The 68,411-nt window shown below is 33.7% G+C and overlaps 6 protein-coding genes and 5 pseudogenes across 7 annotated transcripts; 4 read left to right on the top strand and 7 right to left on the bottom strand.

Annotated features, from left to right (window-relative positions):
- Positions 1–11,039: 11,039 nt before the first annotated feature.
- On the bottom strand, positions 11,040–15,653 carry LOC120201725 (serine/threonine-protein phosphatase PP2A-2 catalytic subunit). Of its 2 annotated transcripts, none has more exons than XM_039202280.1 (7): positions 15,173–15,653; positions 13,978–14,092; positions 12,285–12,393; positions 12,124–12,201; positions 11,608–11,799; positions 11,299–11,489; positions 11,040–11,254 (listed from the first exon to the last, which is right to left on the bottom strand). In XM_039202280.1, exons 1-7 carry the CDS (start codon positions 15,423–15,425, stop codon positions 11,194–11,196), a joined length of 999 nt encoding a protein of 332 aa, XP_039058211.1. In that variant the 5' UTR covers positions 15,426–15,653; the 3' UTR covers positions 11,040–11,193. The 2 variants fall into 2 exon arrangements, with proteins under 2 accessions (XP_039058211.1, XP_039058212.1); XM_039202281.1 differs by having other exon boundaries at positions 11,040–11,264; positions 11,309–11,489.
- Positions 15,654–23,864: 8,211 nt separating this feature from the next.
- On the bottom strand, positions 23,865–26,520 carry LOC120201724 (annotated as a pseudogene).
- A 2,572-nt stretch (positions 26,521–29,092) lies between these two features.
- On the top strand, positions 29,093–29,723 carry LOC120201636. Its single transcript, XM_039202208.1, has one exon. It carries the CDS (start codon positions 29,093–29,095, stop codon positions 29,684–29,686), a length of 594 nt encoding a protein of 197 aa, XP_039058139.1. The 3' UTR covers positions 29,687–29,723.
- A 148-nt stretch (positions 29,724–29,871) lies between these two features.
- LOC120201622 lies at positions 29,872–30,790 on the top strand. The gene is made up of 2 exons (XM_039202199.1): positions 29,872–30,447; positions 30,518–30,790. The coding sequence occupies exons 1-2, from the start codon at positions 29,872–29,874 to the stop codon at positions 30,788–30,790; spliced, it is 849 nt and encodes a 282-aa protein (XP_039058130.1).
- A 119-nt stretch (positions 30,791–30,909) lies between these two features.
- On the bottom strand, positions 30,910–31,636 carry LOC120201637 (probable H/ACA ribonucleoprotein complex subunit 1-like protein). The gene is made up of 2 exons (XM_039202209.1): positions 31,480–31,636; positions 30,910–31,440 (listed from the first exon to the last, which is right to left on the bottom strand). Exon 2 carries the CDS (start codon positions 31,402–31,404, stop codon positions 31,039–31,041), a length of 366 nt encoding a protein of 121 aa, XP_039058140.1. The 5' UTR covers positions 31,405–31,440; positions 31,480–31,636; the 3' UTR covers positions 30,910–31,038.
- Positions 31,637–32,653: 1,017 nt separating this feature from the next.
- LOC120201723 lies at positions 32,654–35,505 on the bottom strand (annotated as a pseudogene).
- Positions 35,506–38,420: 2,915 nt separating this feature from the next.
- On the bottom strand, positions 38,421–39,376 carry LOC120201621 (homeobox-leucine zipper protein ATHB-40-like). The gene is made up of 4 exons (XM_039202197.1): positions 39,220–39,376; positions 38,910–39,008; positions 38,719–38,861; positions 38,421–38,447 (listed from the first exon to the last, which is right to left on the bottom strand). Exons 1-4 carry the CDS (start codon positions 39,374–39,376, stop codon positions 38,421–38,423), a joined length of 426 nt encoding a protein of 141 aa, XP_039058128.1.
- A 5,937-nt stretch (positions 39,377–45,313) lies between these two features.
- On the top strand, positions 45,314–46,832 carry LOC120201722 (3-ketoacyl-CoA synthase 6-like). Its single transcript, XM_039202279.1, has one exon. The coding sequence runs from the start codon at positions 45,341–45,343 to the stop codon at positions 46,829–46,831; it is 1,491 nt and encodes a 496-aa protein (XP_039058210.1). The 5' UTR covers positions 45,314–45,340; the 3' UTR covers position 46,832.
- Positions 46,833–53,099: 6,267 nt separating this feature from the next.
- On the bottom strand, positions 53,100–53,909 carry LOC120201635 (annotated as a pseudogene).
- A 3,008-nt stretch (positions 53,910–56,917) lies between these two features.
- On the top strand, positions 56,918–58,566 carry LOC120201634 (annotated as a pseudogene).
- A 3,418-nt stretch (positions 58,567–61,984) lies between these two features.
- LOC120201633 lies at positions 61,985–62,868 on the bottom strand (annotated as a pseudogene).
- Between the last annotated feature and the right edge of the window lie 5,543 nt (positions 62,869–68,411).

Raw genomic sequence — 68,411 nt, 5'->3', positions numbered from 1 at the left:
ACGATCGTAAAATTATTTAACGAAAAATGACGAGTTTGGAACATATAAATAATCAGGTGATCCTTTTGTAATTTTTAATAATCGTAAAATTTAACAAAATAATACATTATAGTCGGAAGATTATTTATATACTTTACCCCGAAAAGAATGATGGATCCCATTCAAATAAATTAACACAAGGACACAGGATTTTCTAAAGCAACATGTCAATAGCAGCCTAGAAAGATAATAAAAACATTAGAAAACGAAATATAAAAGAATTATCGATAAAAAAAATGTAAGAATCTTTCACGTATGAGATTGAGGACCGGAGGCATGTAGTCGTTTTGTAGGAACAAAAAAATCTCTCATGAGTCACGAATTAATATACATTGGTGGATCGGGAAATCGTGTCATCAAAGGCCCATCAGCTACTGTTATCATCGCTTGTCGAAAATTAAAAGAGGAAAAGAAAAACGAAAATGGTGACGATAACGAAATAGACCCTTCTCTGAAGCATTATTTTTGCCTTTGTTAGTAGGAAGAAGACAATCCCACCACTCAAAAAGATCGTTGAGAGAAAATCTAGACGAACGAATTTAAAGTCCTCTTTAAATTAGATAAATAAAATCAACAGGAAGAGAAGGATGAGAGAGGACGAATCGTGTACGATGAGATCATGATAGTCGAAAAAAACTTTTAAAGATTAAAATAAAAGAGAAGAAATAAAATAATTCTCAAGCTTCAAAATATACGTTCGAGTTTCTTGCAATTATTAAACCTCAAAAGATGTTTTAAAAAAAAAGGAGAGAGTGTTTTAAAAAATAATAATTAAGGAAGGGTCCAATTTTAGGATAAGTATTTAAACTTGGGAGTTGAGAAAAGAATGGCATTAGTGGGCATATCTGCCGTGCAACCATTGGGCAAAGCTGATACTCGAAAGATCTTTGGACCCTACGTTTTACACATGACTTCGATTCTTCATACAACCACTTTGCTTTAGCGTTACAATGGTCAATGGTAAATGAACCATAAAAGGAAAAGACTAAACTAAGCTATAATATAAACTAAAAAACTATAATTATAATTATAAACTAAACTATAATATAATATTTTTATAATCATTAATATAAGAAAGTAACCACTTAAATCTCACAAGGAAAAGACTAAAAAACTTAATCAAATAAACTCGAACAGATCGCATTGGTAAATGAACCATAAAAGGAGATCAAACTATTAAAAGATCATTGACAACCCGTTAATCAGAGTCGAGCGAATGAGAAAACTATCTACGAAAACAATACAAATTTAATCCGATGGTCCAAAACAGGGAAGATCATAATAATAACAAATAAGTGTCATTTCGATCAATCGTGACAATATCAAATCTAACTATGATAAAAAAAAAGAACATTCAAACGGTCGAAAACGAGTTAAAAGAGAAAAAAAAAGTGTCATAAATACAAAGTTATCATAATTTAGAAGAAAACAAAAGAAAAACCAAAGATGTGATATAAGAAAATAAAGAGAAAATAAGAAATATAAATGACGATAATTAATATCAAGGTTGGTATCTTATTTTGAAAAATAAGAAATTAATTTTATTTTTTATTCATGAAAATAATTAAAATCAATTATGTAACATACTAATTGTCGTAACCGGTTTCGTCCGAGCACGAAATTTTTGCTTCGGTGGGAAAAATAATGTGGATAAAAAATGATTTTAATTTAAAAAATGTTTTGGGAGTCGTCATCGGCCTTTTGGATCAGGTAGGTCGAATATCTAAAAATTATCTTTTAAAAGAGTTTTTAGGAAGAAAAAAACATCAGTTAAAAGATAAGCTGGTCAGCGTTTATAATCAAAAATTCATTCTTTTTATTAATAAAAAGGGATTCGTGGTCGATTACGTTTGGGGAATGATTAGCACCCCCACAACGCCCAAAATTGGTACTTATTAATTATAAGTTGTCTCTATTATTAGAAATTTAAAAATTCAAAGATATATTTAATTTATAATTATGTTATTTTCAAATTTATAATTTTACAAAAAATATATTAATATATAAATATAAGAGATATTTACTCATTTAGAAATATCAGAAAAGGGCTTCTAGGTGCTTTAAGACAGCTCTTTTCTTCGATATTAAAAAATAAATAAATACTAATAAAACATTTTTCTAAAAATAATTAAAATAAATTAATATATAATTTATAAAAATAGGATATTTATTTATTTAGGAATATCAGAAAAGCTCATCTAGGTGCTTTAAGACATCTCTTTTCTTCGATATTAAAAAATAAATAAATATCAAAATATGATTATTTTTCTTAAAATTAATTTATAAAATTAAATTTATAAATAGGATTTTTATTTTAAAAACAAATAAAAATAAACAAATATTATTTATTATATATATTTATATGACTAAATAATAATACTAATAAATATATTTAAAAATAAACATATAAAATTAAAATAAGTAATGACTGAAATAAATAAAATTAAAACTAGGGTATTAAAATATAAAAAACAATAAACTAAAATTAGGTATTAAATTATAACTTGTTAAAATTAAATGGTCTAATTCAAAATGTCATAAATCTAAGTGCTAAAAGTGCAATTTGTCCTTAATTAGTTATTCAGGACTAAAATATAATTAATTAAAATGATAAGGGACTAAATCAGTTATTTACCTTAATATATATAAACTCTGATAATGACTAAATTATAAATTAAACAAAATTCGAAGACTAAATTAAACTAATCAAAAATTGCTTTCAGTGACTAAAATGCAAAGTTACATACTTGGAGTGATTGCGGGTATAGTTTACCCACACAGGAAATTACACAAATACCCTCCCCTAAAGCGGCATCGTTTGGGAGAGGGTTTTTAAACCCCTAAATGGCTGACCCTTCGAGTCAGCCTCTCATTTTCTCCCTTTCTCTTTACTCTCTAAAAACGAGAGAATAAATTCTCTCGCCTCTCTCTTGCTTCCCTCACCAAAGGGAACTCCGACAGCTGCCGACCACCATACCCTGGCGTTAGTCGCTTCCGCCGGCCACCGCTCACGGTGGCCGGAACTATACAATCTTATACCAAAAGGGAGTGCTAAACACCCCCCAATATCGAATCCAACCTTATTTTTCCCTAAAAAGCTTCTAATCGGAGCAGATCTACAAGAATACCTTCGTGTTTTGGTGGTTTCAGGCGACGTTTGCTCTCCTCCATGGTAAGTTTCTTTTACCCTTTTCTTCTTCCCTCGATTTGTTGTTAACTGAGATCGTTGGTAGTTTGCTGTTGTTGTTGGTGTTGTTGTGTTCTGCTCTATGTTTTTCTTCGTAGCTGTCTGTTTTTCTCCGTTGTTGTTCGTATCTCTCTCCGTCCTCGTTGGTTGCTTCCTCTCTTTCTGTCTCTCTTTTTTTTTCTTTGCAGGGGATGGTGGCTTTTATAGCCACCACTGGTGATGGCTTCAGACTGGTCCCAAATGGCGACCATAGGTGAGTTACCATAGCTATGGTGGTGACTCACCATAGAGCCCGTTGTGTGGAGGGGAAGCTGGCCTTCTGAAAAGCAGCGAGGCTTGAGGCATGGAACAGCAGCGTCGGCAAAGGCGACTGGAAGCATCTGGAGGCGGCAGCTGGGGTCTTCTGGAAGCAGCGGCGGCTGGGACGTGGCCCTAGGGTTATGATACCCTAGGGTTTCCTTGTTGGGACCATCTGGGCCGTTGGATCAAAACTAGATCCAACGGTAGTAAGTTGAGGTGACTGGATGATGATATATAAACCCTAACTGAATCTAGGGTTACACATTTGGGCTTTGTTGGGCTAGTTCAAGTTGGGTCACTGTTGGGCCATCTGAATTGGGTTTGTCCTGATCGGGCCTCCATGTTTGGGCTCTGAGATTTGTAAAACGGGCCTCAGGTTTGGGTCTGAAATGTAAATAAAATTATGTATTATTTAATAATAATAATATAACATAATAATAATAAATAATATAAGCAAATAAGAAAAAAACTAGTGTCTTCACTAATAATACAATATAACATATCAAATGCAAAAGGTACATGCCACCAAACAAAATTACAATGATATAGCAAAGACTTCAAGGAAAGAAATCTTATTTTGAAATTTTAGATTTTGAATTTCTTTCAATTACATTTGAATACATTCTCATTTTGCTTTTAATTTACGATTAATTAGTTATCTTTTTAATTTTATAACAAACCTTTTTGGAAATTTGTAAACAAAATAAAAATCAAGACACGATTAACATGAAATACATCACATACAATGGACATAATTTAATATAATTTGATCATTCTATAATATAAACTAAATTACATAAAAGATCAAATTTAACGTGATTCGACTACCTCTAATGATGAGAAAAAATCATTATAAATATAGATATTACAAAAAGTTCGAATACATATTTTTTTGTCCCAAAAGTTTGGCATATTTCACAAACTTGAAGTATTAACAATATTATTTTAACATCTTTACAAAACCAACTTTTCATTAAAAATATCAAAAGAATTATATATTTCATCTAATTTTAAAGTTTCAGTTACATTCTATATATTTATATCCATAAAATCAAATAATTGATCATAAAAAATCTTAATCTACACAAAATTTTATTAAATTATCGACCACTAAAATTATACGGACATATGAACAAACATGTTTCTCAGCTAACATTGTGGAAATAAAATACAACTGAAAACGTTCATCGTGCATTTGGATAGCCCTACAATATATTATTCTTCTACATCTCCTGCACCATTCTCAAATACATATAGGTGTCAGCGATAAGCCGATGATATTTCCCACTGGTCTTCTAAAAAAAAGAAAATTTAGATATTTTATTATATAACTTCTTAATTTCGTATCATCAGACATAATTTCTGCTTTTGTCACTTACATAAGTGGAAGACCTTGGTTCTCTCCCCTTTGCAGGCAGCTAAACAAATACGTCAAGTAGATCTTCAGGATTGAAGATGACAACTTAGTAGCTGGTTTGTCGTTGGCGATTGTTCCTGACCAGAAGGCTTCAACTGGTTGCAATTATTCTGGAATGTCTTAAACGCTGGTTTGACAATGTCCCATTTTCTCTGTAATTAAAGATTTTCTGGTTGCTGCAAGGGAGGCCCGGCTAGAAGCAGGGGACATGTGCCAAGTGTTTCCTCTTCCAAAGGGCAGCAGTTTCTTCCTCTTTGCTCAACTCCGTATCACAAAACCAAAATCTCCTTTGTAATTTGGGCCTTAATCCCAACTCCAACCCATCAAATTCTACCAATCCAAGTGCACGCACATAAACATAGTTTCCAGACCCCCGCTGACGTACTTATGACAAAAGCATCGTCATTGTAGGCAATAAAATAATGTCACTATTATTAGGTTTAATTTACAAATCAGTACTTCAATTTCTTCTTTAATTTGGTACCATAATTTATTCTCGTCTTTCAACACGGTGTAAGCAAAACTGCTGGTTAAAGTGTTGGACTTTCCTGAAATTTTACAAACTCGTAAATTCTGATAATATTTGGATTCCAATAAATATGAACAAACTCGAATATCTAATATTCAAGATTTGAATTATACTATATCAACTCATTTTACTTTTGTAGATAATGAATTTGGATATTTAAATCCAAATCTATTATTCAAATTGTACAGTGAAATCCGGATTTTCGTCTCCCACATGTAATATATATTTCATTGAATTTTACAGCCCAAGAGTACATGTGCATGGAGACGTGCTTATATACAGTTTTAACAAAAAAGACAAGTCACTGTATTGAATCAAAGAATGGAATCTTCACGTAGGTATTAATGTTACTCTTGATGATTACATGTTATATATATATATATATATATATATATATATATATGAGAAAATAACCTCAGTGACCAAAAATGCCTTATAATATACGATTTTAACCAACTTTTTTTTGGATTTGCCAAAATGACCAACTAAATCGCAATGCGATCGATAATTCGCAACGCGATCTCCGGTATCGCAAATCAGTTTCCAGATTTGCAACGCGAACTTCGACTATCGCATTGCGAACTTGGACTATCGCAATGCGAACTTGGACTATCGCAATGCGAATATGTAAATCGCGTTGCGATAGTCGAAGTTCGCGTTGCGATTTTCTAAATTCGTTGCGATAGTCCAAAATCGCAACGACTGGTGGTATTGCATTTGTTTCTTAAGAATTTTTTCTAAAAAGATAGTATTCGCGCGGACGTGTCGAAGACACGTATTACTACGACCACAACCACGACCACGACCACGACCACGAGACGAACGACGGCGGTGGCGCGCGAGAGTCCCCCTTGTTCTCTATCACTCAACAAGGAAGTGGGAAAGCCAAACCTTAAATACCATTCCCAATAGTGTTTCCAATACTATGTGGGATTGAGCATTACCAACACTTGTTTCCAATACAATGTGATTATTCAGGAAACAATTAACAATCATGCACCTTAAAACAACTGAATCAACAACCAATTGCATTAGTATTATACGATTAAATATGTCATAATTAAAAGTCAATCTACAATCAATCGCGATTATTGCAATTTTAAGCAAAACATTCAAAAATAATATCATTATTTAAGGCTCAATCCCACATAGTGTTGGGAACAAGTGTTGGTAATGCTCAATCCCACATAGTATTGGAAACACTATTGGGAATGATATTTAAGGCTTGGCTTTCCCACTTCCTTATTGAGTGATAGAGAACAAAGGGGACTCTCGCGCGCCGTCGCCGCCGCCGTCCGTGTCGGGTCGGGTCGTGGTCGTGGTCGTGGTCGTGATAATATGTGTCTTCGACACGTCCGCGCGAATATTATCTTTTTAGAAAAAATTTGGAATAAATTTTTATGTTTGGTTGGTTTAGCAGGGAATAAGATTACTGGGAATGTTGTATTTTATGTTTGGTTGGTTTAGCAGGAATGTAAGATTACCGTGTTTGGTTAAAGGAATAAAAGATTATTGAAATGTATATTTTACCAAATTGTCCTTATTATATATTTGTATAATATTACAAATTGTAAAATATTTATATATTTTCTTTAAAAAAATTAAATTCATAATATTTATATAATTTTTTTACAAAATTAAAAATATAAAAAAGGTTTAATGAAAGGGTAAAATTTTTTTAACCCGGAATTTCATATAAAATTTTAATTATAGACTTGTTTTTGTAAATCTAAAATAATTTAAGGATAAATTTGTAATTTAACATTCGTAGAATTTTTATTATTCAATGACAGAAGAATGATATTTTTGAAAAAAATTAAAAATTTAAGGGCAGTTTATTCCAAAACGCCGGTAATGTTACAATACCTAAGGGAATGGAGGTAATGACATTCCCGGTAATATACCCCAAAAAATCTACTATTGGTAATAAAACATTACCGGGAATGAGATTCCCAGCCAACCAAACATGAGAATGTGGGAATCCCACAATCATTGAACCAAACACCCCCTTATAGTTATAACATAAAATAAAAAAATGAATTCCAACAAGATTAAACGTACACTAGTCCAGAAGAGAGTTTCGTAGGGATGAATTTAAGGGGAGCGGATGAGGGCAGTCATCACCCTAAAAAAATTTAAAATCATCATATATTTTGAATTATTTTATGTATTTTCTAATAAAATTTTGTTTTCGTCCCTTTTAAAATTTTATAAGTTCAAGTTTACCTTATGTAATTTTATAAATTTAAGTTCACTACTAGTTTAAAATCATCAGTATGTCCTTGGTTCCTAATCCCATCAGCATTTAGCTTGTACCAACCCTGCGCTGGTGGTGACCACATGATCAAACACCGATTGTTGACTGCTCGACAAAGATTAAAATCCGCCCGCTCTTTCATAGTATGTAGCGCCTCTTGATGGAGACGCAAACTTTGTTGAACGACACTATCAATGATGTGAAGGAAGGAAGGAAGAAGAATCAATGATGTGAAGCGTGTGTAGATCCATCTGGTATCAGAAAACAACTCTGAAGAAATTTCAAAATAAAATCACATGCAAATAACTTTATTCAAATCATTTAAAATGAGAGCAGCAAAAAAAAAAAAAAAAACCTTAGCTTGAGTGATTGCATCATCCACCTATTTTCTCACTTCCTTCTCGATGTCCTGAAAATTTTTTCCCAATATTTTGATGATGGCGTTACCACAAACAACCCCCTAACAACATTTCAATTCGGAAGTTTCATAAATGAAACTTAAGTAAAGTACCTTCAACTCTTTCTCAGTAGCTAGGTCATGGGATAATATCAGCTTCCTAATTCTTTCCATTGGATCACGCTCCCAGAAATATAACATCTAGAGTGTCAGTTTTATAGTAACTTGATAAAAATACAGCATGAAATATCCAACATTTAATGAATGAGTCCTTGCAAAAGTGATGTGAATTATCAACCTGTCTAACACCACTAATCTCATCACGTGCTCTATAGGTGCTTCCAGGATCAGACATGGAGTGACCATGATACCTATAGGTGTCCATTTCAAGAATCTGCATAGAATCAAAATCTATAATGCAATAACATATAAAAATAGTAGGAGATTTCAAAAGAGAAGTAGCAGCAAATAAAAAGGACTTCTCAGATAATCAGATAAAATGCAACATCATAATCTAAAAGGCCACAACATGCAGAATCATACATCTTTAGGCAACAAATAGAATACAGTTTTTACACCTTTAAACTGATGTGAGTTACAGGATTATAGACAATTCTTTACTGCAGCTTATAGCATCTTCTAGCTTCGAAATTACAATATACTCATTTATTTAGTTAATATTAAAAAGTTACAGGGGCAAAGCATCTGAAACAAAAAATCTAGTACCAACATGAAACAAGCTATTGTTACCACACAATTAAGCATTAGAGAGCTTTAGAATACTTTCCCATGGCAAGCATCCTGGGAGTTGCATGCAGGGATCATCCTATAAGTCCCAACTTATTTTACAACATTATGCTAGTTTTGCGTCATTAACAGAAATGGAAACTCAAAAAGAATGCTTAATTAGAGAAGTTGAAGGATCGAATATCAGCTGAAGGATAGGTTATCCACACAAAAAAAAGGAATTATTTGACAGTGCCATACAACACATCCTCGGAGCCTAATTAGAGAAGAGGTTGATCACAAGTATCTCACATTGAAGATTTGTGAATCACATAAAACACCAGTAAAATAGTAAAAATGCTCAACTTTTCTGTAATGTTTGGAAGTTATGTTTACCCTTGACCATAACAAATTTACACCTAGCTTTTCATGCCATGAAGATTTTTCAAGCATTTTTTCCAATGTTTGTTCAGGATACGCTCTACTATGTTTCAGCTTGTCTATGGTGCTATTCATTTTGAACCAGATATGATAACTCGCAGTTATGAAGCAGATTACTTGGAATTTGAGGGCCAAAACCAGGATCCACAAGTTAAAGGCAATTCAGAATTTTTCTGTAAGCCTATAAATGGGGGGTGATTTATACAAACTGGATAAACAGAAAGCATACTTTGTTGCAAGGATAAATGATTCAATTTATGTAGATAAGGTTAAGCTTCCAAGGTTGTATCTCAGGTAGCACGTACTGCTACAAAGTTTTAATAGCTACAAAACACACATTATTCCAGCTTCCTAATACTACTTATTTGCTTCACACATAGACCTTAGACCAAAAATATCAGTACTAAGACCATTGAGAGAAGTAGAAAGAAGAAAATGAAATAGAGAAGACGATAAATTTCTCCTGCTTGGATAATCCAAAGAAGATAAGAGATTAGTGCCAACTTATCATCCATTCACTTTTTAAATTCCTATAAGCATGCCCCAGTCATATTTCTTCAATTTTGATTTCATCTTGATCTTTCCCGTAACACTTCACTCACTATCTAAATAACTAAAGGCAAATAGAAAGATATATTTTTGCTTTCTGTTTCTCTTATACTCTACAAATAAATAGAAAAATATAATTTTGCCTCATTTCCCTTTTATACTCTTGCTTTATCCAAACATGCTATTGTCAAAATGGGACAGTACCAGGCTACCAGCGATCGTTGAAACTCTCAACACCCGCCTCCTCCGATGAGCAGCCGACTACGGCGGCACACCTGTTTAGTTGCCAGGCCGTGTCAAGTGGGGATAACAATAGCATCATCAGCGTTGCTTGAAAGTTAACATGAAGAATATATGGGATATAGTAGCAAGTTGTTACCTGGAGCTGTATTATGACAAGATTGAAAAAGAGATGAGATTATTAAGTAATTACCTTGTTCTATACAGATTTATTATTACTTAATTAGAGTAGTCGAAAGAAAGTGGAGTGTCTTTGTCTTTGACGTTTGTAGATGATCGGCTGCTATTCTTCTCTACTCGTCTGTCTTGGATTTTGTTTCTCTCGAATTTTCTTTTAAATAATTTGAAATAATTATAAAGTAATATTTATTTAAAAAAATTATTTGGGAAGTTAATTCACAATCCCCAAAATGATGGAACAACGAACATATTAGTTAAAAAATTTCTTAAAAGTTGTATAATGTCTTTGAACTTTATCGAAAACTTTGTTCAGTCAATTAAACTCTTTATTATATTATGACTGAATATAAAATATAAACTATCACATTAATATAATGAATCATCATATCAACAATAACAATATTTATTAATTAAAAAATTAAATTACTTTTTCTTTAATTAAAAAATCACACTAAATGCAAAATAAACTCAAAAGACATACTTTTTCTCTTCAAAAATTAAACTGTACTTAGCCTCCGATGCCACCCAACGCGTTCATGCAAATCAAGAACTTACCAATGGATGGATATATTTTCCTTTTTCTTCTGGATACATGCACATAAATTTTATATATTTTCCATTAACTTGAAAGACTTCCGATAAAGATAACAACAAATATGATTTTTTAATCAAAACAAATAACTAATTAATTTAACATAACAAACACAATTAACTTTGTGGGCTACATACGAAATAAGTAAAAATCCATTACCTATCCTGGAAAGTGCAAAATTACAGTAACACGGAGATATAAAATGTTATTGCTGCTTCCCTCACTTCTTGTAAGAAATATACAAAGACAAGAGGCTTCATCAGTACTGGCTATGGGATTCTTAAGCAAATTAACAAACTCCGATTTAAAGAATGAATCATGTCGTCGATGAACCTCAACTTACTTAAACCCACAAAAGCTTCTCGCTTCGAAACAGGGGCTAGAAACAGCTACAGCAGAAATATATATATATATATATATATATATATATATATATATATATATATATATATATTAGGAAAATCACAAAAATAATCCGGAGTCTTACGTGTGTTGTCCGGCTCAACTTGCCGGGGTGCCGGATCGAACTGAAGGAAATTTTGTTCCATATTCTCCCCGATCTCTAGAATTGCAGCCATGTTCCCGCATCGATAACAGTAGTTTGGGGCACTGAAGACAGTTACCACGTTCTTCTCCTGGAGGATATCAAATGATATGTTAATGTTATAATACTAATTACGATGTTAAAAATATATATAAAAGCAAACATTGTTGCAAAACCAGGCTAAACTGTTTCCATTTTGGGTTTCACACCTGACACCAATTGTATCCTTCCATCACGAGCTGATGGGCTCTTGAAATCAGACTTAGACCATTGGTATGGTTGAACTGGGCTGCAATATCTTGTCCGAATGTGTAACCAGCACCTCGCGGAGATATGCCCCATCCACAGCGGTCATCGGGATCGGACCACAAGAGATCACACATTGGTCCTTCGTGAGGAACCTAACCATGGATAAAATAAATCCCACACAAATGAACCAATCAAACAATCATAGCGATCGTAAAATTTCAAATAATGCATCATCTGAGGCAACTTGATTACAATTTCAGTTCCATCCTCGACACCAATGGAATTGATAACAATTGCAATACTAAGATCCCAATTCTTGGCCATTTTATCAACTATCCTCACATTCATAATTTAACAAGTCTTCACTTGTGTAACAGTTTGTTTAAGTTTCAAAGTACAGGCAAATTAGCAGTACGACCTGTTGGACATGGACCAAAGTGATTAAGAAAAGTTGAGAGGGTCACTTATATGCATACCTCTTGTATACGATCCAATGCTCGAACATTGTCTAGTGTGTCCAGAGATGGTGAAAGTCCTCCATGCAAACAAAAGATCTGTGAAGTCAAATTCTATGGCTGTCATAAACTGTAAAGATGTTAATCAACTTAAAACACTCTAATAAAACTTGAAGTCGAACCTGACTCTCAATAAGAGCTGTGAGGGGTAAATAATCAAACAGGTCTGTAAAATGCTTCCATACATTGGCATTTCCATATTTTCTCAAGCATTCATCATAAAAACCATATCTGAAAAGGATGGAAAATTAGCCCTTAAGTGGTGAAACCACAAATATAGCCACCCAATATACAACCTCATACACTATGAGCAAGTTTCAAACATAAATAAATGAACTCCAATGTTTTTTTCTCAAGCATTCAGAGAAGTCACTATGATGTTTTAACTACTGGTTTATGTCAATTTTGACATCCTTATTTCTATTATCTAATGTGACCACAATGTTTGTAACTATTGGTTCATGTCAATTTTGGCATCCTTATTTCTATTATGTATAAAATGCTTCACCAATCACCCCATGGAATGTCAGCCTCAGGCTATTTCATGACTTCATTATGATTTTAACATTGAGAAGGTTGAATAATCACAATTCAAATCTGTTTCATGTCTCCTTGAACACATGTATATTATATTGTAGCACTACACAGCCAGCAGGAACATAGAGCATGGCACTTACCATTCTTGTTTTTTACAGATGTCTGGGTACTCAATTAGAGTATAAATGTGGTGAGCAAAAACATAGAGGGCTAAATAAACATTTCGCAGCATCTAAATAGTCATACCGTATGTTTTCTTTCATTGGAAATAGAGAAAATAAGAAGTTAAAAGCATAGGAAGAAATGCAAACAGGGACAAAAAGGCGTGTTTTTTTATGTGGGGGGGGGTAGCTAAGTAACAACACTTAAAGTTTTCTTCCATTGGAAATAAACTTAAGAATTGAAAAACTATGTAACTGAGGTTCTGGTGTAAGTGTTGGACATGGGTATGTGTCCAACGTGAGTGTGTAAAATTTTTCATGTATTTGGGGGGTCCTTAGAAGACCAGATCCCCATACCCACGTCCAAATATATGTTAAAAATGGGCATTAGACATGGGTGCATCAGAAAAAATGGAGCCAAAGTAACACAGGTGAAAAGCCTATGCTAAAATGGGGGTGGGGGGTTTGAAATCACAAGTGCAAAGTGGTTGGCTCCACACAGACAGTTAAGAAACACATATCATCAAAACATTGTGTATGGTCATTGGCCAATAATAAAATGCTAACAAGTAATCATGTTGATTTGTTGCAAGACAGATTTTACTAATCAAAACAAGAACCCCATCTCTATCATGCATGTTCTGTGAACATGTACGTTAAATCCTCCAACAGAAATAAGAAAATAGCAATAGCATCTCAGTCAAATATAAGAAATCCAAGATGATTAATCAATTGAACTTGCTCATGAGCAATATATTCAAGTAAGTTAAGCAACCTCCAATTTAAATGAATTCTTTCACAAATCACGAAGACCTTTTAAGTCACCCAGCTTAACAAAGGCCAAACATGCAAAAAGATATCAGCTGACATTCAAAAGTAAGAACTAGGTTTTCCTTAGCATGAACGGTGGGAAGGGTAAGGACTGAAGAATTGTTAATTTGACAATTAAATTTCATATGTACTTATTGTAACTTAACCATTGGATTAACAGTTTTCTTTTATCCTAGACCCTTTCATCCTTCGTCCCGAGCAACACTTGAAAGTTATTTTCTTAGTTTATAAATTATAATACAATATCACTAAAGGAAAGGAGGAAAGGTAGGTAATAAGATCTTACACTTGTGTTATCTGCCGGCTTTCGTGATTTCCTCTAAGAATTGTGATTCTGTCTCTATAACGGACTTTCAGTGCAACCAAAAGTGTGACAGTCTCCACTGAGTAGTATCCACGATCTGCACATGCACAGCTAAGGTTAAGAGAAAATCCCATCCCATTCCATTCATAAATATACATTTGCAAACAGCAGCGACTATTTGATTAATAGGCAATATAAAATGAACTGATTGCTACCCACGTCCCATTCCCTTTACCATCTAAAAGTCTTATAGACTAGGTAGCTACAACTATACGTATATAATAATTGACACACATAATGGCTACTATTTCTAATACATAGGAAATGTTCCCTGATAAACTACACACGCCCAAACTTGAAGAGGAATTTGGTCTAAGAGTACAAATCCTACCTCAGAGGTAAGAAACTAATTGAGCAGAGTCCCCAACAGTTTATACCTAGTTGGTCAAGCTCAAATAGCATACCTACCCCATATTCTTAGCAGTTATAAGTTACAACATCGAAGGAGAAATACTAAAATTCCCCCCTCCTCCCCCTCAAAATATGACAGAAGCTATCACTATTATGCTTTTATATAATTTTAGTCTTGTTTATTAAGTATTAGACATGTGGATGGGTGGTTAGGATGATAAGTTATCTAGAGTATTGATTTAGGAATTAGGATTAGGATTATAGTTTTATTTGCAACCCTAGTATAAAGGTGTAAAATAGATTTACAGCAACCTTAATTTATTTTTTCTAATTAATAGATTTCAAATACAATACGTTTATCTAACCTTATGTTTTCAAAAGTTACAACTTCTATTACTCATTTCAGCCCTAGTTCTATGGATTTCCTGCTGTTTTCTTCCTAAGCCACCCAATAACCGATCATAAAACCAATTGATTTGATACAACGTAAATATAATCCACCATTTTATCAACATAAGAATATAACCGATAACCTAAATAGTGCCTCTTAGTTTTATAGGCAATCAAGTTAAGTTCATACCTTGAGCCGATCATATACAATTCCATCAATTAACCCACGCAATAAATTTAACATAGAAATTAATATATAAAAATTAAAAAGAAAGAGCTACAGGAACAAAAAAAACTCACCAAATATTCTTCAGAAAATTAAAAGAAAAGATGGAAGGATAAGGAAAAGAATCATATAAAGAAGTGACAAGCTTACCTACATAATCTCCCATGAAGAGATAATTCGTATCAGGCGCATTCCCTCCTATCCGAAACAGCTCTATTAGATCGTAAAACTGTCCGTGAATATCTCCACATACCGTCACCGGACACTTCACCGGCTGCACGTTCCATTCCTCCACTAGTATCGCCCGTGCCTGCTCGCATAACGCCTTCACCTCCGCCTCAGACAGCGGTTTACACTCCATCAGGTGCTCGATCTGATGATCCAGGTCTCCCTGTGACGGCATCCTCTCTCCCCCACCGTACGATCACCTGATTCCCTCCTTCCCCCTTCACTAATGACCGTACAATCGTGGAAATAGAAGCCGGTCGGATCCGTTGATTTGATCCGTGAAGCGTCACGGGTTACCGATTTGGATCGTAGCGCTGTTTAGCGATGAAAATGATAAAAGATATGAATAAGAGAGAGAGAGAGAGCTGAAATGAAATTCAAATGCAAACAGCAAATGAAAGGGTAAAACTTGGCCCTTTTCTAATGTATTTTTTCGGTTTGTTGAAATTTGAAAAGGATAAATTAAGTTTTAGTTCCTAAACTTGATAAATTTTATCAAATTTGTCCCTGAAATTATTTGGTCCAACATTATCTTTGATTTTTTGAGTATTTTGATGTTGTGTCACTCTCAAATTATACCATACAAATTAATCTCATAGTTTTACATCATCAAAATGACTAAAAATAGAAAAAAAGAAGTTGAATTCAAGACTAATGTGGAAAATTAGGGACCAAATTAAGAAAGTTACTAAAGTTGGAACTAAAAGTTACTTTACCCCAATTTGAAATCTTTCAATTTTGCAATAATTGAAATCAATAATTCCAAAGTATTTGTTGTGGTGAGTGATCTTCAGACATTCCCGGGTGGCTCTGCCGAGTCAAAATCCATAGTAAACAACACGTGTCCCTTGCAGCCTCATTCTTTGAACTCATTCAGTTTACTTATTGGGCCTTCTAGGTTGGCAATTTTTGCAATTGGGACCCCCATTTTAATTTTCTTTATTGTTATCTTTTTTAGAATATTCTTTGGTCAAAGAATGCATATCCAAAAAAGTAAAAAAAATAGTGGAAAAGATAATATTAGGTCAAGTAATTTTTTAATCTTACATTTAGAATTATTATTTCAAGAAAGATATTTAATTATTTCATATTTCTAAAATTTGAATAATTAAAATAAAAAATATTAAATCATTTTAATCATTAAATTTTACCTTTAAATTTTTATTTTAGAACAGATAAAGATTGACCGAAACCTATCTTAATATTTAATGTTCATCAAGATTAAAATATTGTTAAAATTAATGGCTAATTATTTTTTTATTTTTAAATATGATTTTAAATAAATACTCGTCCAGCTCAGTCGGTATAGCACAAGGCTCTTAACCTTGTGGTCGTGGGATCGAGTCTCACGGAGGGCATTTCATAATTCGGAGGTCTCTCACGGAAACTGCTCTCAACCTGACGTTGGAGGCAACCTACTATCATATCTCCCTCTTATCCCATTACATATGGGAAAAAGAGTATGCTATTTATTTCTTTTAAATATGATTTCAAATCAATAAAACTTTCAAAAAGTTAAATACTTTGTTGATAATTAATATTTTAGATTCAGACAATGGGGGATTTTCATAACATATATGATAATGAAGGATTTCATACAATTATAATTATAAATAAATAAATAACAAGCTTTGGAGAATTTTTCAAGAAGAATGCACAAAGTCTAAGAGCAACTCCAGCGCTGCGCTAGAGTCGAGTTAAATCTCCAATATGAGACTCCAGTCATGTGCTAATTTCATCTATACTTTAAAGATCGCTACAGTATCACGTTATATCTAACGTGTTACTGTAGCAATGCTACAAAAAATTATGATTAAAATATATAATTAAACATAATATTTTTTGTATTATTATAATATATTATATTAAACTAGATTAATTATGACATAATATATAATTAAATATATTATAATTAAACATAATATTTTTCGCTTTATTATAATATAATTAAATATATAAATAAAAATTAAACATAATATAATATATTAAAGTAGATTAAAATATATAATTATGTAACTTATGTTTTTCGCATTATTATTATTAATTGTAATTTTCTTATTATTTATATTTTCGTAATGTTATTTATGAATGTTTTATTTATGTTTTTTATCTTGAAATTTGTTAGAAATGTATATGTTTTATTTTATATTTGTAAAATCAATATTATAATAATTAAATATTGTGAATAAAATAGAGTTAGTAGTAATGTAGAGATAGTGCTGAGATGAATTATTGTTTTATTTCTAGAGTAAAGATAGATATGCTGTAGAGTAGAGATGAGGGGAGATAAAGTTTATCTAAAATTGGCCTCCTTGAGTGACTTCAAAACTTCTTTGGAAGCCAGTTTCTTTGCCATCTTCTTATCCGAAGCTGTTGATGTGTGCTTGAACACCCTGCCATTCGCTTCGACCTCGACCGTAATAGAAGAAATGCCGTTGTCGCTTGAAATGACGGCGTTTCTCAGTTCATATTGTTCCTTTTGACATAGTTCATGCAACTCTTTCACAGGGTGAACCGTCATTGTTTCTGGAGTAATCATGGGCTCCAACGGCGGCCTTATACTCCGGAATACGGCTTCCTTGTTGTATCCTGAATCGACAAATATGGCCCGGCAAGCGACTCCATCACATCCCCCAGTACCTGCCAAAGATTAAGAATAACATTTTAGATCAAATACAGAAACATTCAAAAGAGTTTACAACGATGATTTGTGTTAACTGTAAATGTAATCTAATACAACACACCTTGGGGAAAGATTTTAAAATTCAAAACTGTACATGGATTAACGATAAAAACAAACTATTGTAACTCAACTTTTTCCGATGCTAATCCAACAAGGACCAATAGTATTTTTGTAGGTCGAGTAACAGTAATTTTTCAACCCGAAGTTTTACATCATATAGAAGCATGTTCCTCCTTTTGCCTAATTGAATTTACCCTACTTTTTGCTTTGCTTCTCAAACACAAAATAAGTCTGTGAAATCAAAAGGTTGAATTTACGTGGAGAGAGAAGCCTCTGTTCAACTGTTTTGCTTTGATGGGCACGAATCTCATGCTCATGCAAGTTTGAATAGACCCAAACAGTCCTCAAATGCATAAAGAGAAAGAGACTAACACTCAAGTTGCATGCAAAACAACTTTTCCTTTTTGGAGATTCAACACCTCTAATTGGTGGGTTCATTTTAATTTTGTAACACCCTAAACCCTTTCTAGAATTTAACTCGTATATATTCGAGAAAATTAATCTGTTAGTGGCATAAATGAGTAGTGATTCAGACTCTTTATTGACATCTTAAAGATCAAAGTTCGAACTCTGGAACCATTGCTTGCACAAACCGGTCCCGTATAGATTTTGGGTACATGTCCCCTCATGCATGCATATTTGCTATGAACATATTTTCCCACCTCCAAATCCCATCAACTGTTCCTCGATACTAGTCTCCCTCTCCCTCTCCCTCGTATAAATGCATAGAGGATCCATTTAAATCTAGTATATTTTTAGGATCGTTGGATTAGTTTAAATAAACAATTGAAATTATTTCTTTATCTTTTTAAATATATTCTTATTTCAACGGTTTAATTTCACCCATCCAATAATCATGTTTCCTCTCTCTATATACGAAAGATGTAAGACACTTAAAAAGTTGATACAAAGGCTCTCCGAGATGCTTTTGATGAGAATATAATTTGATAATATGAAACAAACTTCCATTTGTTAACTCAGCGAAGAACTACACAAGCATGCATTGCAAGCTTAAATATTGGATATTTGATTTTTCCCAATCACATACTTTGATACCAAGGCTAGGCTTGTCTCGGCGGTCGTCCCGAGTTGCCGGCTCGCCTGTTGAAAATCGTAAAAAAGGATAAAGAAGAAAGAAAGAAGGGCACCATGAAATAATTAATTACAGGCTTTGTAAATGCTTAGATTCTAATGGTAATTAGCATTGGATAAACAAGATTAAGTGATGGAATAAAGTGAATGTCGGAGATTAAAACATTCAGGACAACATGTACATCAAGCTCAATGTCACAGTCGAGTATATTGTTTTTTCCACGAAAATCATGCTTGTTATTCAAATAAATTGTCAAAAATATTTAAGAAATCTATTTTACAATTCATATTCGAGGTGATGACTATCTGTTTTAATAATATTGTCTTTGAAATTTGAACTTAAGATCTTCATCCGTATACATATAATTTAGTAGAAATAATAGTTAAATATGATTAGAATATTTAACCTGTTATGAATAGGTTCGGGTCCATTAGGAACTCTTCTTTTGCCCATGTAGTTAAGATCCTGCTCGGGATGCACCACACTCGACTTTCCTTTGCGTAATACCTTCACTTGCTGCTGCTCTTCCTGACGCAGTTTTGCCGTCGATGTCGACGTCCAAGGCCGATGATCACCACCTGTTATTATATTTGTCTAGTGTCCTTCCTTTTGTAGGACCCCAAATGATATAACTAAGACAAACCCCAAAACTACAAGTGTCAGCTCCGCCCATTAGTGGATGCTTTATAAGAGAAGGAGGGCAGTTTTTTACTTTGAAGGAGGGGGGGGGGATTCTTTATAGAGTGGGAAATTGAGTTGATTCCATGTTTACTTTCTCCAAGATTTCCAACGTTAGCTTTGCTTTGAGTTTTGGTATTTTCATGCACTACATCATTCATAAAATGACCAAACACTTCCATGCCTTGCGTCCATATATACACATAATACGGGTCTCTATGGTTTGGTATGTTCGGTTTTGGTTAGATTTTTACACAATATTAATGTATTTTATGATTTTTTTTAAATATAAATCGACGCTGTTCGTTTCATTAAAAAAAAGAAAAATATCCAACATTATAATGAATGAATTAAACATATAACCAAGACATTTTCTGTAACTATGGGCACAAAAAAATATTAGTCACTTGAGATCATATAAGGAAAATGTTAAAAATAAATTTAAAAAACTCAAAAAAAAATAGAGATACGAATAAATCTTACTGTATCGGCTAACGATCCACAACGGGATCAAACTGCTGAAAGACCACCGATAATCGTAAATCAGAGTCGAGCATCATGAGAAAACTATCCATGAATGCAAATCGTATATCAAAATCCAATCCGATGGTCCAAAGCATAGAAGATCAACATGATATCAAATAAATCTCATTTTGACCAATTGAGACGATGTCAAATTCAACCCTAAAAAAAATTAAACAAAGAGAACAACCAAAAGATTGATAAAAAAGATTGAAAACATACCATAAAACTAGTTTTTTTAAAATATTTTGAGGTGATTACAAAATAATATTTATTCATAATATTTTTTAACCATATGACAACACACATCTAACAAATGCAACTACTTAAACCTAAGACCTTAAAGGAGAACAAAATTTCTTTTAAAACATTTACGTCCCTCAATGAATTTAGTACATATTAATTTTTAAGTTACACAAATATATAGTATATTATATTACAAAACATAGAAAATGGATAAGATCGGATTTAGACTTATATCTAAAAATAAAAAAAAATAGTCTATACTTAATCCAATTCATTCATAGTTAAATCGAATTAAATAACTTACATGTAAACCTACGAACTTGGGTTGAGCTACCCGTCAACTCAATAAATTCAACTTAAATAAAGTAAAAGTTTTACAAATTTCAATCACTATTGAACCCATAAATACTATATATTTATAGTCAATGTCCAAACAAGAGGAGCAAGGCTACCCTTAAATAATATAGGTATAAAATGTAAGAAATTACAGTACCGTACATATCACTGGAAAACACTAGTGAATATTCTTCCTTTGATTTGGCTTTCATCGGTGTTCTTGCACTAACTTATAATTCCTCAAGATTTCAAAGGACTTAAAGCCAATTGTTCCATTTTTTCCTGCTTCTTTGTGCACCACCTGTTACTGCCTATATCTTGTGTTGGCAGTACCCCATGGGTCCACAAAGCAAAGCTTATGCTCTCTCACTATTTGAACCATTCTTAGTTGAAGTTTCTAATTTAATGCTATGGTTTCAATAAATATATTTAGCTTAGAATAAATGTATAATTATTGATGAATAGCAGAAGAAGCTTTAAGCATGCAGCTAAGTAGAGTGGAATACAGCTAAAGGCTTTAGCATATGCTACATTTTGTCTTATCCATTCCATTTTTTTATCATAGAGTGTTGTGTTGGGAGAATCCAATGCTTCCCACTGTTAATGCCTTGTGCTTCAAGGTAACACTAACCACCCCATCTTTCATCAAATTAAACTATTTCATCCTATTCCACCAAATAACGCAGAACTTATACTACATATAGAGGATGAATATGAATTGGTTTAATTAGTTGAACAAAATTTCATTAACAATATTTAAATATTAAATTTCATTTGGTGAATGATCAGTAAATATTACTTTTAATTTTTGTGAGATTAATAATATATCTTAATCTTAAACTCGAGTAATATGTTCTAATTCGAACTTTATCTAATCAAATATATATGGATGTTATACCGAATTTTTTCACGTCTGAAAAGGACTATACAATTTTACAAGCATGGTGTGATGAAATATCTGATTGATAGATGAATTGTGATAAAGATCATTCTGTTGAGCCGTTAATTTTAAACGCTGAGATAATGGTAACTGATAAATCATTGATCTGAAGCTTTAATGAACAGTATTATTTTATATGGGAATCAATTCAAATCCATTAGAAAATGGCTTCTCTATTTGTAGAACACAATGCAGTGTTATCCGACCGATCTTGTCCATGTAACTAGATTTTTCGTATCTTCCGAGATTTGTTTTTGACAAGCTTACAACTGTAGTAATTCATGATAATTTCAATTCAGTAATTCATTGATACTATATGAATGATACAATAAGATCGCACGTAACTTCAATGCACATGTCAAACGAAACCCTGGTCAGGGTTATTATTAGAACCATAAGTTGCACAACCCTAAAAGGTGTTCATGATAAATTCCCATCATGGAACCCTACCCATTTCACTGCTAGAGAACTCCAATAAACTTACCTGTTCATAAAGACCCTTTGGTAGAAAGGTAAAAAAGTTGTACTTGGTAGTTGATATGGAATTCCCCTAAAACAACAGATACCACGTTAATGAGAACCACATCCAACTTATCAGAATCAGTTGCAAGCAATAATGAATGAATACAAACACAACTTCATGAATGATGCAAATTCAATCAACAATCCCATTTATACAAAACATAATGTGTACATACAAGAATATGAAATAAGCATCAAGCACTTCTGTTTAAGTGCATTTATCAATGATAAATAAGGTTTTATATGCTACTCATGCATATCGTTAATTGAACTTTCCATATATATATAACTCGACAGACTGATCCATACAGGCATAGAACATTAACACCGCTTGAAACTTGTAAGTGGAGAAATTGCAAAAGGATCAGTGATCAGTCTACGGACATATCAATATCTAGAATCTCATCAAATAGCTATGCAAAACTAATTTTTCAAAACGTCCAATACAATGAATCTCCAACAAGAAAACTCCTATTTCTGGGTAGTTCCCTAAATGGAAAGGCAAATATCTTTGGATAATGAATGAATAAAAATGATGAACCAGAAGAACAAGAAAAATAATGAATGAAAAATATGATGCTATCTAGTTGACCCCGGCGTTACAACTTATATTACCTCACATTAGTTTGACCTATTCCACACTTGTTTATGGCATGTCACACTGAGAAAAGGAGCTCAATTAAGATTGGTATAACTGTAAGTATTTCTCACAACAATAAGAAACTTAAGCTACAATAGATGATGGTCCTGGAATAGGATTAGATGAAGGTCAGAAGAAATTGCTAAAATAATCTGCAGAAGCATAATAAATGATGCAAAATCCACTTACTGGATGTGCACTCTCCCATAGAATACTGGCATAAGCTCAAATTTGTATAGATAAGACATGAACAGGAAAAGAAATGACATCCACAAGGTTAAGGACATAGGGTGTGAGAATTCAATCAATTCAGTCAGTGATCATATAATTTCAAAACTTGATTAACCCGAATTAAATTATAAACAAGACAAAACCAATGGAATTAACTTGTTTAACTGAAAAAACTGAAACAGACTTAAGTCAGTTAGTTCGGCTGGTTTAATTGAATATTATTATATTTAAATTATTGTATATTATGTAATTATATATATAAATAAATGATATCATATATTATGAAAAATTATTATATAAATTAGTTTATTTATATTATATAATTACAATTACAAGGGCGAGATAGTTCAATCTATTTGGTTAATAGATTCAAAAACCAATAACCGACTGAACTATATATATATATTTTTTGATAAAGAAGCGAGACTCGTTAAAAACCCCTTCATAACCAACCATACATTCCAATTACTTCTCTACAAACGAGACTTGAAACAGACAATCATTTATCATTCAGAATGAAACTTGAGCTCTTTGCTTAGAATCGTGTTGCATCTTTCATTTTGAAACAGCTAAGCATCATTATGGAATGTTCTTTGAGCATGCGAAAGACACAAACCAGTCAAACAGAATTTAAGTTCCAGTTTTTAGCAAACACAATGTTCGAACAAAATTCGACTCGACTCACATTTAAGCTTCAGTAAACCAGAAGAAGTAAACTTTCTTGCACAATAACAATAATCAATCCCATGAGATTCTGTTTTGTTCAGGTATTAGTACAGAGAAGGCGGTGTAAAACAACAGATTGTCCAAAACACAGGTGTGATGTTTTCAGGCAATAACTATTAGCATTCTTTTCGACGGCAATTGCGTCTCCATGCCCCGTATCGAGCGGAGTAAGGAAATTATCGAGTTTCTTTGGCTAAACACATGCGGTATACATCTGCAGCTAAGACTGAAGGAGGAAGCATTGCAAATTAATGCTCTTATTATGTTTGACAAGGGGTTTATCTGTATTATGTTGTTCTCTCGAAAGCACCACCGATATGCAACCACTCTGGTGATGTGTCAAGATTGTATTCCCTTGTCGATTGTGAACCAAATGCCATACCAGAGGTATCGAAAAGTTGATGGCCATACTGAAACACCAAAAATATAACGTTACAACAGATAACAAGTCGGGAAATTTCTTCGATGAATTTGGAGATTGCCTAAAATTACTTCATTGAAGAAAGATTATTGAGGAGGTAGATTCATAGTAAGGGAGTAAATCAACAACACAGTGTTTAATGACAAGTTATTTACAAACAAACACGAAACAAAAGATTGTTCATGCGAGCTCAGTTCGTTGACAGCTCTAGGATCAATCCTTAAGAACGAAATCATGTAATCTGTTAAGAATTTCAGGAAAGACGTGTTCTTCCATTCTTTTTTGGGCTACCGACTACAAATAGAAGGTTATCCCTCGTCTATACAAGAATCTAAGACAAACATAGTACAAGTATAATACAACCATGAGCATCTAAGATTAGATGAATGAAAACACAACCAAGAAAACATGTGTGCCTATGCTAGGATAGTGATAAATTTTTTGCCTCGAATTAATTAAATAAAATGGTTCAACGACAGAATAAATACTTACATCTTTAGGAGGAAATACATCAATGGCATGGTCCATTCTCGAATTGACTGCTTCAAGCTTCATTGACAGGAACTGCAACACCAGAAAATTTCCAGAAATGCAAATTTGAGATAAGTGGCGGATGAAAATTGCAAAATAAATAGTGTTACATGAGCAGAAGGATCCACACCTCGACCTGGTGCTGTAGTGATTGAATGTAATTAATTATCTCATCAAGGACAAGCGCTTTGCCAATAACCTGAGTCCAAAAAAATAACTCAGCAAGCAGCTTAAAAATATGCCGGTTTCCAGGAAAGCTAAAAATAAATCACAACATGGTTTTGGTATCACAAGCAACAGAAAGTCACCGTAAATGGCATGGGATGAGTAATCAATTACTGATAAGCAGAGACAAGTCATAGAACACCAAGACTAGATTTTCTTATACATAAATATCGAACAAAATACCATATAATTTGCAGACAAGGAACCGTTTACAAATTCCATGGTATATGGTATACCTTGTTGCAACCAGGGACCAAATCCTGAAGAATTTTCATTCGTTCGCTGATCTTTTCTCTCCTTGCCTGCCCCAAAAAGAGATTCATATCAAAGACACATACTCGGATTCTACGAATTTCAACCGAATGACAAAGCTAAACAACGACTGTAAACGTTGTTTAGGCATAAGCAAATTACCCTTTCTGCTAGACTGTGACTATCGGTGGCTTGACCCCTTCTCGCTCGAACATGAATGTAATCTTGTTTAGGCGGCTCCGGTGGCGATTGTGCTTTTTGTTCCACAGGCTTGCCTGAACTGGGTTCTGCCTCGGCTTTAGAATCCTGATTCTCATCTATACCTACTGATGTTTTAAGTCTCTTCCCATCACCATCGTTCTGCCCAAATTATTAACAAAATTTGTCAAATTAAATCCATAAACTTTCCCTAAGCAAGAGCAAATCACAAAATGCCAACTACAGAAACAAGCTAAATGTCAGTCAAAATAAGTACGATTCGGATCACGAAAACCCAATTGATTTCAAAGAGAAAACAAGCGAAAAATGAAAAAAGAATACCACGCCATTGCCAACTACGAGTGGAAACAACAAACCTTAGCTGCCTCGTCTTCCCCATCACGCCTTCTCCTCACACTACCGCCCAAACTAACTGGCTCATTACCCGAAACCTCCCGATTCGGATCCACAATCTGAGCTGAACCGGATCCAAACTGACCCTTCCTTATCCCAGATTCACCAACTGGATACTGCCAGATCTCCGTCAGATTGTACCTCCCATCTCTCATCATAGCAGGTGGATCCATCGCCATAAAAGAAAAAGAAAAAACCCAAGCTCAAACTTCACATAAAAAAAACCCAGTAAAAGGAAAATATATATAAATATTGTTGATTGTTAAGAAGGCCAGTATGGGGGTATTCTGGGTTCACTTTTCTTATAATGAAGGGAAACAGACAGCGAAAAAGGATGGATTTTTATTGTTTGTTTTTTGTGAGTGAGAGTGTTGCTCCCCTTAGACAGTGGAAATTGTTTGTTGGTTCAGAATTTTGTGTTCAGCTCTCCTTCGACCGAATCCCCTCACTTTCTAGTTTCTTCCCTCATTTTATTAGAGGGGGAGACCTCGGGAATTGCGAACTATCAATTCCAGTGAGGTTTTGTCTCCATTTCTTTTTCTTCTTGCTTCATAAACCCCTCCTCTTTCTCACGTGCAACTCGACCTCAGTTGCTTACTGTCGATCAACGGCTTTGATTTATATCAACGGTTCAAAAGAGTCCTACAAATAAAGCGGTGGGAATTGGATTGATAGGAGTGTAAAAGGAATAAAGGAAGGTTCTCACAGATAAAACATATAAAGAGCGGAAGTTATTGTAAATTTTTTGAAGTCTTATAATTCGAGCACTATGAAGAAATGTATAAATATTTAATGGGACAGTTTTTAAATAAATATTATATTGTATTAATTTAAATAAATTTTGGTAAAAAATTTAAAAAAAAATTTTTTTTAGATAAAATTGATTAAAATATCATCTTAATTACTATTTATATAGTATGTGAGTCTAGTGTTAATTTAATATTTTAATATAATAAACATTATTTATATATGAAAATTTAAAAGGATAGACTATATAAGTAAATATAAGTTTATGTTTTAACATTTGAAATTTTAAAAGTAAATAAATTAGCTGACCCTTATTCTCATATGTAATGGGAGTAAGGGGGAGGTGGGATAGTAGGAAGCCCCCAACACCAGATTGAGAGCAGCTTCCGTAGGAGACCTCCGAATTATGAAATGACCTCTGTGAGACTCGACCCCACAACTCCAAAATAACCTAATGATTATTAATATTATTATTTTATAATAAATCATTCAGTTAATCGTTAACGGTTGTTATTGTAATAAAATATAATGTGATATGTTAGAACGATTGAGTTGACACCGTTGGACCATATTAGCATCCTTTGATTAGTTGTTTAACTCTCATTTAAGAAAAATATAAATTTAAACCCATCAGTGACATAAATGATTAAAGAAAATATTATTCTCTATAATAGCACATATTTAAATAGTTGTGTTTGCAAGTATATATTTTTATCATTGATTAAAAAAATTATAAATAAACATTATATTGTAATTCGCCTTAAACTATTTAAAAGAAAAAATATATAAATCTCAATTGTAATTTTTCTCTACTCTTCATCAAAATATTTCTTCTATGGGTAATTTTTTTATCCTTGGATGGTCCTAGGTTAATGAACCCGGAATTAGTAATTACACGTTTCCCATAAGGATAAGGTGCGTGTAAGAGGATATACTATGGATCCAAGGGGGGGAAAAAGCAAAGTGCGACTGTCGCTTGTACCCAACTTATTGTCATTTTGATGTTTAATTTAGTTAGGCCGACTACAAAAGTAACTTGGTTCCGGTGCTTAAATTAGCAAGTGTTTGATTCCATCACGTTTGGGGGGATACATATAGGGATGGAGCTCCCCGTCAAATTTATATATTTGATATAATTTTAGTTTAATAATATTTTAGTTCATATAAATATTTAAATTTAAAAAATGATAAATAATGTAAGATAATATTTGTACAATTTTTAGTGTTCTCAAATTTTTAGTCTAATTAATATAAGTCATTGTAAGTTTAAATATTAGACAAATTAGAAGTTATCTTTTGAGTTTTGAGTGAATATAAGATAATATTTGTACAATTTTTAGTCTAATTATAATATAAGTCATTGTAAGTTTAAATATTAGACAAATTAGAAGTTATCTTTTGAGTTTTGAGTGAATATAAAATAATATTTGTACAAAAAACTTTCAACTATTTGACAATGAACGCTCGTACCCCTACATACGTGCTTGAACTCGGGACCTCAAGGATAACAACAATCCCTTAATCACTAAGGTCGGTTGGTTCATGTTGAATTTCGAGTTTAAATACCTAATAAGTCTTTATATTTTTCTTAAATAATCTAATATTTTGATCATACCAATATTTAATTATGACTCTGTCTCTAATCGTTGCCCTCCTTATTGGATCTCCTTTTGTGGAAATCTTCAGGTGCAAATTACATAACTTATGCCTATTGTCACTTCATTAGGTAGATAATAATACAAAAGTTACACCAAAGTTTAAATTCGAAATTGTTGAGGAAACAAACAGTGTTATGACGATTTTTATGATTTATTCTTTTTTTTTGTTTGAGTGATCAGTTGTAATTGATGATTAAACGAATTAAAAAAAATGATAAATATATATTTTAAAGAGAAAGAAATAGTAAGATAGTTTTAGAGAGAGAATCTCTTTCTTTAATCTTATATGATGATTTACATACAGTGGCATTGATGTTAGATCTAGAATGATGATAACTATTTTTATGTTCCATTCTAGATTGTGAGGTGCAAACACTTGTAGAAGTAAAATGGTTTGATTTGGTGAAGATGATGAATCAAGACTTCGAGAAGCCTAAACTCAAGTGAAATAATTATAAATTAAAACATTCAACGACAAGATTCATGTTGTTGACAATTAAAAACCTGGTTGCAAAATACGTGTTGCGAAAAGTCAAGTTCTTGTTGTGCCTGTGCCTCCTCCAATATCTCATCGCTCATCATCGTCTCCAATTCATGCTCATTTGAGCTTGTGGGAGTTGACTTTGTTTCCTCTTATTCTCTCACGGCATGCACTTGGTACTTTCATGGTCAATTATATATACTATATTATAACCACTGAAACTGGGTCTTGTTCGTACATGGAGCTCTTTACAAAGGCAAAGGTCCTGAAACTGAGGAGCCACCTTGGGAAATACCTCGTGGCCGAAGATGATCAAGAAACGGTTCGTCAAAGCAGAAATGGCTCGGGGAAAGCAGCTAGATGGTTCGTCGAGCTTGTCCAAGATAAACCATTCGTTATCCACCTCAAAAGCTGCCATGGAAAGTACCTCTCAGCCTCTGATATACCCTCTCTTTTAGGCTCGACTGGTAAAATGGTGCTGCAAACGGTGCCTGATAAGACGGATTGGAAACTCCAGTGGAAGCCTATAAGAGAAGGATTGAAAATCAAGCTGAAGACCTGGTGCGGGAGATTGTTACGTGCAAACGGGGGAATGCCGCCATGGCGGAACTCCGTCACTCATGACGAACCTCCAAGTGGAGCTATGAAGAAATGGGTATTATGGGATGTGGAGGTGGGAGAGTATTCCGAGTATTTGAGCTTTTTTTCAGTGTTTATGGAGTATTTGTCGTCAGTTTCGAGCTTTTCGTCGGTCTCTGATGAAGTTTTGGAGGCTTCGAGCGATGATAGTTTACTATCAAGCCCTCTGTTACCAGTTTCAGCCGTGTCATAGTTGAAGTCCCCAAGGTTTACAGTGGTTCCAACAGGGTCGCCCAAATTGTCTGCCGAATGGGTACTACGGTTTAACACCTTTTTCTCCTTAATTAGATAACTCGGATAACAAAAAAAAACAGGGTTGCCCTTAAAATATTTTGCATTTTCTTTCAGCAGGTAAACTCTAACAAGCATGGGACAGGAATGGATTTGTTCCTTGATGTCAAAGTCGTGCATCTCCGTAGCCACCATGACAAGTATCTCTTTGCCAAGGAAGACGAAGAATCCGTTTCTCAAATCCAAAACGGATCCTCCCAAAATACTCAGTGGACCGTCGAGTTCGTGCCTGGAACACACATCATCCGCCTAAAAAGCTCCTACAACAAGTACCTTACTGCCTCAAACCAACCATTTTTACTAGGCGTGACGGGTAGAAAAGTGATCCAGACACCTACTAGGAATCCCGACTCAACTGTCGAGTGGGAACCCAATAGAGAAGGGTCTCGCGTAAAGCTCAAGACTCGTTGCGGTAACTTTTTGCGAGCAAGCAGAGGGTTACCACCATGGAAGAACTCAGTAACGCACCACGTTCCTCATAGGAAAGGAACTCAAGATTGTGTATTGTGGCATGTGGATATTGTGAAGAGTCAATTTGAAACTCCATGGAGTGGTCATTGGCCCTCATTTCCACCAGCTATTCCTCGTGCAGATTCATTTAACTTTCAATCTACTTCACCTTCTTCGGTTTCAACCAATTCTGCACACTTTTCGAGCGAAGAGGTATGGTTTCTTGAAATCTTCTTATTTCTCTTATTAGATTCTTATGTTCTCATCTTTGTTATGTTTGCAGTCGATTGATTGTTATTTGGACTCACCACCAAAATCCAAAGGTAGGACTATTTGCTACCATGTAGCAGATGATAGCGGCGAGTTTGACGACAAGGCATTGAAAGGTTACTGTTTTAGTTTTAGGGGTGACACCGTAGATGAACTAACTCAGAAATTGAAACAAGAGGCGGGGCCCAAAGATGCCGTGGTGTGTGGTCGGAGTCCGTTGAACGGGAAGCTTTTCCTCGACGTTTGCAGCTTCCTCCCAACAATATGGATATTCATGTTGTTTTAGTTCCATTACCACACGAGACTTTGAGGTTGCTCTAGTTTTTCTGTTTAAATGTATGGCCGCAAGAACAGAAATGTTAAACCTAAAAGAATATCAGTACTTAAGGGTGCAACGAAAATTTTAAATGGGGTGCCCTGGATTTGTACCATATCAACATCAATGATCAACCTACGGTCAAACAATGTTTTCCATGCAAAGCAAAAAACAAAAAAAAAACATTTTCATCGCCCTAGTGACACCGAGCAGAGCTGTTACGAGGCCACACCAATATCAGCCGAGACAGAACTACCACCATGGACTGCTGACCTGTGATTGTTGTAAGCATGGCCACCTCCCCTGCCAACTCTTCCCCTGTTGCTATAGTAGTTCCTAGGAAAATATTTGCCGGATTGATCATAATACTGGCTACGGTCGTTCTGATGGTAAGCGCCACCTCCCCTTCCACTGCCTCGAGCTCCACGACCATTGGAATAACCCCTACGGTCACCCCCATTACTCCTACCACCTCTTTGGTTCTGATACGTTCTTCGAGGGACATACTGTTGATCAGTGGGTTCAATATCTCTCAGATTATGCTTCACACCTTCCTGTGGTTTGTCATTTTCCTGTTGAACCATAACATCCTCTGTACCATTTTCTATCTCTGGTTCATTCTGCAGGGCAAATATAGCTTTACGGCTAACTGAAGGCACCTTGTGAAGTTCATCTGCAGCACTAAGTTGACTAGTCTCAAATTCTTGAACATTTGATGCATCTTCTTCCTACATCAAATAAAAAAAGTAATGTCAAAAAAAATAATAACGATTGGAATATACAATTAACAGGGGAAAAAGATCCAAATGAAGTTTAAATGTGTAGATTAACGCCGGAAAAAAGTACATGTATCCTACCAGAAACATCATGTTCTGATTTCTGAATCCAAAGTGAAAACAAAGAAACATCTCAATTAAGTGCAACTCCTAATTATCAATCAATTCCTAACTCACCATCACAGTAACCTATAAGCATCAATACATTGCCCAACAAAGGTACTACACCACGACAGAGAGAAGGTAACAGCAGAAGATTTACAATTTATCTAATCTAACAGTTGTCCCAGCGGCTGCCATTTGAGGGGTTGTCAGTAATGGTGGGTAATCAGATTATGGAGAGAGCGCCACCATGAAAATGGCGGCGGCGGCGGGATAAATGACTCGCTGGAGAAGAGAGGGTTTAGGGATGTGGGTTTTTTTGTTTATTTATTCTAGTTGAGTTAGAGGCTAAAATTTGAGTGGGAAACTACTAGCGGCCGAGTTATCTATTCCATCAATAAGCTTAATTTGAATTGCTACGATTCAACTCTAACCAAAATATCACAAAATTTAATAATTATAAAATTATGTATTAATTTTAAATTATATTTTTGGTATATCATTAGACATAATTAAATTGTAGATTAATTAAAAGATAATATAATTTTGAAAGATATAAAATGAAATTCATTTTGAATGTATTCTATATTAAGTGATAAGTCTTTATTTACTTATTGTTTTTATTTAAAAATCTTATAATATAGTTTTGGTTTTTATTACTAAATTATTAAAAATTAAATCATGAAAATATTAATTTTTAGCTGATTAAATATTATAAATAGATACTTTAATAATAAAATTATTATTTTCATTTAAATTTAATTATAATTTTTTTTAAAATGTTTAAAATTTCAAAATAATAAAACAAAACTATTCGAATATCATATACAAATAATTTATATAAAATATTTTTTAAATATTCTAACATGATTATGTGATAATATATATTCAACTTTTAATTTAGATAAAATTTATGCATACCTTTCGGATAATACTGTTTGAATCAAGGTTATTGGTAAGGTTCAAAATTCTTTAAACAAAATAAATATAAGACGTAATACATCATTAAGTTTCTTAGGAATGCTTCCGTTGATATACGTAGCGGCATAATGGTTCTTTGAGGCTAACCAGAATGTATTATCACAGAGTTAAGGAGGAGAACAGAGTGACCTAATGGCATATGTAAATCCACTCCCACAGTAAACTCTGACCGTACCATCTTTGTGAACGACTTCATCGCCTAAACTAACTGTTCGAGGGCTGCTCTCATCACTTGTACTCCCAAGACCAAGCTGCCCGTGTTCACCCCAACCCCATGTCTTAATGGCTCCTTCCTCTGCCAAATTCGAAAGAGAATTCAGTAAACATATGATGATTAGGCACACGACAGTGAAAGATCAATGTGACTTTGCCTGTTACAACAGCAGAGTGCTCAGCTCCAGCTGCAATTTCAACAACTTTCACCCCGTCAAGACCTGGGACTCTCTCCAAACAGCTGCTTCTCCTATATTAGCCGAAACATGAATGACTACTTTAGGATTGATGTATATATAGATATAATGTTTTTGCTTCCCTTTTGGTACAATTCCCTTCCAATTCTGATAGTTAACAAACCAAACATCTCTAATGTGAGTGTGTGTATAAGCATCAATCCTTATTCTTCTATTGCACTATAGTCATCGAAGTTCTTGTCTTAGTTTTCCGAAAGGATTACCTGATAAATGCTTTGCGAGGGTTGTATCTCAGGATGCTTAGCTTTCCATGATGGTCACCACCAAGCATAAAAACTTCTCCATTATCTGTTCAAATCAAAAATGAAGACATAAACATGTGGTTTACTGTATCTTGCCAGGAGAATTCTAGGGAGAAGATAATATTGGGTTAATGGCAAATAGACCAAGTAAAAATGCAAACAAACTCCAAGTATATGATGGAATAACACGTGTGCATGTGTACCAGATAAAACCAGAGCATGATTCCAACCAAGTGCAACTTCAGAAAACTTTGATGATGAAGGTAAATGTTGAGGACAGATAAAATCAGATGAGGCACTGAACCCTCTTCCCCAGGTGTACAATTCTCCATCAGCTGGTGTAACAGATACGAAACAACAATGATAAGAAGAATTACTTGGTGGATAAATTAAACTAGCAGCTTGTGAATGAAGCTAAATTTTCTTTATTCACCGCTCATGGGGTTTGGCATGCCTAGTAACAGGGTAGTATTTATGATCCAGAATGATTTATGCTACAAATATTCAGCTAATTTGGATGTAATCACCAGATAATGCTGCACTGTGGTCTCCATTTGCAGCGATGGTAATGATTTCAAGAGCATCAAATCCACGGGTAATCTCTGGAGTATTGACTGACTTGATTCTATCTATTGAAATAGCCAATTGACCACGCTTTGCAGATCCAAATCCATAAATTAGATTTCCTGAACTATCTGCAGACACGAAACTTGGCTATTGGAGATTAAAGAAAATAAGAAGACTAAGCTGAAGCTTCATAGGCTACTGTCTTCTTTCATACTCACCAAGCACCCAGGATAGAAAAAACTATACTTTTACTCATGTGATCCCTGTTAAATGTGTAGATCACAATTCCAATTCATCCCAATGATCACAGGAAAGTATCCAACAGAGCTTCATTATAATCATCATTTGCAAAAATGTTGAGCTCAAAGCATTCAATCATCATTTGCAAAAAAAAAAAAAAAGAGTTACGAAAAAACACAGCTCCATTGTTCATCTTTTGGCACTTAGTCCTACTGTGGAGTGTTCAGCAGATTAAGTGAACGTACATAAGACAGACTCCAAAACACATGCACAAAAGATCGAGACAAACATAAATCTTATATGGAGCTTTTGAAAACTACTAACAGTGCAACTAAATTGTCGTCATATTTACCTTTCGATAGAACAAGTGAATGGCGCATGCCACAAGCAATCTGTTCAACATTCTTATTAACAAAAAATGATACTTTAACAGGAGAGCAATGTGACTTGTAATCACCATGGCCGAGCTGGCCAATGAACCATCCCCACAAGTAAAAACACACCCTTCATCTGAAAACCAATTAGAAAACTAGTTCAGTACTCAACTACATAAATGTTGCCATATGAAACACAACCTCCAATATTCTTAGTCAGAATCTGTTGTATGAAGTTAATTGAGGAACTTTATAATTAACTGTTCAAATTAAAATGGAAATTAAAACGAATTATATATTTTGTGTGTAACACAAACCTGAAACAAACCCAGAGTGGCTCCATCCAGCTGAAACTTGAGTAATGAAGTAACTCTCCAAAGACATTACAGGCTTTGGAGTTAACAAACTATTAACAATGTCTCCATGGCCTAACTGACCAGAGTTATTCCTTCCCCACGTTAGCACTTTCCCTCCTACAGGGTTTATTAAACAAAGTTGTGTGTCAAACCACATAATTGATTCCCTGAGAATTCGACTGAGGAAAAAAAAGGAAAGCGAAGGAGAAGGTTGTAAGAAGGGTACCAGAGGTCAAGGCAACAACATGAGCGCCGCCGCAAGCGAGCATAGAGACGGACCCGGCGGAAGAAAGAGAAGGGAGGTTGAGGAGTTGTGGGAGGTGCTCGTCTTGGAGCCTGACGGTGCCCAGCTGACCATCCGTGCCAGCTCCCCAGCTCCACAGTTGCTGTTGTTGTTCTTCTTCTTCTCTCTATGATTTTCATTATCTTGTTGTTTTGTTCGATTTGTTTGCTCTTCTGATTAACTTCCATCGCCGTCTCCACGGTCAGAGAGCCACGGTTGCCTCCGCTGCGGATCCTCTATTCATCCACCCGATTGAGACTACGTCGTTTCGCGGCATATTCTTTTACTCAGCAGTGTTTGGGCCTTCCAGAAACTTTGAACCAAAAAAAAAAATGAGATACGAGTAAATACTTTTTAGCATTAAAATTTTTTTATAATAAAACAACCATTAACAATTTTCGTTCAATACAATCAATATCTCAATTGAAACTCTAAACATGTTCATATAAATTTATACGAGTACGGAGAAGAAGGAAGTGAAGAGTCCTCCTCTCAGTTACGACTGACATATATTTAAAGCGATAATAGTCGATGGTTTAGATATTATGATTATTTATAGGTTAACTAGATATATTCGATTGTCAAATTTGAATTTTACCCTAGTAGATGATACGAGTATGTTAGAAATCTTGTCTAAAGAGCTTGTTCATTTTGTGATTGACTCGAAGGCTTATGTATGGAGGATACTGAATCCTGGAAAACTCCAGTGAACAGAAGGTCTTAAGGGGTTGAGAACCGGTTGTTTTCGGAGTTCTTCGAGGGTATAACAGTAATTTTAGTCTACTGCTTATGCTTAGAATTGTATGATATATAAATTTTATTGGTTAATTGTATATACATGATTTTCTTGGGAAACTAGTGAGTTGGTGATAAGTTTACCAGCATTGTTATTTGACTGCAGGAATAAGGTTCCCGTACCCTTAATTATACTATACCCGAGGAGATTTTCAACTTTCCTTGCTGGGAAAAACCAGTCTGCGTCTAGGTTTCTGAACATGATTTTCAAGAACAAGGTTGGTCGGGTGGAGGAATTTCAATGGCTGTTGTGGCTGTTCCTTTACCGGGAAAGGAGCATGGAGTGGGCCATATAGCTTCTATTCTCGGTATGCGCTTCTGGTCCCAATTTCTTCGGTGTCCTGTGGGACGGACTTCTGGTAAACTTGCTCGTGAACCTTCGTCCCAAGTATGCCATTGTTAACGGAATCATTCTCTTTTTTATGTCCACTTTCATGTGGAGTATCCTCCGGAACATTATGAAGTCTTTGAGGTCATCAAACTAATGTTAAAAAATTAAAGAAAATAACATATATAAACCAATTTCTTCGGTGTCCTGTGGGACGGACTTCTGGTAAACTTGCTCGTGAACCTTCGTCCCAAGTATGCCATTGTACGGAATCATTCTCTTTTTTATGTCCACTTTCATGTGAGTATCCTCCGGAACATTATGAAGTCTTTGAGGTCATCAAATAATGTTAAAAAATTAAAGAAAATAACATATATAAAACTAATATTTAAAAAGAAAGATGATTACTGAACCATTAAATAATTTCAACAACGTATTTACAAAATGGGTTAATTAGAAAAGCAGGGGAGCTGCTAGAACTTCCCCCTGCCTGCAAAATTTCACATGATCCTACCGCAAAGCCAATGAGATCAGAGAGCAGATTCTGATGATCCCAACAGTCTTCTGCTGCACCGAATGCTCGGGAAATTGGAATGATGCATATTCCACCAATCAAATCATCCTGAAAATTTTCCCATTTCTTTTAATCACCGATTCTGTACATTTCTTGGTAACCAAAGATTTTCCCTCTCATCTCTTCAACTTGAATCACCAAGATTCTCTTTTTTTAATCGATAAACAAGTTCACGGTGACTTGTTTATATTAGTTATTATGTTATTAATAGATAATATAAAAATAAATTCTAAATTAATTTTTTATTTAGGTGTCAAATTTTTTTTAGTCTGTCAAAGTATTAATGTTACAAACGTTATCATTTTAAGTGTCCGACGGTGATGTTTGTTAAAAAATCATATTAAATGACATTTGTCGTATTATGGAATTTTAAAAAATTATTTATAAAAAGTTTAAAATTATTTAATTATATTTAGAAAATATTTTGTTAAATTACTCCCCTTCCTCTCCCTCTTGTTCAAATAGGAGAACAATACCAATGCGACTTGAAAAGCTATTGAATTCTTGAAGTTGTATGTAACGGAGACATATAATGAAAAAAAAATATATCTAAACATTATTTTTATATTAAAAGTTATTATTAACGGGATTAATATACTTTAATCCTAATAATATATGCTGGAAAAATACTGAATCTGTCAACGTCCCCCGGGCCCCAACCAACAGCAGTGATGTAGAAGTCATCACCCGTTCATGAAAGCTAAGGAAGAAGATGATCCATACCTTGACTTTCATTGCCCATTATTCTTATTTTTCAAACTTTTCCATTGTTTAGGATTTCAACCCCAAGATGTCACGCTTCATGAAGTTGTTGATGCAATTCCTGGGTTTTTTTTGCACAAAAAAGATATAGACTATCATTTTTTCACAATTTTTCTTCTTTCTCTGCTGGTGCGTTCTTCAAAGTTCAAAACTTTTCGAGACTTTGGTTATCCTAAACTCTAGAACTCGAATCTCTAATCGAGTAATAGCATACCAACATAGTTCGGATCGAATGATAAAAAAATTGTCATATTTTAAGGTTATCTATATGAACTCTATATACTATATGCAGAGTAAGCAAAGAAGACATCGCTGATTTGAAAGCACCGTAATAAAAGTGCAAAAGCATCGAAGTGCTAACAAATTAAGTAAAGTGTTATTTAACTTAGTAAAGTGATGACCAAAATGACTGATCTTCCACCGGCAATTCAAAATTACATGAATTGGCAGGCATCATAGTAACATTCGAGTTCGAATTTGGGAAGAACATAGGTGGATGCAGGTGCACACGGTCTTTGCTTAGATTCTCATCATCTCGGGAATATCGGACTGATCCGGTTCATAAACATTCAACGAACCGACCGGATTGATCAACGAGAATGATTCCCATCGGTGGACGAGGGCTATACGAGTCGATAACATCACTTTAGCCGAACATGCTTCTTCCGACGGTGGCACATTAGACACAGGAGGTGTTTGGGTGAATTTATTGCATCGAGTGATCCAAATTTTCCATCCCTTTCTCTCGAATCACACCTTCTCTTTCAGTGCAATTACCTATTGGGAATGAAAGTAGAACAATCAGTTCATCCATGGAACACAAAATTTTATGCTATGAGAGAATTTATAAAATTTTATGCTATGAGAGAATTTATAAAATTTTAAAGAAGAAAAAAAATTAAATTATATAAAAATTTAAAATTTTCGGTCGACAACTCAGTCGATCTATCTCTGAGTTAAGCTGAATAGTACATGAAATAGAAAAATGTTGTGTTAATCTAACCTCATTCTCAAACATCCTTCTCCTTCAGGAGATTCTGATAGTCACCTTGAGCTTCTCGTAGCTAGCTTTCATGGAATCGTAGTCTTTTTGCAGCCGCTTGTTCTTAAACCGAGCACGACGGTTTTGAAACCAGATTGCAACTTGTCGGGGCTCTAAACCGAGTTCTGTTGCAAGTTGCAACTTCCTGTCTGGTTCGAGTTTGTTTTCAACCTCAAAGCTTCTCTCGGAAACTCAACTTGTGTGGCTGTTAACCGCCTTTTCTTCCCCGGCGGTGATACGATCCATCGAAATCATCATCTCCATTGTCTTCGTCAACCGGTTGGAACATGGCATCTCTGAGTAATTTCAACTCCATTACATCATCATAGCTAATCATTTGCTTAGAAACCAGACAAAACCAGGTGATTCGTCACCATTTCTATGGAAAATTCTCAAGAATGCAAGCCCAGAGGAACCAAACAACACCCATGATTGAAATTTAAACTTATAACAATCAACCAAAAAAATTGAAAGAAAAAGAAAGGGAGAGAGGAACAAGATAATTACCCTGTAGAGCAGAGGAAGAAGAGGGTATCCATAAAGATCCATAACCTGAGAGACAAGAAAGTTGTTCACTTTGAACCAAAACATTCATATCTGAACTAACACTGTTGATCAAGACTTGATGGGAATCAATCACAGTAATGTGAAGTGTGGAACCCATATATCACCAAGAAAGGAAATGCCCAAACTTCAAGCTATGAAACCAGAAATTTTGAAGCTTTTCAAAAGCACAGGGAATCAAAAGTATAAAACTTTGGAGAGAGATTCCCCATCTGAAACTTGGAGTAGAAGGGCCTATGGATTTAGATCAAGCTTCAGTTGTCTGGTTTGTTTTTTTCTCCTTGTGATTGGACGAGTTGAAGTGGAATTACTATATTGTCCCTACAATTTTCATTTAAGGTATTTGATATCTTATAATATGAATCATGTTTAACAATATAAAATGTTTATCCAATTTATCTCTTTGATTTCAGTGTGGAATTGTATTTAATTATCTTTAGAAGATTTTTCGAATAATAATCATCTTTTGGTTCTCTTCCAAGATATATTCGAGAAAATGAACAATGTAAAAGGTTTGTTCCCTTTTTAGTCTTGAATTGGTGGTTTATATACTAAGAATATTGATGTCAGGCTTGAGGTTAATATGGATATTTATAGGTTGACTTGACATACGAAAAGTTGGCCCCTAACAATAAATTGATATTGATATTTTTCGAGCTTGTTGAAGTTCTTGTCAAAAGTTAATGGATGGACATGGACTTTATCCTACATAAAATTTTTCTGAGAAGACTTCAACACGCGGACAAATTATTATTCGTGGTTGCTGACGAAGAAATATCTTTGAAAGTACGTTGATTTCTTTAGAGGCATAATTGGTGGAAACATATCTCCAGAAGTATGATTATTTCTTCGGAGATATAACAACACGAGGAGTTAATTCAGAAAACTCTTTACGAGTTATTGATCTACCAACAACAAAAGAAAAGATGAGGAGGAGAATAAAACGAAAAGGTTTCTAAAGTCGAACAAGGACATCAATTGAAACAATCTCTCACTTGGATAACCTAAACGATAGGGTTTCTCTCTTGAGTGTTGACTGGAGAAGGAGCAACATTGAATTCGTCCCCGACTCGTCGACTCGAGGGAGCATGAGTGGATAAACCATAGCAATCGCTAGGACAGATTGACGATCTTCATGTTATCAACTCCTAAGGGAGATTAGGCTGCAGAGGAGCATAGCCGTCTCATGTCCCCTGTACTAGTTGTTCTATGTTCTCTAATTTCAAATTGACATTGAGACATAAGATGAGACTAAAGATCTCATGGAGCATTTTTCTGATGTCTCAATATATTGGTTATGGATATTGTGGAGCCTCTTTTCATATGAGAATCAAGAATTGGTACGCATCTGTGCCTGCGGCGTCAACATATGACTTCAAAATAGTTATCCAATATATTTAATATGGTTACATTCTTGTAAGTGGGGCTCAAAAACCAACTTCCTAAGTGCAAATAGTTTAATAACCAAAGTAGGAAAACAACAATAGTTTGATAACCGCAAGTGTAAAAAATGTGATGTACTGAGTTGTAAAAACTTTGACCAAAACAAGACCACAGAGAGCAGATATTTCTTGGGATATTATTTCATTATTTGGTAAACAGGTGCTTCAAGAATTGGGACCTAAAATTAAATAGTTACACCATCTTCTTACAATACAGTGGTTGGAAACCGAACCGAGTTGGACTTGGAAAATTGAACTCGAAAGACAAGTATAGATTGTAGGACAACGAATACCGACCATTTAAATAGATGGGTAGAAAGAAGTTTGTTTAAACCAGAAAAAAAGATCTTTTCAAAAGGACCACAACTTTCTTTGTTTTTATGTGGTTTTCAGTTTCTCGTCTCCAACTTGCTTGTTGGGGAGTTGGTCTGTTCTTCATGCTAAGGGCAGAACGCGGACGATTAGGGCAAGTCGGTTCTGGGGCAATATACATAATTTAAAATTTTCTCTCAATAAAATAAAATGTTTAATGAAGGAAAAAGAAAAGAAATTTCTCAAGGGTAATTTGTAAGAAGAATTAGGAGGAAGAAAACAAGATGAGATGTAGATGACAATGATGCAAGGAAGAGGTAAAAAAACAAAGGCAAAAGGGTCTAATCAGTCATTATCAGCTCTTAGTAAATTGGACAGCCACAAATTGTTTTAAGTATATGTTTCTAGTATTAAAATTAGAGACCAAGTTGATTTGTTTTGGAATTTTCTGCTGATTTTTGTCCTCAGGCCATTCAGTCCACTCGTCGGGCGGCCTCCCTCTCCGCATAAAATTTTGAATCTCATAGAAACGAAGGGCCAATACAGATGTACACGTAGATATGAATATTCAATTGAATTGAATCAAATCGAATAATTATAACTAGTTGTGTTGGACCGAGTGCCATTGTTATTACGTCTTCGCATTCGAATCCGATATAGCATTGAGATCACAAAACATGTACCATAAAATCATCATATTCTGAAACTAACGGAAGATCATGTGCACCGGTATGTTTCATGTCACGGTCGCCTAATGTGAGATACATGGCTCCTTCCGGTTTGGATAAGCTAGTTTTGATATGAGTAGTTGATTATGATCGGTAGGATGTAGAATTTTATGTTGAGTGACGAATTTATAAAATTTTAAAAGATGACGAAAACAGTGAAATTAGAATAGTTTCCTTGAAAGAAAGAAAAAAAATCCATGCCTTACTTTAATGTTTCGGATTGGAAAAATGCTGATCTGGTAAATGTTCACGTTGGTACATATTATTAGTTTCAGATATTGTGATCTGAGTGGTATTGATATCGATGATCTTGTGCTCTATTGGACCCCATAAATCCGTTTATGGACTCAGGCTTGGGGCGAGGAGCTACTCTTCTGGTCTTCTCACAAGCAATGGTCTGCTGCTACATCATCCACGAAAGCCGAATATTGGGCTGTTGAGCGGCGCATCCATAACTTTTCGTGCATTTTCTAAAATTTAAACTTTTGTTAATTAATTATATATTTTATTGATGATGTTCATTTAAAAGAATTTATGTTGTTAACATATGTATGTTCACCCTAAAAATTATTTATTGATCCGTCATAAGGTTGTTACTGAAACTTGTTGGCTCACAATTAGAGATGAATACATTGACCTTCAAAGGGGAGTAATTACACATCCATTAATTTGAAATTTTAATTTAATATGTTAAGAGAAGAGAATAAAATTTAAAAAAATTTAAAAAAAATTACTATTCATCTTAAAAAGTAAAATTAAAATTTTAAATATTATTTTTTTTCAATTTAGATTCATCGTTACTCACCAAAACTTGTTACGGGAATTTGCTGCTTCTACCAAAGCTCGTCAACTATTCTTTGTTGTAATTTGAGTGCAATTTATTTACGTTCTAAATGTATGTTTGCTCACAGTTGGGTTCAATGTTGTGTTCCTTGAGTCGCTTGTGTTAATAGCTTTCTTTTCATCTACGTTACTATCTAAGTTATGGGTAAATTATAAATTTAATTATTCAACTTTTATTATATTTTTGTTTTGGTCATCAATTATTTTTTTAAAAAAATAATCACTCAACTTTTATATTGTTTTTTTGTCACTCTGTTTAATTATTAATGGTATTATGACATGGTATAGATCTTTCAAAAATGTGAAAAAGCCCTAAAACTTCTTTTCAAATTTGTGAAAATATCCCTGAAATCTTTCTTTCTAATTTTTTAACCTATTTTTTTTAGATTCTCTTCTATTTTCCGGTGTTAGAGCATCTACCTTCAAATCCCAACGAGTCCATGGTTTGGTGACCAAAACAAGAAATCGGTCAAAATCGAGTGTGAAGAAATGCAATTTACCCTTAAGTTATTAGAGTTATGAGATTGGCGTGTAGAATTATCCAAATGATCTCTCTACTTTAAATTGTATTTCCTGCTTGATTTCTTTTATGTAATTAATTTCCTTTCGCCATCTTAGTTGATCTTCTAGTTTTTTTTTTTGCTTACTCTCAAAGCTTCTCTTGCATAAATGCTCTTGCTTATCTACAACTCTATAAAGTTGTCCCAAAATGAATGACACAAGAATTACAAATAGTGACAACAAAGCAATACATTATTCAAACTAGGACTAGTTAATTATGTCATTTTCAAACAGTTGTCAACAAAAGATATAATAAATACATTGGAATATGTTAATATAGGTTAATAAATACATGAGAATATGTTAATATGTATATTTGGGATAATATGGGTGATTATAAAGTAATATATATTTAGAATGTTTTTTAGTTTGTTAAGAACATGCAATGACGGATTCAGAAATATTTTTTAGGTTGGGTACATATATATTAACAACACAAAATTTTTGAATGAGATTGATACAAATAAAATTTCAAGGTTGACACAATTTGTAAAATAAGTAACTAATCAAAGAGAATTCAGATTTCAATGTGGGCACGTGCCCACCCTTAATAAGCCGTGGCTCCACCACTGAAAACACACACCTTGTAAATAAAAAAATCAACTATTAACCTAAATTTTTTAAAAATAACAACATTTATTTATTTTAAACTCCCTAAATAAAATCTTTTAAAGTATATTTTAAAGTATTTCTTGAGTTTGATGTCATTGAACGTAATGACATCAAACCAGTTTAAAAAATATGCAAAAATAAAATATAAAATATAAAATTATATATTTACCAAGTTATAATAATAATATTTTTTATACAAACAAACATTTATTATTGAAAATTATTTTTTCACTCTGGGTGTGAATGTGATAGAATCCTAATATTCTTTATAACACGTTATCAATTAGAATATATATTTTTTAATTTCCACGGATGAAAATTTGATCCAATGGTGAAAAAGAAAATTTATGAACCTCGATACTCAATGTTTAAATTTTACCTTGTGTGACAGGGGTGTATTTACTGTTTAGGCGCCTACCTGGCCATGGTCCAACCCATGCATAAAAAGGTAAATTATTTATTTAATCAATCACTTATTATTTAGTTTCTGTTTTGGTCATTCAACTATTATTATTTTAAATCACATTTAATGTTACGTTTTGGTCACTCATTTTAAAAAAAAATTAACGATGATGTTGACCTTTCATCATAAGATAATGCCACATCAAGATTGAAAATAATTTAAAATATCATGTTAACATCATTGTTAATTTTCTAACGGCAAGTGATCAAAACAGAACTAAAACGTAAGGTTAAGTAAAATTTTGAAAAAAATAATAGTTAAGTGACCAAAATATAAATTAAGTAATAAGTGAATGACTAAATAGATAGTTTACCCTAAATATAAAATATGTATTAATTATGTTAAGAAAATTATATTGGTCTATTTAATACTCTCTCTCTCTCTCTCTCTCTCTCTCTCTCTCTATATATATATATATATATATATATATATATATATATATATTTAAGTAAAAAATATATATAAATGATTTTAGATAAATAATTTTATTATATTTATATTGGTACAATTTATAAAATTTTTCTGAATTTCTCAGTGATGCGTGTGTTTTATTAAGATATGTTTTGATTAACTTATTCTATGGTTATAACATTTGATAAAAGTTGATCATCGTTATTTTGGATTCAATATTTTTTAACAATTTGTTGAACTTTTAATTTTATTGGGATATGATTCATCAAGTAAACTTAATAATAGAAGGAAATATAATTATTTTTAAAGGTTTTAGATATAAACATTATATTTTGACAATAAAAAAAATTATTATCAAAATTTGGATGGAACCGGTTGAAGTGAGCAGTGGAGATAAGATCCCCATGGTTGATTAATTAATGAAAAAGAATAAAAGAGAGTAAATTACAGAAGGCAGATTCACGAAAAGTGAGCTTATTGATGAAGTAAGGGGTGTATTTACAAATTGGAAGCAAAGGGAGTTAGGAAAAATTAATGGGAGTTAAGTGAGCGTTGAGTGGCGTGTCTCCATTCATTTACTACGCTCATCTGCCCCTTCTTCTTCTTCCTTAAATCCCCCCGCCTCTTCTTCCCTTAAAATAAACACTAGCCCCATTCTCCTTCACACAAACAACACCTTCTCTCTTTCAACAATGCCTCCCATCTTCACTGATTTCTCCGCCTCCGTTAAGCTTAAGTACGTTAAGCTCGGCTACCAAGACCTAGTCAATCACATTCTTACACTCATTCTTGTTCCTGTCATGCTCGGTGTTGTTGTCGAACTTCTTCGTTTAGGTCCCGAGGAGATTGTTAACCTATGGGATTCACTTCACTTGGATCTTGTTCAGATTCTGTGCTCTTCTTTCTTCATCATTTTTATCGCCACTGTTTACTTCATGTCCAAGCCGAGAAGCATTTACCTTGTGGATTACTCGTGTTACAAGCCTCCGGTGACTTATCGGGTTCCTTTCGCTACCTTCATGGAGCATTCCAGGTTGAACTTGAGCAACAACCCGAAGAGCGTTGAGTTTCAGATGAGGATTCTCGAGAGGTCTGGTCTTGGTGAGGAGACTTGTTTGCCTCCCGCTATTCATTACATTCCACCGACTCCGACGATGGAGGCTGCGAGAGGGGAGGCTGAACTTGTTATCTTCTCCGCTATGGATTCTTTGTTCGAGAAAACGGGGTTGAAACCTAAAGATATTGATATTCTTATCGTTAATTGCAGTCTGTTTTCTCCGACGCCGTCTTTGTCTGCCATGGTCATCAACAAGTACAAGCTGAGGAGTAATATAAAGAGCATTAATCTTTCGGGAATGGGGTGCAGTGCAGGGCTTATCTCGATCGATTTAGCTCGCGATCTTCTCCAAGTGCATCCGAATTCTAATGCGGTCGTTGTCAGCACCGAGATCATCACTCCGAACTACTACCAAGGGAAAGAAAGAGCCATGCTTCTTCCTAACTGTCTATTCCGCATGGGTGGCGCCGCCATTCTCTTGTCAAACCGCAGTTCCGAGAGGTGGCGTGCCAAGTATCGTCTCGTCCATATCGTTCGAACACACAAAGGCGCCGACGATAAGGCATATAGATGTGTGTTCGAAGAAGAAGACAAAGAAGGAAACGTCGGGATATCATTGTCCAAAGATCTCATGGCTATTGCGGGTGAAGCTTTAAAATCCAACATCACCACTATTGGCCCTTTGGTCCTTCCCGCATCCGAGCAAATCCTCTTCCTTTTAACCCTCATTTGGCGTAAAATCTTTAATCCGAAGTGGAAACCTTACATTCCCGACTTCAAGCAAGCGTTCGAGCACTTCTGCATCCACGCCGGTGGCCGAGCAGTCATAGACGAACTTCAAAAGAACCTGCAACTCTCAGCAGAACACGTCGAGGCATCGAGGATGGCATTGCATAGGTTCGGTAACACATCGTCCTCGTCGTTATGGTACGAGATGAGCTACATCGAGTCAAAAGGGAGGATGAAAAGAGGCGACCGGGTTTGGCAGATCGCATTCGGGAGCGGATTCAAGTGTAACAGTGCCGTATGGAAATGCAACCGGACCATCAAGACACCAACAGACGGACCCTGGGCGGATTGCATCGAAAGGTACCCGGTTCACATCCCTGAAGTTGTCAATATCTAGGTTAAACTTAAAACAGCAATAAACATGGATCTTCTGGTTCATCTCTCTCTCTCTCTCTCAATTTACGTATATTTCTCCTGTTAACCTCTTTTACTCATTCGTTTCTTCTTCTTCTTCTTCCATACTGTATCCTTTTTCCATTTTTCTTTTCTCAGATCATGAGTTTGCAATTTGCATAGATACCTCATATGATTGCACCTTTCTTTTGTATTATTCAATGTACACCCTGCGGGGAGAAAAATAACAGTGTTTGGAAACTTCGTCCTTAAAATAAACTCCAAAAATATTAATGGTATTGAAGCTGTCATGAGGGTGAATTCATCAATCCAAGTTTGCTATCCCTTTGAATGTAGGGTCTGTCCCTATTAATGGCATGTGACCTGTTACTATATGTGTAGTTGTCAACCAGTTTTATTGGGCGGCTCTTGATTTATAGGGAATTAATATGGGTTTAGAGATTCTAGCTGTAAGTTGTTGATGCCACTGAATCAAAGAAAAGCATGAATAAATGGAAATCTAATGTCAATATAAAACACAGAGAAAACAGCACCTACAGAGAAGACTAAAGAATTCAATTTCAATTACTGATTTTGCTGGCAAAAAGTCTGATACAGTTTTGAATAGACAGTGACCATATTTTTTTAACTTCACAAGGTAAATGCAGAAGGTAAATTCTTAATCAATGTCACTAACTTTTAAGTATCTAAATAAAAAATATAATATATTTTAAGTATTTATTTTTGAAATAATCCTGTACAAAACAACTACTAATTTCTCTTCATCTAGGTCATTTCCACTTATAGAACTGGGTTTATATATATTTTTTATTAATTTGGATTTTTAATAAAAAAAATTAACATTATCATCATGTTTTAGTCCATTTTTAATGCTTTATTTATTGTAAACATTTCCTAGCTATATTTTTTCTAATATATTTTTTTATTTTTTTATTTTTATAAATTTCATATAATATTATTAAATTTATTTTAAAATCTTTTAAGATGATTAAACAATTTATTTTAATTGATTGATTGTGTTGAATTAAGTGGGTTCAGTGGTGGAAAATTGTTATTTTCTCTTTATGTCTTAAGTTCAAGTAACCGTGTATGTATAGGGATGGTAAACGGGCGGGTCGGGTGTGGATACCCCCTCCTCCATCCCTATACTCACTTAATATTTTTAAATCCATCACCCGTGTTAGGATTTTCGGAAGCTCGAATCGACAACCGAAACGGTTTGCAAAGAGGGGTCGGAATGGTTTTGTGTTTAGGGAGTAAGGAGATTGAAAGATAGAAATTTGCACAGCGATTTAGAGTGGTTCGACTTTATCAACCAAAGTCTACATCCACTACCTTAGCTCCTCACCAAGGATTTTCCAACAAATTCACTAATTTGTTCTTTCTTTTGAGGACAAAGAGATAACCTTACAACTCCCTAGTTTTTCCGGGCTAAACTAGAACCTTTCCCTAGCTTTTACACGGGCTAAGCTAGAACCTTTCCCCTTTACAAAAGGATAATAAGTGTAAACAAGAAAACCTCTCTAAGGTAGGTGTTTACAAGATTGAGCTCACAAGAACAAAAATATTTACAAGAGAAAGATGAAATAAGATTGAAAAACTATTCTCTTGTGTTTGATTGCTTGGATAGTTGTTCTCTTGCTTCTTCAAGTGTCCTCAGCTTGTATTTATAGCTTGGAATGAGTTTGAAGTCGTATATAGCCGTTGGGGATGTTTTGGAGCCGTTTGGGGATGATTTTTATACTCAAAAAGGTTGCCCAGAAGAGGGAATCGGTACCCCTTCATAGGGAATCGATACCCTTCATAATATTCAAATATTATGACCGTTGGGCTGTTGAACAGGGGGGAATCGGTACCCCCTGGGGGGGAATCGGTACCCCCTGGACATTCTGTTTTTCTCGGAGGCAAAAACCTGCAGGGGGGTATCTGTACCCTCTGGGGGGGTATCTGTACCCTCTGGGGGGGTATCTGTACCTGGGGTATCTGTACCCCCTGGGGGGGAATCTATACCCCCTGGGCAATCTTGAAACCCCTTAAAATATTTTTTGCTCAAATCCGAATTTTAATTGATTTTGAATTATTTTTGAAACCTTTTAAAAACTTTGAATAAATTCAATTACGTCCAAAAACATTTTTTAAATTCAATTCAAGTCCAAAAACCATTTTGCCTTAAATTGTTATATCGAAACATAGTTTAACAACCCGCCCACCACCTATGATGAGTAAAAATTTTTCAAATCCACACCCGCCCACCACCTATACTCACAGTAACCTTAAGTTATACATAAGCAACAAACATAAAATAAACCAATGATTATTTGAGTTAAGTGTTAACATAGATCTTAAAGTACATAAAACACCATAATAAAAGACATAATTAAAACCTAGAAACATAAATGACAAACACATAATATTTTCATTCTTTGGCACACATAAATGAAAAACCCTAAAATTATACCTAAATTTATAATGGTCCAAAAATTTAATGGGTATTTAGTGGGCGGGCGGATGCGGGGCAGAAAAGGTCTCAAACCCATCACCCACCCACTACACGCGACGGGTACCACTTTCTAAACCTACACCCGCCCACTACCCACTAAAATTATACCCATCTCCACCCCAATTGGAGCGGGTACGGTACGGAATTCACGAAATTGTACCCGTTTACCATCCCTATGTATGTAGTGTGTGTACGTCGTCATTGACTAAAAAAGATTATGAACATATACTATCTTATAATCACCCCATATAATTAAAAAATCAATTTTTTTCTAACCATACTATCAAGCACATTAAAAAGAAAGACAATGTACCAACAACCAGTGTGTATAGTGGGATGAGGCACTAGGTCTCTTATGCAATGTCAGATGTTCGAATTCTGACGTTTGCGAAAGGAGCAAACTGGGTTGGGATGGTCACCCTCGCTTCTGTAGTATCCGATCTGGATTAGTCGGTCAATAGATCATGTATCAATGATTAATTCCAAAAAAAAGGACAATGTATTGATAAATGTTGGATATAATTTAAGATATATTGTTAAGTAATCTTAGTGATTTAGAGTGATTCATTTTTATTTGATGATTTAGATCCAAATAATCATATTTGTAGGCATGAGATTTGATCTGAATAGTTTATGATATTAAAATAATTTTGTTTGAACTTTAAAGATCATATTTGTGTTGGATAATTAAAAAACCTAAATATGAATATATAATATTTTTCATAATTCTGACTGACAGAGGTATCACGAAAACTGCTCTCAACCTGACGTTAGGAGCAGCCTACTACCCTACCTCCCCTTATCCCATTACATAGGGAATAGTGTCAGCTAATTTTTAATATCCAATCCATCAAGAAAAAGGTTTGGTGAAAAGCCAAGAAGCACTAAAACCAATACAATCGAAACATAGGGTAAGGAGGTGGTACTCAGAAATGACCATTCTCTAAAACTCCTTAAAAAACCACATCCATTTAAGTTTTGTATGCTTCGAGAAAATCCCGAAGCTACCAAATTCATGCTACCAGCATGAGAGCACCCGTGGCTCTATTCGAGTGGTGGATCTATATACACACACGAGGATGAACATTGAATTTATTTTATTAATTACTTATTTTACTGATGGTATCTATGTTGAAACTTTATTTGTGCTCATTGTATTAAAAGGTTTTATGTTATTAATATATGTGTCTATCTTAAAAAACTATTTTTGAATCCGCTGTTATTTTATTCGAACAATTAAAAAGAAGTATCCGGTGCCCGCCTATGAGAAATATTAGCTGACCCTATTCCCATATGTAATAGGGGGGAGATAGGATAGTAGGCTGCCCCCAACGCCAGGTTGAGAACAACTTCCGTAGAAGACATCCGTTATGAATTGCCCTCAATGAGACTCGATCTCACGACCACAAGGTTAAGAGACTTCTGCTCTACCAACTGAGCTATACGAGTAATTTAGGGGAGCTATTCATCCCACTCGGCCTTTGACCTAAGAATCGTTTAGATTTGTGATGGAAAAATGCTGCTTGCATGGAAATATTACTGCTGCTTTTCATGAAACTCAGATGGCGTGTATCGTTTTTGTTATATAATAAAGATAATAATTGTTACGTGCAGTGACGACACATTATTTTTTTAGAGGAAATTTATGTTCGAATATTCTAAACAACATCATTATTATAAATTGTGAACATGAAACAAACACATAAGATATCTAAATTAACCGAGGGTTAATATTAGATGTCCCAACCATTAAGAGATTCAAGAAATATTTAAACCCAAAAAAAAGAAACCAAGATTTAATTTATTTAATTTTAGGATTAAGAAGAGTTTAAAAAGTATTTGAAAAAAAAAAATTAGAGTGAAAGGTCCCTCTCATTATATGGTAACAATATCAGTTACAAGTGGCTCGATCGAATCTTAAAGTATAATCCTAAAAGAATTCCAGCCATGTACTGTCTTAATTAAGGAGTTGCTCCAGATTTAATAACGATCTTATCGACCAAGAAGTGCCCTACAAAATCTTGTAATAACCCTCTAAATTCATAAGTGGAACTAGGAGAAATAGAATGATATTTGTTTATGGTGCTTTTGTGGAGGGTGGTTGGGAGGAATTTGTATTTAAACTCTCGTTAGAAGCTCCTACAATATCCATATAGGCACTATACTATGACAGGAGATCTACGGGTTCTTTAGTGCCATCATATGCTTCCTTTGATAGTTTAAAATTGCTAATATATGTTTCAACTAATAAGCGAGAGGGTAAAGGGCTTCTCTCCTCTAGGATCAAACCGGCAGTTGGATTTTAGACACATTTTAACTCGTTCAATTCGTACATTATCGACTAATCAAGTATTTTGACCGATTCTATCAGTTAGGATAAAATTGCTAATATATGTTTCAACTAATAAGCGAGAGGGTAAAGGGCTTCTCTCCTCTAGGATCAAACCGGCAGTTGGATTTTGACACATTTTAACTCGTTCAATTCGTACATTATCGCTAATCAAGTATTTGACCGATTCTATCAGTTAGGAAGTTCGATCTATGTTCATTGTATCAATGTCGATGTACAATGGAAAGTGATAGTTTACGATGGTTTGGACGATAGGGTTGTTAACTTGAGATTAATGGCTACTCCTTTCTGGTTTGGACATAGGACAACTAACGAGGGGAGGGATTCTAAGTTAGACGACTATCTAATGATCATTTTTTCTTTTCTATTTATATTCTCTTAAAACTTGCGTCTATTTTAAGATCAATACATAGGTTAAGTCTAATCAAATTTTTTATCTGGAGATATGATATATCAAATTTATTTATTGTGTTGACTATGGATAATAAAATCCCAATTTATTCCCCACATAATTTTAAGCTGTTTAACAATTAATAAAATAACATAATAAATTAAATTGAGAATTTCCTTACCCATAAGGCCACATTAAAAGGCCCAAAATCTTCATGTGAGACCCAAGCCCTCCAAATAAAAAAAAAGTCACCATCAGATTTAAATATCTGATGGTTAAAAATAATTTTATCTTCTTTAAAGATCTTAAATTTAAAACTCTGTATTTATAGATGCATGCGTATTATTAATGACTAAGAAAATTTTAAATATATATTACCTTATATTATCATAGTATATTAAAAAAAATTAACACTAATTTTTGTCAGTACTAAATTCCATATGAGACTTGTAATCATTTGTGGTTACCAGTCTCGATGTTTGATTTCCGTACTTCAAATATTTCGTTTGATTTAAGGATATTGAAATATGTAGATATATTTGGATTTGGACCTGTTTCTTAGGCTTCATATATGGACCATACATTTGGATTTTTTTCTGCTGTAGAATTTACACTTACAAGCACTAACGATGAAAATGAAGTATTTTTTTAGTTGACCTCTTGGTTTTAAAGTTTTATTTTGATTAATTTGGATCGACCCACTTATATATCTAGTTTTGGTGGGTGAATCTCCCAGTAAATTTATGCATACACAATACTCGAACTCGAAACATTGCTTAAAATGTATAAGTTGTTTATCACTTAAACAATCTGTTGAGAAAGGGTTAACAGAAGAATATAGACTTGTATTGAATATCAGAATACCATAAAATATATTTTATTAAGCGTGAGTTATACATCACCTAGCCTTAGCTTCTCATAGCAGGTTCATAACAAACTTTAACAAACTATTGCTTCTAGAATAGTTTCCTAACAGCTTTGACACTTTGCACGTGGATAGCACCCTCAGCTTCCTTATGTATCTCAACATTCTCCCCGCTTCTTCTTCTTCTCCTCTTCTGACCATGAAAACACTTGCACTCCAATCTTTCCACAAATCACTTCAAATGCTGCTTGATGAAAAAACTAATTACAACTAATTTTTAACATTCAACATTCTTGATGAAAAGATGAACAATTAAATCGAAAGTGCTTATGCTTCCTCCCGTTCACTTTAATCGAAAGTGTCGATGCTTCCTTTCGTTCTTCTTATTCACCTTCATTTCTTTCCTCTTCATACTCTTTTACAAGGTTCCTTGACGTTTTTTTTAGCGAATATACTAATCTAATTGCAATATCAAATTAAGAGGAAATCGAAAGAACAAGAATAGATCTAAGAACTGGTAAATTTGGTAACCGCTTTGGTTCCTTCAGAGACCGTGAGTTTAGCCAATTCACCAGGCAAAACCAGTCTAACCGCCATCTGGATCTCCTTCGACGTAATCGTCGGCTTCTTGTTATACCTAGCCAATCTCGAAGCCTCCTGTGCTAGTTTCTCAAAGATATCGTTGATGAAACTGTTCAGAATCCCCATGGCTTTGCTCGAGATCCCAATGTCCGGATGAACTTGTTTCAAAACCTTGAAGATGTAGATCTTGTAAGTCTCGATGCTCTTCATTTCTTCTTCTTCTTTTCCCGTTGTCCTTTGAGATCTTTTTCTCAACCTTCGGTCTCTTCTCTGTCGACGCCAGAGATTTCTCCGCTACAGGCTTCTTCTCGGCTTTCGGTGCCATGTTTTGCGGGAAAGAAAACAACGACTTAGGAGACGATGGCAAAGTTCATGAGTGTTGAGAAAAATGAAGTTTTTATTCATTTTTAATAGTCATTTTCATTGTTATCATTTATGAACATAAAATGAACATTACATGAAATTTCCACGTAAGCATACGACGGAAGAGAGCGTCATACATACTCAACATTGTTTAAAAAATATCAACTAAAAGCCACGGTAAGTAAGATGGTAAAGAATCTCTCCTACCTTATACAGTGGTCGAAGGCCGATGTTTAATTTTTTTTATTAATAATTTAGGATAATTATATTGATAATATTTATTTATATATATTTTTTAATTATTGACAATGTACACACCCTCTACGGTTATATATACTTGAAGACATAATTTTAAAAAATATAACATTCCTTTTAACCAACCAATAAAACCACTTAATAATAAGTATATCAATTTTAAAATTTGAAATCAACATTTACCTGTACGTGAACCTACAAAATAAAATAAATCATTCAACTGACTCTAACAAAAATATAATTAACCATACAAAAATGGGAAAATATACAATGATCATCCGATTATAGGGTATGCTTTGTTGAATCCCTCGACTAAAAGTTATAAAATTATCTATCAATTATAGGGTGTGTTTTATTGAATCTTACTATTAAAAGTTATAAATGATCACTCGACTATTCATATGTTTCAAACTCGTCATTTTTTGTTAAAATTGGTTGTTGTTTGAGTCGGACATTAACATGTCGATTGAGATATGATAAATCTTATCTTGTAATTGTTTGAGTTGTATTTTATGGATTGATTCTTCGTTTATTATACCGTCGAGCCAAACTTGAAATCAATTGTGGTGCTAGAAGACGTTACTAAAATATATTATCATATCTCAATCAGAATGTTAACATCCAACTCAAACGACCATCATTAAACTAAAATTAATAGAACAACATTAATTATATCATATTTTTGAAGGCGATGAATAATAATCAAAGTAAGATTTTTCTCGTGTGTTTGATTTTTAGGCATTTAAGATGAGATCTCCACATCACCTTATCCGAATTACCCTAATCCCAAATCCATAAGTAAACCACATTCTATCTTATTATCTTCTATTGACAAACCTATTGGTTCGGGTTTTTCCACAGATATACCAAGAACCGTCTTTGTCGTGCAAGACTTGAACTTTTAGGTGGTGTTTGGTTCAAGGATTGTGGGATTCCCATGGGATGAGAATCCCACATTTCCATGTTTGGTTGGCCGGGAATCTCATTCCCGGTAATGTTTTATTACTAATAGTATATTTTTTTGGGTATATTACCTCCCTTCTCTTAGGTATTGTAACATTACCGGCGTTTTGGATTAAAATGCCCTTAAATTTTTATTTTTATTTCAAAATATCATTCTTCTGTCATTGAATATAAAAATTCTACGAATGTTAAATAACAAATTTATCCTTAAATTATTTTAGATTTACAAAAAAAGTCGATAATTAAAATTTATATGAAGTTCAGGGGTTAATTTTTTTTTACACTTTCATTAAACATTTTTTATATTTTTAATTTTGTAAAAAAATTATATACATATTATGAATTTAATTTTTTAAAGAAAATATATAAATATTTACAATTTGTAATATTATACAATATAATAAAGACCATTTGGTCAAATATACATTTCAATAATCTTTTATTCCTTTAATCAAACACGGTAATCTTACATTCCTGCTAAATCAACCAAACACAAAATACAACATTCCCAGTAATCCTATTCCCTAGTAATCTTTTATTCCCACTGGTAATCTTACATTCCGTGAACCAAACGCAACCTTAATGACATGAACTGATTGTGTATCCGATTATGGATTAAATTAAATACATATTAATTATTAATTTTAATTTGTGGCTTGTATTTCTTTATTTGTATTATATGTCTAGAAGCTTTTTGTCGATGTTTTTTAAGTGATCGGTGTTAAAAGTAATACTGTCGTGAAATATAATATTAGTAACGATAAGTATTCATTCGTAAATGAGTTAATCGAATATTATCCTCAAATTATAGTTTTTGTTATAAATTAGTACTTAAAATTTTAAATGTTATAATTTTATCTATAAATTGTCATTCTAAATTAGTTTTTAAATTTTTGAACGATCGATGTGATTAATATATATGTATAGTTGGATGAAATTAAAATGTTTAAAAATTTTAGAGACTAATATATATTTAATTCAAGTACTAATTTAAGCATTCAAACATTAATTTAAGAAGAGATATAATTTAAATATCTAATGTATATAAATAAAAAATCAATCAAATTAATTTACTCGAATGATATAATCAGATGGGTTTAATCTATTTTACTTGACAGCACTAAACCAGAAGGTAATTGTTATCTTCGGTTTAGTGAAAAGAATGCGAAAGGGTATAATCAGTGTAATATTTTTTTAATGTAAGATGATTATAAAGTTATATTTATTAACTTTTTAAATTTAATTGGTAATATATTTTATGGATGTTATTGGGATTTAAGATCTATGAAGAGATCGACCTTTCATTTTATCGTTAAGTTCAATTGATGTAAACTTAAGTGTGAAGATTACATTAATTGGTTTGCATGAGCCTGTTGCACTGAGATAGTACAAGAGTACTGAGACACAAGAACCAAAGCATCGAGAAAATGGAAAACGAATATGGCAAGTGCGCAAATGGGGACCGCCAAAAAGGGATCCGACTACTCACAGCAACAGGTATAATGCAGCAGGTAGAATGACTCAGAAACAAAACGGTCTCACTCAAAACCCTAGCAGAGGAAAGAGAAAACATTAGAAACTCAGTAGAATGGGTTCAAATGACTCATTCTCACATCCTTGGTGGTTTGGACCACAGGAAATCCCTCGATCAGATGTAGCCAATGAGAAGGCAGAGATTAGGATCAACTTTGCAGCATTAACCAATGGGAATCCAGATAAGGCCTGTTGAATGGACCCAAAAGTGAATGCAACGCCTTTAAATGCTGTAAAAGAGTAGTTTGGGGTCACATATACAAATAATTGTACCACTTTAAGGTCTCTGCAAATAAAGCATCAATTCAACATTTCCTGTTGCGGTTTGAATTCCCAGTTTTCTTTTTCTTTTTTGTTTAATTTCAAGTAGGTTAAGTGGGATTAGTTGAGTTCCATGCTATCTACCAAGAAGATGATGGCCAACGCCGTTGGTGCCAGACACGTTAGAGCTTGTGATAGCTGTATAAAGAAAAGGGCTCGATGGTACTGTGCTGCCGACGATGCTTTCCTTTGCCAAGCCTGTGATTCATCGGTTCATTTGGCGAATCCGCTTGCTCGTAGACATACACGAGTTCGGCTGAAAACCGCTTCGGTTAAGTCCTCGTCGATGAAGTTACATCGGAGAGGTTTTTACCGTCATGGGATCGAGGGTTTACTAAAAGGCAAGGACGAGGCGAGCCGTGAAGGGCTCCGTTCATACGAAAAGGAAGAGCAACCCCGTTTCTATTGTGCCGGAAATCGGTATCGATGAGGTATCGCATGAAGAGAATGAAGAGGAGCAGTTACTTTATAGGGTGCCAATATTTGATCCTTTTGTTGATGAATTATGCACTTCGACGACGTCAAACGAAGCTGTCGCGACCGAGTCTAAAGCTTTATTGGCTGATGGTTCGCATGGGGTTTTTCCCTTCCGAGATGGATCTTGCAGAGTTTGCCGCCGATGTCGAGAGCTTGCTAGGTAAGGGTCTGGAAAAACGAGTCGTTCGCAATGGAGGAGGGGTTAATCGACTCCAAAGAGGACTTTAGAGACTGTTCCTTGGGAAACGGTAAAATGAAGGTTGAAGACAAAGAGAGTTTCGAACCGTGTGAGTTAAGCTTTAACTATGATTCCCCGGCAAGCTGCGGCCGAGACGAGTTTGTAAAGGAAGAATAGTAAAGAAGAGTAAAGGGGAAGTGGAATACGAAGAGAATACAACAAAAACGAAGAAGAAGAAACCATTTTTGAGCCTAGATTATGAAGCATCATTTCTTCCTGGGCAACCCAAGGCTCCCCATGGACTTCCGTGGCCGACCGGATTTAGACCCAGACGAATGGACCGATTGCACGGTAAGTAAGCTTAAAGCTTTCTACTTTATGCTCCATGTAACGGTGATTACAATGATTTGGCTTCAAATTTGCAGGGAAATGAAGGGAAGTTCGCCATAGCTATGGTGGTTTGATTTTGATCGGCATGGGAGGGCAAATTCAGGCAATGGGAGATGGAGGAAGAGAAGCAAGAGTATCGAGATACAGAGAAAAACGGAGAACGAGGTTGTTCTCGAAGAAGATAAGGTACGAGGTTCGGAAACTGAATGCTGAGAAAAGGCCTCGAATGAAAGGGAGGTTCGTGAAGAGAACATCGTTCCCGTAATATTAAATCTCATCTGCAACATAAAAATACAGTCATATTTAAGAAAAAATAAGTTATGTTGTAACATTAGCAACATCCACATTACAAAGTAGTTGATCTTATTCTCACATGTAATGGACTAAGGAAAGGTAGGGTAGTAGGCTGCCCGAGAGTAACTTCCGTGGAAGACCTCCGACAATTATGAATTGTCCACCATAAGACTCGATCCAATGACCATAAGACTCGATCCCACGACCACAATACTAAGAGCCTTACGCTCTACTAACTGATATCTTTTTTTTATTCTCTCAGATTTTCTTCGGTATATTTCTGGAAAAGAATTTGGTTGTTGTATGCTTAATTTAGCATTACCCTTGTACAAAGCTGGTCTGTTAAAAGATGGTCTATTCAAAAGGTATTATCGTGATGAACACCCACAATGTTAGGAAAGAAAAAAAAACATGAACAAAATTCATTAATAATATTAAAAGTTGTGATTCGAATTTTATTATAGTTTTATTTGAATAGTTCGTCGTATAATTTCTTTAATAAAGAAACAAAAATTGAAAGGTGAATAAGATTTTATGATCGATGCCAAAGCTCTATAGTCAGCGTATATATAATTAAAATTCCAAGACTCGATGTATCTTTGTAAATTAATCCTCTTATATTTATCGTCTATATAATAAAATATATATTCTTATCTTTAATTTTTTTATGTGTTCTCATTTACGATTTAATTTCTTTAATAATAAGGTAATTATATATTTAGTCATATAAATTATTTATGTGATTCTATTTTGATCAATTAACTACTTTTTCTTAAAATCATATAACATTATTGTGACACATCAGTGTCACTATTATTTTTTAACGACAGATAATCAAATGAAACCAATTTACACACCCTATGCTTAGGTGCAAGGCAAACTCTTTTCTTGCACATTCTACAACACCCAAGTTGATTCATGTATATAAACACTTCCTACACTTTGTATACCACTATTGTGAGATATAAACTTTCCATTTTCCTTCACAAATAGTTTACATTTAGCATCAATTGCTCATTTATCATTCAACTATTTTGAGCATTATGATATACCATTGTAAAGATTTATGAAGTAGAATATAAACTTTAATTTTATGAGTCACCCATATCCAAAATTTTATCTTATAAATTCTCGACTATAATAATCTTAATCCATTCTATCTATTTGTAATATTAATTACTTCATGATAAAGAAATCTAGTATTAGGTGTCTTTTTTTATATGATCTTCTAATTAAAAATTAATAGAATAAATACAATCTTGTAGACTTTAGGTGTCTTTTTTTATATGATCTTCTAATAAAAAACTAATAGAAGAAACACAATCTTGTAGACTTGAGAACATCCGCATCCACCACTATTTTTCTTCTTTCAATCTATTTCATAGAATATTGTCGATAATCTAGAGTAAGTGTAAAAATTTATAGAAGGATTCTCAGTTGACACTTCTCATTTCCCTTAAGTTTTAAGTTAATATCTATTAATAACAAAATTCTTCATTTCCCCTTCATAAGTAGAATTGTTAAAAAAAATCGTAAAATATTAGATGTTCAAATATGTTTGCACTCATGGTCTTTAAAATATACACATCAATAACTATACCAATTAAAGTAGATTCAATAGACATATATTCTTCTTTGTATAATTGCTTTATAAAAATTCGAAACTTGATAAGAAGAATTGGATGATTAAAGGGGAAACTTGATAGCAATAGTGGGGGCATAAATTAAATTCAAATCTTGGCATTTCTAAAGGGTTGTGGTCTGAATTGTTCACATACATGTAATGGTCCCATATAGGATGGTGTCGTTTTTGTCTACCAAATACTACATTCCAACCCATCATGTCAATCATTTCTACATCACAATTTTATATCAGATGTTACATCGTGGGTTCGAGCACCACATATGCATGGTGTAAACATTCATTGTTAAATGACTAAAAGTCTTTGAATATATATTACTTTATATTTATCATAGAATTATTCAAATATATATATAATATATATATATATATATATACTTGAAAATTGATGGTAAAGGGCTTAGGCAAGTGGTGCATGCTAAAGGGCTTCATGTGTATTTGATAGGTAATGGGCTTCATTTTTCATGGACTATAGAAACCTTCAAGGATCTTATAAATGTACATTATTATCAAATCGTGTATGAACTCGTAATTTTAGATATTATAGATTAATTATATATATCAACAAGAGTTGGGTATAATAATAATATACATTGCATTTTCAAGTAAGAGATTTGTGTTCGAACTTTGAAGAAAATTTTATTAAAAGATAGTCATAAACCGAACATAAATCGTAAACTAGAGATGAATCCAATGGAACAAACAATGTCACCTATATCCTTGGTTGTGAAGTGACTGCAGAGTGTCATTGACGCATGTCCAAATTATCGTAACCAACAAGAATAACGTTAAATTGGGTACGTGCGTCGAGAAGGCAAGCTAGGGGCAATGAATTTTAAAACAACATCACCAGCAACTGTATTTGGAAAGTCCCACACACCAAGAACCTTTGCATGAACACCAACTGTCTACAACACTAAACATACGACTCTACGTGGAATGACTCCATTGCCTTTTAGCCATGGTGACCACATTGCAGGTAGGCTCTCCAGTTCTTGCTGCCAACTTTTGCAGCACCAAACCACCATCGAGTAATCCATCAAATAACAGAAGCACAATTCAATAATCGCATTGCCCTATACCCTATTAATTAAGGCATAATGTAAAGAAAAGCCCTCTAACATTTAATTAAACAAATCATTTTGATCCATATTTAAATAGTTATTTTGATCCATATTGTTTTTGGAGCATGATGGCCCTCAACGTTTCATCTTGGAACAAAAATGTTCATCTATAGATAGATGTCATTAGTTAACAAATGATTAATGCTCCAAATAGGAAACTTTTTTATGCTAAAATACTTCAAAAAAATGCCAAGTGATTATTTAGTCAAATCTTAGACGTCCTTTTGTCCTAAAATGAACGTTATGAGCCAAAATACTCAAAAATAAGAATATATGTCAAAATAATCATTTTGATAAACACTAGAGGACTAATATATATATATATATATGTGGAAAAATATGAACATTTCTTTTCAACATAATATCAAAATTAACTTTCAACTTTTATCCTAATTGTTATTTTAATCCATATTTTTTAGGGACATTTTAAACTTTTTCACCTCTAATATTTTAAATTTTGATCAAAATGACACCTATTGGATAGAAACTATTAGTTGACTAACAACAAACTCATTTTGTTAATATGACATTTTCATATATGTTTAATTGTTAACATTGCACATGCCACATCATTATTTTAGTTGGCATGACACATGTCATGCCATCACTTCAGGTGATGTGATATATGACAGATCAACAATTTAGTACATGTGAAAATATCATATCAAGAACATACAATGACTATTAATTAATTAATAGTTTCTATCCAATAACAACCATTTTGACCAAAAACTATTAAAAATACAAAAAAAAAAAAAAGAAGCAAAATTAACATTCTAACAAACTTTAAGGATAATTTTATCATTATATATTCTTTTTAACCAAACATGAAAGAAACAAAAGTTGATGAATTTTAACATTGTATTATCATATGATGAGGTGAAAACTAGAGTTGAAATCTTTAATTCTATAGCCACCCGCCAAAATTGCTTCAATCTGTTGATGATATGAAGCACAGAGGGAGATTATTGAGTTTACATTTTTAATTTGTTGCAGGAGCTAAACCAAGAGTCAATTCTAAGCCAATATCACTGCTCTCCTCGGTTTGGTTTGAGAACTTCAATAGAAGTCCCTTTTTGGTCCGGTTCATCAGCGAACCCTCCTCGGTCTCCACCGAGAACATGCTCCCATCTTGTTTCATCCACGAGTCAGAATTGGATGAATCAGCCCGTCGCCTGGGGGCGGATCGCTTGAAACGAGTGCGGGTCTTGACCTTGTCGAACTCGGCCGTGTTGGGATCCTTGAACACGTGGCGGATGTCATACGTTTTGAGAGGGGAAATCGGTTGCTGAGAAACTGATTCAGGAGGAGGAGGAGAAGTTTGGGTTATCTGCGAACCATTGAGAACTGCATCGACAGCCGCTTGGCACTCGACCCAGTTCCCGGACCAGAGCATGCCGACGGACCCATAAACAGGGTTCACGACACGTCCACAGGCCTCGTACAAAAGAGACCTGAAAATAGCTGCAATACACAACAAACAAGAAGAATTACACAAATTTCAGAGCAATGAATAAAATGGATCAGTACTGCATTAAAAAAAGAAGAAGAAGCAATCTGTTTCGTTTACCGGGGCGTAGGTTTTCCGGGCCAGCTTCAATGAGATTGAGGAGGCCGGCACGGCCATAGAACTTGGCGAGGAAGAGAGTAGCATTGGCTTGGAATCAGGGGTCTTGATCCATTGAAGACAGGGTCTAATGATACAGTTTTGGGTGCAGCCCTTTCGTAGGACCCTGCAGCCATTACAGCTCATTCTCATGGTGGTGGGAATGGGGAATAGAGGAAGAGAATGTACGGAGAGAGGAGGGGAAGAGGTAATTATATAAGGAGAGGGCGCAGTGGTTTCCAAACGAGTGTGAAGTAAAAGACCTGAAAACCGGGGGTGACTCTGTTTGCAATTGCATTCCCATATTTTTCTTGTTTTAGGTAAAGCTGGCATCTTGGGACATTTCTTCTTTGGAAATGGGATTCCCCCCATATTGGTTTTCTCAAACAACCCTCCATGCAACATCTTATTACAAAATCTACCACCCACCCTGTCAAAAAAATTTATCATTCTATTAGTAATAATATACACTCTACAAACATAGTTATTCGAATTAAATCATCTAAAACTAATAATATTTTCTTTTATCGTTAAGTTGTTCAATGAATTTTTAATCTAAATCAATCAATTGATTATACAATATTAATTCAAAGAAAAAAGGATAACAATGTAATTTACAAAAAGAGTAAGGGGGCAATAAGTGAAAAACAAATAAGAAGAGAAAGAGGAAAGCGACGGCAATTGAAAGGTGGAAGCCATGCAAGCAAAACCGACGCACGTGCAAAGCACGGGGGTGATTCTTTCTTAGAACTGCGTGCGTCTCGGTGTCCCCAGTTAAGAAAGCTGCGTAACTCCAGGTTTTCAGGATTCCGTACAAATTAGTGAACCAGGTACTGTATTTTTATTTATTTATTTGATTCTCCAAACAACTAAATAAAAGACATTTATTTCCATTTTAAAATGATAATTAAATACTAATACAATAAATAATGATAAATATCATAGCGTCATGAACACATGTTGGGATTTTATTTTTTAATAATACTTTTCACCAAATTTAAATAAAAATCTGTAGGTATCCAATAGGATTTTCTTTTTCATTGAAGTCCCATTTGTTTTCATTGTTTCCTTAAATTAGATTATTTGTGAGACCGTGGCGCCCAAGGAGTCTGCCAGAGGTTTTTAACTATTAAAACTAACTAATTTGTATTTTGTTTTAATCTAATCACACCAACATAAATTTTGCCATATATACTCTTCATTTTTAGAGTTTTACAAAACCTTGAAATTTGGGGGTGTGTGAGCTCTATTTATGGGAAATTAGTGACATCTACGCTTAAATGATTAATAATCATATGATTATATAGTAAATATGATGTTATTACGCGTTAGTACGTTTGAACTTGGTTTTTAATATCACATGATAATAATAATATCAATTAAGCTATAGTTATTATTAGGCATATTATCTCTTTTTATTAATAATCATTTTTGGCCCTTAACATTTTATTTTAGGGGAAAAATCTTTATTTTGGAGCATTAACCGTTTGTACACTAACGATTTTCATTCACATAGAGGCATTTTTAACCTAAAATGAAATTTTGTGGGTTGATATCCTTATAGAAAACAGATGTCAAAATGATTATTTAGTCAAACGTTAAAAACATTTTGATATCACGTCTAATTATTATTGAGTGTGATTATTAAATAATTTTAATAGATTTATTAGATAATTTAGTTTAAGTGATAATCAATTTCTCTGACGATTTTGATTAAATAGTAAAACATCCTTTTTTTTTATTTAATTTGATATCATCCTTAAATTTCTCATTTTCTTGGACACGTATTTCCCCAGATTAAGCCTCTAAATTGTTTATGATATATGCTTGCCTTGAAGTACTTCTGTCCTTATGCTCTTCACGTTCTTATTCATTCTCTCTGTGTTTCTTTTTCCGTTTCAATATCTATTAGCTTCTTTCGGCCGAAATCTTAGAAGTTTTCTCTTTACTCTTTGCTTTAATATTAAAAGTTAACGGTCTCTTCAAACATATTTGAATTTTGGGGACAGTTTTTAGACATGGAGAGATGACAATCAAGTAAAGGGCAACTGCCCTAAGCCATTATCAGATTGATTGCTGCTCCACCCATCGTTGTCGGACTCAACCGCAACATCTTCCACCCGTAATAATTAGGGATAGTAACACAAAACGATAGAGTAAATATCCCCATAAGTATACCAAAGTCCATTCATCTCCTTATAATTGAAGAGTATAATTCAGAATCTTCAATTAGTACGAATATTAGGTCAAGTTGAGTTCAAAAAATTTCGAGTTGACGAATTATATTTTATTATTTCAATTATTTTAAATTTTTAGTCGAATTATTCGACCTTTTATATAAATTTAATTATAATTATTTATAGTATTATAGTATAAATTAGTTCTAATTTTTAGAGTTTTTCTAACCATAATATATATATATATATATATATATTCATATTCATTCCCACATTATAATGTCCTTTAATAAATCAAATACAATCTAAATCAATAGAAATGTATTTATATAATTATATTTCAAAGAAGATATTTTGATGATAAAATATTAATGGGAGCATAAATGAGTTAAAGAATTGATGAGAAGAAATAATTTACAAAAAATATTATAGACAATAGATCAAATGGAGTAAAATACAAAGTTAAGAGATTAAATAGAAAGAAAGAGTACATTTTTATTTTAAAAATAGGAATTATACATTTTTATTTTAAAAATAGGAATTAAAGTTACATATGTATTTTATAATGAAAGAGGAACATTTGGTTTAAATTTGGTTAAAACTAGATTTAAGTTGAAGCATATCAAGTAAAGTTGAGGGATTAAATTGAAAAACAATTGTTATATAAAAAAGGGAATTGAAGGTATATAGCTATTCTACGATGATTTAAGAGCATATGGTTCAAATTTGATAAAAAAACATAACTTAAAATGAACGAGGGATTGAAGGAATAAGGAAATTAGAGAACAAATTCGTCAAAATACTAAGCTAATTTTTTAATTTTTCGGTTGCTTTTAATTTTTTAAATTCTAACTCAACTTGAGCTAGAAAACTAACTCGATAATTCGAGTTGACTAAAATAACTCGAAATGGAATAAAATTAAGTTCTTTTGAGTCGAGTCAAATTTTTCCCACCCCTACCTACAATTACACTCAATTCAACATGACATGTAAATAAGAATTAGGGTGGTTCAAATGATTAATTTGGTCATCAAATGAATCAAATTAAATGAAAATTTTAACCATTAATTGAACCCATTTTAAGTTATTAACCGAATCAAATAAAATTCGGTCGATGACTCAATTTAACTAAAAATAATTTGATCTTAATTCTTAATGAGTTTGAACTTTTGAGAGGGAGGGAGGGAGAGGGAGAGAGGGAGAGAGAGAGAGAGAGAGAGTTTCAGTGTGTTTGAAAAGTTAATTGGTATTTGAATTTTAATATTAGTTTTACATAAACTTTTTTTTATTTGTCGACGATTAGGGGTGTTCAAACAGTTTATTCGATCATCGATCGAGTCGAATTTTCTTTAGCTAAATTAATCAAAATTTTTTCTTTAACCGTTAACCGAACTGAACTTTTATTTTTTGAAAATATTAACCGAACCAAACAAAGTTCGGTTATTTCGATCGGTTAATCGAATTAACTTAATTTTTTTATTGTTTTTTTAATTAGATTAATTTGAATATAATTGAAGTATTTTTTATTTGAGTTAAAATTTTAATTAGTTATTGATAATTTAATGAGTATGGTTAAAAATAATTGAGTCTTAATTCTTAATGAGTTTGAGTTTAAAATATGTATTTAATATATATAATATATTTCATATTTAATAATTTCAGTTAATTTGATTATTAAACCGATTTCAAACCAAATTAACCGTACTAATTCAATTCCGTCGGTTAAAACAAAAAAAAACAAACACCTCTACCGACGATTTCTCGGGTTGGGGGAAGTATCCAAAATGGTTATTAATTAAGGCCTTGTAGGTTGGTTCAAAATAGAGTTAAGGCCTTGTAGGAGCCCATGCATGTTGGAATTCATTTTGGGTCCTACGTTCTCAGCTCTCTGCTTTGCTTAACAAATGCTTATAATTTTCAACAATCAACTTGTCCTTTGCATGTATTCACTATTTAGATGTGATGCCCACTACCTTGTCTCCAAGAAGCACCACAAGTTGCAAAAATGACTTAACTAATCAGAGAGTATACCCTCACGGTGCGTTTGGTTCACGGAATGTAAGATTACCAGTTGAATAAAATATTACCAGGGAATATGATTACTGGGAATGTTGTATTTTGTGTTTGGTTGGTTTAGTAGGAATGTAAGATAATCGTGTTTGATAAGATAACCGTGTTTGATTAAAGGAATAAAATATTATTAGAATGTATATTTAACCAAATTGTCCTTATTATATATTTGTATAATATTACAAGTTGGAAAATATTTATATATTTTATTTAAAAAAAATTAAATTCATATTATTTATATAATTTTTTTACAAAAATTAAAAATATAAAAAATGTTTAATGAAAGGGTAAAATTTTATTTTAATCCCTGAACTTCATATAAAATTTTAATTATAGATTTTTTTGTAAATCTAAAATAATTTATGGATAAATTTGTAATTTAACCTTCTAGAATTTTTATTATTCAATGACAGAAGGATATTTTTGGAAAAAAAGAAAAAATTAAGGATATTTTAGTCCAAAACGCCGGTAATGTTACAATACCTAAAGGAAGGGAGGTAATGAGATTCTCGGTAATATACCCAAAAAATATACTATTGGTAATAAACATTACCGGGAATGACATTTTCGGCCAAACCAAACGGGGGAATGTGGATTCCATTCTCGGGATAATCCCACCACTACAACAAAATGGGTTAATAGCGGCATTTTTAGAACAAACGCCGCTAAAGACTCATATTATAGTGGCGTTTGTATAAAAACGCCGCTAAAGAATGTACTTTAGTGGCGTTTGTATAAAAACGCCGCTAAAGATTGTAATTTAGTGGCATTTTTATACAAATGCCGCAATAGTACGAGTCTTTAGCGGCGTTTGTTTCAAAAATGCTGCTATAGACTCGTGATTTAGTGGCTTTTTTATACAAACACGCTATAGACTCGTGATTTAGTGGAATTTTTATACAAACGCTGCTATAGACTCATGATTTAGTGGCGTTTTTATACAAACGTCGTTAAAGACTCGTGGTTTAGTGGCCTTTTTTTTACAAACGCCGCTAAAGAATCATGATTTAGTGGCGTTTTTATACAAACGCCGTTATAGACTCATACTTTAGTGGCGTTTTTATACAAACGCCGCTAAAGACTCATACTTTAGTGGTGTTTGTGTTTACAAACGCCGCTATAGACTCGTGCTGCAATTGCCCGTGCAATTTCAAATCTTTTTTCTCCCTCCACCCACCAAAAAAGTATAGTAAAAAATACTTTGGAAAATGGGAAATCCCATTTTTATATATTATTCTGCATGAGCGAGTTGAGGAGAGAAATTAGAGAGAGATCGGGGTCTATTTGGTTGATGAAGAGAAGATGAGCGAATCGACCAAGCCATAACAGGATGCAAGGGACATTGGAGAAGCACTTTAAGGTTCAGTTTCACAGTCACCAATCATCTTCCGCCACCTCGTCCTATCTCTTCCCCTAGAACCTTCTAGATTTCGGATCTCAGGATGATCCTTCCACTTCCGGTCCCGACCTCGACGCCGCCGA

The sequence above is a fragment of the Hibiscus syriacus genome, unplaced genomic scaffold (genome assembly GCF_006381635.1).
Source record: "Hibiscus syriacus cultivar Baekdansim isolate YM2019G1 unplaced genomic scaffold, ASM638163v2 tig00007895_pilon, whole genome shotgun sequence".
Lineage (NCBI taxonomy): Eukaryota > Viridiplantae > Streptophyta > Magnoliopsida > Malvales > Malvaceae > Hibiscus > Hibiscus syriacus.
This window is presented reverse-complemented; position numbering and strand designations above follow the sequence as displayed.

Coding starts and splice junctions, on each gene's coding strand:
- LOC120201725 (XM_039202280.1), bottom strand. CDS start 15,425: ATGCCGTCACAGGGAGACCTGGATCATCAGATCGAGCACCTGATGGAG. Junction 12,394..13,977: donor AGCCGGCAGATAACACAAGT/GTAAGATCTTAT, acceptor CATCCTTTTCAG/ATATGGTTTTTATGATGAAT. Junction 11,490..11,607: donor AAGGATACAATTGGTGTCAG/GTGTGAAACCCA, acceptor GATATCCTCCAG/GAGAAGAACGTGGTAACTGT.
- LOC120201636 (XM_039202208.1), top strand. CDS start 29,093: ATGGAGCTCTTTACAAAGGCAAAGGTCCTGAAACTGAGGAGCCACCTT.
- LOC120201622 (XM_039202199.1), top strand. CDS start 29,872: ATGGATTTGTTCCTTGATGTCAAAGTCGTGCATCTCCGTAGCCACCAT. Junction 30,448..30,517: donor CACACTTTTCGAGCGAAGAG/GTATGGTTTCTT, acceptor TTATGTTTGCAG/TCGATTGATTGTTATTTGGA.
- LOC120201637 (XM_039202209.1), bottom strand. CDS start 31,404: ATGGTTCAACAGGAAAATGACAAACCACAGGAAGGTGTGAAGCATAAT.
- LOC120201621 (XM_039202197.1), bottom strand. CDS start 39,376: ATGGGTTCCACACTTCACATTACTGTGATTGATTCCCATCAAGTCTTG. Junction 38,862..38,909: donor GGCGGTTAACAGCCACACAA/GTTGAGTTTCCG, acceptor AACTCGAACCAG/ACAGGAAGTTGCAACTTGCA. Junction 38,448..38,718: donor CTAGCTACGAGAAGCTCAAG/GTGACTATCAGA, acceptor CATTCCCAATAG/GTAATTGCACTGAAAGAGAA.
- LOC120201722 (XM_039202279.1), top strand. CDS start 45,341: ATGCCTCCCATCTTCACTGATTTCTCCGCCTCCGTTAAGCTTAAGTAC.